Source organism: Sus scrofa, chromosome 11 (assembly GCF_054392235.1).
Source record: "Sus scrofa isolate SSC_HxYL_T2T_F1_AM1 chromosome 11, Sscrofa_HxYL_maternal_Yorkshire_Landrace_v2.0, whole genome shotgun sequence".
Taxonomy (NCBI): domain Eukaryota; kingdom Metazoa; phylum Chordata; class Mammalia; order Artiodactyla; family Suidae; genus Sus; species Sus scrofa.
The window spans coordinates 20,369,950-20,442,038 of NC_139393.1; positions in this window are offsets into that span (position 1 = coordinate 20,369,950).

Here is a 72,089-nt window from a genome sequence, read left to right on the forward strand (position 1 = left end):
TAGAGTTTTTGGCAAAAGAAGAAAGCTTATTACTGCGAGAACTCCCAGGAGGCATCTATTAATCAAGCTCTTTTCTTTCACCCCACTCCTTACTTCAGACACATCATTTTTAGCCTTCTTTCTTGGACATTTGCCGTGACATTTCTTTACATCCTTTTATTTTACTTGCTTTTAAAGATACCCCACCTCTTTCAAACACGTCTTTTTTTTTTTTTAACTCATCATGCCATTGGAGCTTTAAAAACAAACATGCTTTAGATATTATCATTCAATTCAATTCATTTCAGTCACAATTTATTGAGCATTTATGTACTTGATGTTGTATTAAGTGTGGGCATGAAGAGATAAGGATGCTGATCCTGCTTCTTTACATCTTCCCACCCAGGCAGGTTAGTGGAGACAAACTCACCTTAGATCAGCAGATGCTGGTCAGTGGTACCTACACAAAGTCTAGTGGAGGTGGAGTACAATGGACAGTTCTACTTGGGGATCAGCCACATGCATAAGAAGGGAGGTGACACTTGAGTTGGACTTTGAGGGATGACTAGGAGCTCACTAAGTCACTGAAGATGACAGAAGGGCTGGAGAAGGCTTTTCATGGTGGTGGGGATACCCTGAGTGAACGTATGGAGGGAAGAAACAGAATGGTGCTTTTCCAAAGTGGATGGACGGATATGGTTGAAGCATGGAGGGTAGGCTGTGGGGAGTAGGAAGGAGTATGGATCAAAGGTGGGAGGAGCCAGTAGCCAGAGGCTTGGAATGCTGAGCAACGTGGCAGTCTGGACTTCACCTTGAAGATAACAGGGACTGAGGCAAGAAATATTATGAATACATTTTTATTTGAAAGATAAAATTCTTTTTAAATTCTTTTTTTATTGTTATTTCCCCAACACAATTTTTTTTCTACTGTATAGCATGGTGACCCAGTTACACCTACATGTATACATTCTTTTTTCTCCCATTATCGTGCTCCATCCTAAGTGACTAGACATTGTTCTCAGTGCTACACAGCAGGATCTCATTGCTAATCCATTCCAAAAGCAATTGTGTGCATCTGTTTACTCCAAGCTCCCATCCATCCCACTCCCTCCCCCTTCCCCTTGGAAACCACAAGTCTATTCTCCAAGTCCATGATTTTCTTTTCTGTGGAAAGGTTCATTTGTGCCCTATATATAAGAGATATATGGTATTTGTCTTTCTCTTTCTGACTTGCTTCACTCAGTATGAGAGTCTCTAGTTCCATCCATGTTGCTGCAGATGGCATTATTTTGTTCTTTTTTATGGCTGAGTAGTATTCCATTATGTATATATACCACATCTTCCGAATCCAGTCATCTGTTGACGGACATCTGGGTTGTTTCCATGTCTTGGCTATTATGAATAGTGCTGCAATGAACATGCGGGTGCATGTATCTTTTTCAAGGAAAGTTTTGTCTGGATATATGCCCAAGAGTGGGGTTGCTGGGTCATCTGGTAGTTCTATGTATGGCTTTCTAAGGTACCTCCATACTGTTCTCCATAGTGGTTGTACCAGCTTAAATTCCCACCAACAGTGCAGGAGGGTTCCCTTGAAAGATAAAATTCTATTAGCTGTGTCAAGGATGGATTTGAAGACAGGTTAGAAAGAAGGAGACACATTAGAAAGTATTGCAACCATTTGTGTGAGGTGCGAGGTTGATCTGAACTTGTGGAGATGGTGCGGATGGACTCAGATATTTTTGAAAGACAGAAAGATAAGATTTAGTAACTGGTTGAATACTGAGGGTAGGGAAGAAAGACTGTGATTCAGGAGGGGAAAAGACATTTGGGGGGTAAAAAAAGAGAATTCAGTTTTGTATATGTGCTTGAGGGATCATAGGGCACCTCAGTGAAGTCAATGGAAGTCAGTCTCATGACCACAGAAAATGAAACTATTGCGGGGATCATCCGTGTCATTATAAAGAGAGAGAAGACCCAGAGTAACACCAACAGTTGAGAAACAGATAGAACACAAGTCAGCAAAGGGTAAGAGACACTGGCCAGAAAGAGAGGAGAACCTCTTAACAATGCAAAATGCCTCCAACCCCATGGATTGCATTGATAGAATTAATTACCTCTGCAGGAGTTCCCATCCTGGTGAAGTGGAAATGAATCAAACTAGGAACCAGGAGGTTGAGGGTTTGATCCGTGGCCTCACTCAGTGGGCTAAGGATCCGGCATTGCCATGAGCTATGGTTTAGGCTGGCAGCTGCAGCTGTGATTTGACTCCTAGCCTGGGAACTTCATATGCTGCAGGTGTGGCCCTGGAAAAAAAGAAAAAGAAAATGGTATCTGAAACACTAACCCTCCCCCCAAAACCAACCAACAAACAAAACCCAACAGATGCAATTGTGTTCAGTGCTTTTCTTTTTCTTCAGTGAAAAATATATCTTGGATATCTTTAAATATCCTTTCACAAAGAACATCATTATTTTAAAAAAAAACTTAGCTAGGCAGTATAGCCAGTGACTGAATGTATGATAATAGTCAACTCTCTCTTGCTGGAAATTAAGGTAATTTCTAATATTTGCCATTACAGACGATGCTGCAATGAATAACCATTACGTGTGTCATTTTTACAATCTGCTAATAAACTTGCACGATAAATTCCTAAAAGTGAAATTGCTGCATCAAATGATATATGCATTTGTAATTTCTATAGATACTACTGAATTGCTTCCACATGAATTTCCAATTTGCATTCTCACTAGCAACATACAAGAGTTCATGTTTTCTCCACTGCTTTGCCAACAAGCCTGTCTCCAGAATTTTGAAATGTTACCAATATGGTAAAAATAATGCCACATATTGTAATTTGCATTTTTCTTATTAAGAATGTATCAGATATTTCCGATACTTATTTGTATTACCTTTTCTGTGAATTACTTATTTATATCTTTTTCTTTTTCTATTTACTTTTCATTGTGGAAATTCATTATGATTAATGAAATTAATATACAAATTTTCAAGTTTTTTTTTGTCTTTTGAATTTGATTATGGTATTTTTGCTTTTCAGAAAGTTTTGACTTTTTATACAGTCAAATTTATTGGTTGTTTAAAAATTGTTTCTAAATCACATAAGATATAATAATTACAAAGGTCTTCCTTATTCTGCAGTTGTAAGAAAATTCTGTTTTCCCTCTATTATTTTATGATTCTGTTTGTTTGCATTTTAATTTTAAAAGCTATTTGGAGTTTTTCCTGTTGGACTCCCTGGCTAAAGATAGTCTAGACCTAAAAGATGTCGTTTTAAGTAAGAAATTAATTAGAAGGGAGTGAGAAATTTGAAGATGTTTTCAACCTAAAAGAGTAGAGTGATTGAGAAATCTTTTTGAACAGTGGTTTCCATAATTTTAACACCCAAAGGCACTAGAAGGAACTTCATTTCTATTCTTTTTTGCTATTTCAGCAGTGTATTAACTAGAACTTAGCTGGGAAAAGAAAGGTCTTTTCTTAGAGTAACTTGGAGGTAGACACAGAATTGTGACTAGGAGTATGTGTGGAATGGCAGAAGAGAAAATTAAGAAGGCTTAATTGGGATTAACAGATATACACTACTGTATATAAAGTAGGCAAACAACAAGGACCTACTCTATAGCACAGGGAACAATATTCCATATCTTATAATAACACACAATGGAAAAGGAGCTGAAAAAATGTATAAGTAACTGGATCATTTGGCTGTATGCCTGAAAATAACACAACGTTGTTTCTTTATTTTTTATTTTTATTTTTTTGTCTTTATAGGGCTATACCCACAGTGTATGGAGGTTCCCAGGCTAGGGGTCTAATTGGAACTGTTGCTGCTGGCCTGTGCCAGAGCCACAGCAATGCCAGATCCAAACCAATTCTGTGACTTACCCCACAGCTCACGGCAACGCCAGATCCTTAACCCACTGGGCAAGGCCAGGGAGCGAACCTGTAACCTTGTGGTTTCTAGTCGAATTCATTTCTGCTGCACCAGGACAGGAAGTCCAACACAACATTGTTAAGTCAACTGTATTTCAATTAAAAATATTTAAAAATGAAAGAAAATTAGAGGAGTTTAACAATCCCCCCCCCCCCCCGCAAAGACCAGCGAGGATCAAATAAATAAATGAAAACACATTAATTTTTTTAAAGTTTCTTTTTGTTATGTCTTTAGTCTATACATTGAGGCCCTGAGTGAATTTTTTCTTATTAAGAAAAACTCTCATTTTTGTAAGAATATCTTGTCTAATTTTGCACCTCTTTTGGGATGGGAAAAAAAAGAAACTTTAAAGTATTACGAGAGTGTGTAACCAGAAATTTGAGGACAGATCACAGTCACTTTTTAAAACACTATTCACTAGATTTTAGAGTGAAACTGGAAAGGGATCATTGAAAAATATGATACATTGTAGTCTTGAGGGTATGAGAGATAATTACTTTAAGTAGCCTTTGGGTTTGTGTTTTGCAACATTTGGGTTCAGATCAGGCCAGTTTTGCTGCTAAAGGAGTTTCTAAAAAACCTTTCATTTTCAGAGCTTTTTTGATTTCAGAATTTCGGTTAAGAGACTGCATATTTGCATCCTGCAAATTTTCTGAGTTCTGTTTCTCTGCAATGATTTGTTCTGTGTTTACCAGCCTCAGAAGAGAATAGTTTTTCTCTGCGGCAGCAGAGGGAGGAGGTGATATTTTACATTGAAACATGACTGCAAGAGTAGGAAAAAAAAAAAAGACTTTTTCTTTTTCTTTTTTTTTGTTTTTTTCCTGCACCCTCAGCTTGTGGAAGTTCTTGGGCGAGGGATTGAACCCATGCTGCAGTTGCAACCTGCACCATATATGTGGCAAAGCTGGATCCTTAACCCACTGCACCACAAGGGAACTTCCAAGGACTCTTATTCTAAAATATGTCTTCCCTGATTGATTGTTGATGGGATAACAATCCTGTCAAATACAAATCAGATAAAGCCCAAATTCATTCTTCTCCCACACGTGTTATAGTTTCCTGATCACCTATATCGTGACTTACAGTTAATAGCCTACTGGCTAAATATTCTGCATATGTGTTTACACAGTGGGTGGTACTAGGTATTGGGGAAAGAAATGAGATACTGTCTTTCCTGAGGGATCTTAGAGTGAATTTGGTGACACACAGGTGAAGTGGTACGCATAGCCCAGTGTGGTGAGTCAGGTACAAATTGGATCTTTAGGGGTGTGGAGGAAACACAGCTAAACCGGATAGAGGGCGAGGAAAAGCTTGAAATGAGTTCTGAAGGATGAAAAGGAATTAAATGAAGAACTAGAAAAATAAATGGAGATAAACTAAAAGCTGGGGTCGTTCAAATGACTTAGTTGGGGTGGAGGGAAATTGTGTATCGGGGATTGGAGAAAGCAAGCCAGTGAGACAGGAAGTGGTCAGAGCATGAAGGCTTATCCCTTATCCCCTGGTTTTCAAAACAGTGGAGCATGTGACCACTGTTTTGAAAACCAGGGCATAAAGGATAAGCAAAAAACTCACATTAGCAAAAAAAAAAAAAAAAAAAAAAAAAAGGAATTCCCGTTGTGGTTCGATGGTAATGAACACCGCTAGTATCCATGAAGATGCAGGTTTGATCCATGTCCTTGCTCAGTGGGTTAAGGATCTGGCGTTGCCAAGAGATGTGGTGTAGGTTGAAGATGCAGCTTGGATCTGGCGTTGCTGTGGCTGTGGTGTAGGCTGGTGGCTATAGCTCTGATTCGACCCCTAGCCTGGGAACTTCCATGTGCTGCAGGTGTGGTCCTAAAAAGAAAAAAAAAATCACATATAAATCACATTTATTTTTTGACAAAGACCATTGCAATACTTTTGTGAAGGATACATTCAAGTGGGCCAGATGGGAAGCTGGGAGGCTCAGGAAGGAAGGAATGAAGGCAGGGAGGTAGAGGGGAAGACTCAAGGGTTGCTGAGGCCGCAGAAATTAGAGACTGATGATAGGTCAAACGTGAAAGGGGGAGAAGTAGAGCTAGTTTGCAACCAATGAACCTGAGACTGGGATGTTTGGAGCAGGCTTTGGCCAGAGCTGGAGTGGGTCTGGCCTAGCCTGACAAGGAAAAACATGCTGGTTTGGGATTTCTACCTTTGTCTCTAAGTCCTGATGTGACTCCCTGCCCACCCAAAGTTGCTAATTAAAGAATAAAATTTTAAATTGAAAAAAGAGTGGGAGTTCCCAGTGTGGCACAGTGGCAATGAATCCGACTAGCATCCGTGATCCCTCATCTTGCTCAGTGGGTCAGGGATCTGGTGTGGGAACGTCCACATGCCACGAAAAAGCAAAACAAAGCAAAACAAAACAAACAAACAAACAAAAACCCCTTTCCTGCTCAAGTTGTTTAATGGATGGTAGTGCTTTTACAGGGCTTGGGGAAATGTTGTATATATAGTAGTGTGTATATTTTAATCCCAAACTCCTTATTTATCTCTCTCCCACCTTCCCTTTTCATAACCATAAGTTTGTTTTCTATGTCTGGTAGTCTGTGTCTGTTTTGTCAGTAAATGCATTTGTATCTTTTTTTTTTTTTTAGATTCTGTATATAAGTGATATCATATGGTATTTGTCTTTCTCAGGCTTTCTTCACTTAGCATGATCATGCCTGGGTCTATCTATCTTGCTAGAAAAAGCATTTTTCATTCTTTTTTATGACTGAGTAATATTCCATTTTGTATATGTACCACATCTTTATCCATTCCTCTGTTGATGGACATTCAGGTTGTTTCTAATTCTTGGCTATTGTACATAGTGCTGCCATGAACATTGGGGTGCATGTATCTTTTCCAATTATGGTTTTCTCTAGGAATATGCCACAGTGGGATTATAGGATCAAATGATAGTTCTATTTTTAGTTTTTTGAGGAACCTCCATACTGTTTCCATATTGGCTGCACCAGTTTACATTCATACTAACAGTGTAGGAGGATTCCTTTTTTTCACACCCTTTTTGATGATGGCTATTCTGACTGGTATGAGATGATACCTCACTGAAGTTTTGATTTGCATTTCTCTAATCATTAATGATGTTGAGCATCATTTCATGTGTCTTTTGGCCATCTGTAGGTCTTCCTGGGAGAAATGCTTATTTAGATCTTCTGCCCTTACTAAATTTTAAACTTCAGAAGGTAATAATTCACATGTGTTGTTCAATAGTGTATCCTGACAACAATAATGATGCGAAGATACTTGAAATTTCTTCTCATTTGAACAACTCAATATACCAAGGAGTGGTATTAATATACCTCATTGATAAATGAGAAATTTGAGACCCAGAAAGCTTATATGAGTTACCCAGGGTCACACAGCTAGTAAGTGCAGAGCAGCTCTGGATCCTAGGACTTCTGATTGCTGGACCATGGCTGCTCTCATAGCATCCTTGTCTTGAGGGTAGCATCCCAAGGTCCCCCTTCCAAGAAATGTTTCCTTTCAAATAAGCTGGGTTTGGTGAAGGCTTCACTTCTTTGTTTGTCTTTCCCTTTGAGACAGTTTCTTTCTACATGCCCCCTGAAATCTTAAGTGGATCTAGTAGAACTCCAGAGAGGGATGATTTTATTTTCCCTGTAAAAGTGAAATCACCACTGCTTTCATCCCTGATTAGAAGTGATGCCTTTCCCTGGGGATATAATCAGCCCTGTGGGTTCTGATGATGTCTGAGTTTCTTTCTCCGGCTCCGTCCTGGGGGCGGTGAAGGGTTTTCAGCCTTTACTTTTTAATGACCACATAAGGGGAAAAGAACAATCTGGTGTCGGAGAAGAGGTTGGTCGTACCGGCCATGGTGATGGGGCGTGTGAGGTGATGAGCCCAGTGTCATTGGCAGGGGGCTGCCTTTGCCCATACATGGTCATTATTTCAAGGAGCTCAATCAAATCCACTGCTGGCCCTGTGTAAATCAAAGGGAGAGTCAACTAATTGCCAATTTCTCCCTTTAAATTGCATCCCTTCCTGTCATTAAGGAACTTTGTCACACAGATACAGAAGCGCAAGAGTCAGCTCTGTGTTCACTGGCACCGTCTCCCCCCTCAATATTTACGTCTAAACTAGGCGAGAGGGGGGCCACTCTGATGAATTAGAATTTCAAAGAGTACTGACAGCCATCTAATTAGAATGAGATGAGACCTAAATTGCTTTGGGGGAGGTTTGTCTTTCTCCTCCAGAATTATCTTATAATTTTTTTTAATTAAAAAAAACCTTTTGAGCTTTTATTTTGCTTTCTTGCCACTAAAGTATGCTCCCTTCACCAGCCCCACCCTCCTTCTGAAAAATTCCTCCTCACTTACAGTGATAGCATAAAGGGACACGCTTTTAATACTGTCATCTCGGTTTGATCTTTGAACCAAGGGAAATACACAGGGAGTGGAAAATTTGTTCAAGGACCCCAAGGCGTTTCTTCCCAATGTATCAAGAAAGGTTTCAGACAACCCTAAGTTCATTATTGGTGAACAAGTATCTCCGTATTTTATAACATGTTGTTGAAGCAGAGATTTAATTTCTGTCCTCATCCAAACTTTCCGTATCTGCAACTCAGAAGATCCAGCAAATAACCCTTCAGTCAATACTAATGACTGTTTCATAGCTGCATCTCTATATTGATTATACTCAGATTTATAATTGCTCCATGTAGAAATATATATGCATAAAAATGATAAATAATGGGAAAGTGTTGACTAGCAGTAGTTACCTTTGAGTGGATAGTATATGATCTATATACTTCATATTTTATCTGTATTTTTGCAAATCTTCTACAGTTGCATATATTACTTTTATATGCAGAAAAATAGACAGTATTAAAAATTACCATGCATGTGTTTCCATATACTATAAACAACGAGGCAGAGCAAAAAAAACTAGAAAGAAATGTGGGACGTTATTAATACTGGTTGTCCCTGGAGGGTGGGCCAATAGGAAATTTATTTTCCTCTCATCTATTATGATGTGATTAATGTGTTACTTTTGAAATTGAAAATTAAACAATTTAAAAAATGGGGTTAGGGTTAGGTAACATGCACCCTTATGTTTATCGCAGAGCTATTCACAATAGCCAAGATGTGGAAACAACCTAAATGTCCATCGATGGATGAGTGGATTAAGAAGATATTGTACATATATACAATGGAGTACTACTCAGCCATAAAAAAGATAAACTAATTCCATTTGCAGTAACACGTATGGAACTAGAGATTCTCATACTAAGTGAAGTAAACCAGAAAGAAAAGGACAAACATCGTATGATATCATCTGTATGTGGAATCTAAAATATGGCACAGATGGTCGTATCTATAAAACAGAAACAGATCCCAGCCAAAGAGAGCAGTCTTGTGGTTTCTAGGGAGGTGGGTGGGGGAGGGGGGATAATAGGGCAGTTCAGAGTTTTTGGATGCAACCTGTTATATTTGGAATGGATGGGCAGTGGGGCCCTACTGTACAGCACAGGGAACTGTGTGTGATTGGGTCCCTTCGCTGTATAACAGAAATTGGAGAAAGATTGTACATCAACTCTACTTTAACAAAAATAATGAAATTATATTAAAAATAAAAAATGGCATTAGAGAAAGAATGCACTAGTGTGGTAGTGTATATAACACTGAAAATCAAAACATTGATGGAAGAAGCTTGCTGAACAAGAGTTACACAGCAAAACCAGGAATGATATACTGCAAACCGAAAGAAAAAAATCACCTCGGTGATTTGGGGTCACCTGAGTACCAAGCTTCTCAGCATGGTGTCTGTGAGCTATTTATTAAGATGATACGATACTTCAGCCAACATCTGTGTGCAGTATTTGCTTTAATTGCTGTTCATGGTTACGTTTTGCCCACACTATCCTATGTGCGTCTTTAAAAGTCAGCTTATCCTTCACCGAATCAAGATAGGGCATAAATAAATACACTAAATAATGTTTTCTCATGCTGCATTGATATTCCAAAGTGATTTCCATTAATCTGTCAAGATGAACATACCAGAACCATTTTCTCTAGTCTCTCTAAGCATGTAATTTAGTTTAAGAAAACAATTTAGAAGACCTCAGAGGAAGATAAAGAGCTTCTTTTGAGCAATATTTCTCAAATTCGATTCTCAAAGTCATGAAAACTCACAGAATTATTGCAAGAGGACCATCAGCCCAAACGCACACATGTTTTCTTATTCAACAGAGACTGAAAATGCAACTATTTTTATGTGAAAGTCACTGTGAAAAATTTACGTGTAAGTTATGACTTGCGAAAGCAGTCCTTTGATTTTGAGAGGCAGTAAAAGCAGAGATTTGCTGTCAATCAGATCTGGGTTCAAATTCCAGTATGGGAGCCAAGGATTTCTGAAAACAAACAAAACAAACAAAACCAAAACACATTCTAGGTAGATTGAGTCTTGAGTGTAATCTGGGGTTGCTGTAGGGAGCATCTATCTGTTGGCTCTTTGAGGAGGAGCTTAACATCTTGGCTTCTTCCTTGAATAAACATTAAAAGCTGATCGCCCAACAGGGGCCCAGCCATTGGCCAAGAATAGTCTGTGGCTACACTTTCTGCAAGCCCAGTGGAAGCACCCAAACCCTGGGCCTGGTTGTTTGTATCCATTACACCTGTTATAAGTGGACCACTTTCAGGTGTGTTAGTGTTGAATGCTGTTGGGTGTCCAATCCAATGAACATGGGGATTGGGTTAAAGAAAACAGGAATAAGTGCTTCCCCATCTTCCCTATTTTCTTTAACTTGGGGACCATATGTAATGAGGCAATTATAGGAGCTATTGTAAGAGGGTAAATCTTGCTGTTTAGATTTGGTTTAACAAATAATTAAAGATGAAAATTCCTTTGCTTTCCTGAGTTAGGCGTTGCCCCTTGTTAATTACAGTCCGTATCCATTCCTTGACCTTCTGTGCCTATCAAGCAGTATTCTGGTATTAGAAAATAAGTAGTAATTGAGAAAGGCAAATATATAAACTCAGTTGTATAATGTAGAGATTGTACCTAGCGTGGTAAATTGCCTTTACTGGATAATCTTTTGGGGGAGTTGTGGGGTCCCGATACTTAGCATGGGAAGTGTGGAAAATCAGTTTTGTTTGAGTGCTCAGCTTGATCAATGGCCGAAGAACTGATGGATATTTTCTAAACTATCCAAAGACTGATGTATAATCAGAATGGCAGTTGGTTAATTTATAATGAATAAGATAAGACATAAAACCTCCAAGCAGTCACTTCTTGTGTCAGCTAATCAGAACTTTCTCGACCTGTTTTAAAACTTCCTGGAAGCTGAATACCAACCAGGAAGCCACTTGAGCTTCACATCAGAGTAGGTGAGTAATGTCATTAAGCCAGGGCAGTGGGGTATATTCACTGTCCCTGGAGGGCTAGTCCTGCGTGGGAACTGGAGTGTTCATGCCATCTGCCCAGGGCGTTCGGGAAATGCTGGAAAACATCCTCCTTTGTGTCCCTCCCCTTTTATTTTATTTAATTAATTAAGTAATTAATTTATTTTTCCGCTGTATAGCATGGGGACCAAGTTACACGTACGTGTATACATACTTTTTCCTCCCATTGTTGTGTTGCGATGTAGATGCACCTCCTACCTATGAACAGACTCTTCCTCTAAAATACCTTCCTTAACTGAAAAATAGTTTAGTCCGGAATTTTTTTCTTAGTATATAATGATTTTTATTTATTTTTTTCCATTATAGCTGGTTTACAGTGTTCTGTCAATTTTTCTACTGTGCAGCATGGTGACCTGGTTACACATCCATGTGTAGATTCTTTTTTCACACGTTCTCATGCTCCATCCTAAGTGGCCAGACATAGTTCCCTGTGCTACCCAGCAGGATCTCATTGCTCATCCGTTCCAAAGGCAGTAGTCTGCATCTAGGAACCCCAAGTTCCTAAACTGGGATCCATGGGCCCTCTGGAGGATTTTGTATGTAATCTTGGAGGGCCCAAGAATTTTAAATTATTGATTTTATTTTGATGTTAATCTAAAAGAAAATGATGGAAGCATGATTACCAAGTAAAACAATATATTGCTTTGTATTTGGAGATATTTCGATTCCCTATCACTTCAGCTATCAGATTATTTCAATGCAATTGGGCTTTTTTTTTTTTTTTTTTTTTGTCTTTTGTCTTTTGTTGTTGTTGTTGTTGCTATTTCTTGGGCCGCTCCCGCGGCATATGGAGATTCCCAGGCTAGGGGTCGAATCGGAGCTGTAGCCACCGGCCTACGCCAGAGCCACAGCAACGCGGGATCAGAGCCGCGTCTGCAACCTACACCACAGCTCACGGCAACGCCGGATCGTTAACTCACTGAGCAAGGGCGGGGACTGAACCCACAACCTCATGGTTCCTAGTCGGATTCGTTAACCACTGCGCCACGACAGGAACTCCTGGGCTTTTTTTTTTTAATGTAATACTTCTTCTACCTAAGAACAGATTCTTCCTCTAAAATACCTTCCTTAACAGAAGTAATACTCCTTCTAGCTCTTTCCATTTCTGAGTGGAAATGCCTCTTATAATCTTTTGTATGTACTATATATATATATAGTACATACAAAACATATTACATACCATTTATTATATTTCTACATTATTTAAAAGCTGAAAATAGGAGTGATAATGTCTTCCATCATAGGATTGTCCTGAGGATGGTAGGATTTGATTTATATAATTTCTTAGAACACTGCCTGGCACAGAGTAAATGCTCTGTAAATGGTAGAAATGTTCTTAGCATTTCTTTCCAGCCATCAAAGTGTAATACTAACACTAATACAAATAATAATACTAAAAGCCATAATAACAGCCTAGTAAGGATGTTAAGGATGGCAGCAAATCACCTTGGACCTGAATTTCTCGTTAATACTTTTGCTGTTCCTTCTTGAGGAGCCAGGATTATTTCAGGAGTTGACCCAGACCCAGTGGATCTCAGATAGAGTACGTCTGTCCTGATTTGCGCATTTGTTTTAAAAATGTTTTCTTATTTTCATATTCAGAAAAACTTACTGAAAAAAATAACATGTAAAGTGTTCTCGTTTGCAAAGGCCACTGTGATGAGTGGGCAAGAGTGATGTTCTAAGTTTGCCATGTGTAGGGGTAACTCAGAAGGGATAAAATGATTCATCTGGGTTGTTTTCCGTAGTCTCTCATGAACTTGACTCTGCTAACTCAGAGCTTTAGGTGGAAAAAAGAAAACTCTATCGTTTCATGGAAGAGAATTTTTTTCTCAATAAGCACTCTCTGTTTACACAGATGATAACCCTTCAACCCTTTCATTGTACTCCTTAGTTTACCAGTAATACTGTTTTATGATATATTTCTCAGTTTTCTATGTATTTTAACTGGGCTAGAAGTGGATGTTGTTTGTTACCTGCTAAGCATTTCCTTGGCCTCTCCTCCTACTTACTCATCAACATCCCTCCCAGTATCTGACAAGGGCTCAGCAGGAAACAGATGTCACACTGAAATGAGGATAATTTGAGGATGGCTTAATAAACAGACGGTGTATAAAGACTTTGGTGGGATGTAGGGAACCCTAGGGAATAGAGGCTCACCTGGTGCTCGTAACAGAGGGGAATGCAGTGGGGAGGAAGAGAAGTAGCTCCTGGAATCCCAGGGGAACTGGTGGGAATAGGACCAGTGACCATTGCAAGGTGAGAGATATGACCAGATAGAAGTGACTTCCTGGGGAGGGAAGCTGGGGGACTAAATATTCCCCATTTTCTCTCTTCCCTCCCACCAGTCTCCTGCCAGAACTTTCCACTGGCTGATCCCAAGGGCGACCAGAAGGCATGGGAGCCTGTTGATGCAGATGGTACAGTCAGCTTTGGCTGGTGGAGCAGGTTTGCAAGGAATGCAGGAGGTATCCATGTACTACCTGTCATCCCCTCTTTCTCTTCCACATCCAAGACAAGGATGCAATGTTTGCAGCCCCCCATCCTCCACTCATCATCTTTTCTCTCCCCTCTCATCAACCTCTCCCTTTCCAGTATCCCCCGCACAGATCCTTCTGCTCAAGTTTCTTCCATTCAAACAACAACAATAAACAACCCCCCCCCCTCCTTGCCATGTGTCCTTTAAGTGTTTCTTGAAGAAGTGACAATTAAGACCTGAGGGCTGAGTTGACATGAGCCAGGTAAAGAGTACCTTTCAGGCAAGGAAAATGATAATCTCAGCAGAATTCCTCATGAGGAACAAAGCAAAGGTCGGTGTGATTGTAGCCTGATGGGCAAGGCACAAGAAGAGACTGAAGGGCTAGCCAGGAGCTGGATCAGGTAGGACCTATGGGTTCCAGAAAGGATTTTGGATTTTATCCAGAGGACAAGGAGAAGCTGATCTAGTTACTTGCTGTATAACAGATTACCCTCACATTTAATGGTATAAGAATGGCCATTTTATTTTTGCTGAAATGTTGTGGGCCAGTAATTCAGAAATGGCTCAGCTGGACAGTTCTTGGTCAGAGTCTTTTGATTACATTCAGGTGTTGCCTGGGTGACCGTCTCCTGAAGTCTCAACTGGGCGGGATGGTCAAGATGTTTCACTCATGGTTGACAGTTGGTGGTGCGTGGTGACTGGAGTGCCTATGGATGATCTTTCTGGAATAGAGAGCTCAGAGTCATTGAATTTTTACAGTTGGTGTTTGCCCAAGTATGGATCTCAAGGAAAGCAGATGGAAGCTTCATGGCCCTTTTGACCTAGCCCCAGAAGTCATGTATTGTCACTTCCATGAATTAGTGTGTAATGCATAACTAAGTCATAGGAGTTCCTGTCGTGGCACAGTGGAAACAAATCCAACTAGGAATCATGAGTTTTCGGGTTCAATCCCTGTCCTTGCTCAGTGGGTTAAGGATCCAGCATTGCTGTGAGCTGTGGTGTAGGTCACAGACGTGGCTTGGATCTGGCATTGCTGTGGCTGTGGGGTAGGCCAGTGGCTACAGCTCGGAGTAGACCCCTAGCCTCAGAACCTCTATATGCCGCAGGTGTGGCCCTAAAAAAAGACAAAAAGGCAAAAAGACAAAAAAAAAAAAAAAAGACAACTGAGTCGTAGGCTATCCCAGACTCAAGGATGAGGTCAGTTATACACTACTTCTTGGTGTGAAGAGTCCTAATCACTTGTGTGGTCACATGCATATGTGTGATGGGTGTTATGTGACCATCTTGGAAAATATAACCTCTCAACCTACTGAAATATTTTGAACAGAGCAGTATTGAAGGCAAATATAAGTCCTACAAAGATCACTATGATTGCTGCTTAGACTAAAGTTTAAAGCGTGAACAAGACTGTATATGGTAGCCTATGGAGGTACTGCAGGTGAGAGATGATGCCTTGGTGTAGAGGGCTGGTAGTAGAGACAGAGAGCAATGAGCAAATTGGAGTTAAACTGTAGATGATATTTCCAAGGCTTGGTGAAGGACTGAGTGTGGGGTGTGATGGAGAAGTGATGCCAAGTGTGACCCCAGGTTTTGGGTTTTAAAGCTACTAGGTAGAAGCTAGTGCCTTTTACGGAGATTAACCAGGTGGGAGGAGGAAGAGACATGAAGGGGAATATCAGGGCTTTACTCTGGATCCAGCATAAGTTGCTCTGGGGACAACCAAGTAGACTTGTCAAGAGATTATCTATACCCTCCTGTCTGGAGTTCAGAAGAGAATTCCTGGCTGGAAGTATAAAAATGGCAGCTGTCATCAGGTTGATGATAGGTAAAGCCATGAGAAGACCTGAAGTACAACAGAGAGAGCCTGCAGAGAGCTGAGAGGCAGGGGTGAGTGCTAGGAACCCCTATAGAGATCCTGAGCCCAGGAGCTTCCAAGGGAAACAGAAATGCCCAGAGACTGAGTGCTTTTCAGTTGGAGGATATGTATTTTTAACAAGCCCACATAAATTAGTCCAAAAATCTCAATATAAAAAATGGCAAACATTAAATATGCTTCTCCCAATTATCTCTTCGATGGTTTCTCCCCCTTCTTGATCAAGCACCTTCATATTTCACAGCCTAATAGGCAGTTTCTGATTTTCCATGATTTCCGTGAGTGAGGTGTTTGTTTACAATAAAAAGGCATTAGAATCGTTATGCTAGAAAGCTGCTCTCTGCCTGATCCTGAAGAACCTGTTTAGATGAGTATGTTCTTCCTGTTGAGGAGCTGCTTGGATGTAAAAAGAAAGTAATAACTTAGAATTAACTTTAAAAATGTCACACACAGTTTGCTTTAATAGAAATAGTTTGTTCAGCTTCTTACTTGTCGGAGGACTAACTATTTTGAGGTAAATGTGGTGAAAACCCAGAAAGGAAGGTCTAAATGAGGTAGTGGATATAGATAGAGTTTCTCTTAAAGCAAAGACATCATGAGCTGGGCTGGATGACATCAAGAATGTGACTGAGATGGATTTTTTTGGGGGGAGTAAAGGTAAACCAGTATCACTTTTTTTTTTGGTGCAAAATCACACGTGTGGAGACTGGCTGGGGGAAGCTTGGCATGAAGCTGACAGTTAATGACGCAGAAAAGTGGGAAAGAGTTGTGTAATTTATGACGATCCCCCGTTTGTGTTGCCTGCTGCATCCCAGGTCAACTTCCGATCTCCCAGCCACACTTCAGGAAAGAGCTCAGGCCACAACGATCATCTCAGTGGGCACAAAAAAACATTAGAAAAAAACTCAACATCCATTTATGATAAAAACTGTCAGCAAACTAGGAATAGAAGATACTTTCTAAATTTGGTAAGAGCATCTAGGAAAAACCTACAGCTCAGAATACCCTTCGCTATGAAAGACTGAATGTTTTCCTCTAAGATTAGGAAGATGACAAAGATGTCTACTCTGCACTGTACTGAAGGGTCTAATCAGTGAAATTAGGTGAGAAAAATAAGTAAAAGTCTTACAGATAAAAAAGGAAGAAGTAAAACCATTTATTTGCATACAACAGAATCATCTTTGTAGAAAAGTCTGATGAAATCTACAAAAAAGCTATTAGGACAAATGAGCCTCTTAAACAACTAACAACTGCATAAAAATGCAATCCACTTAGTGATAAGTATGAAAAAAAGATGTACAAAACTTATAAATGATGAACTACAAAAAATTTCTGAGAGGAAGCAAAGCAGTCTATATAGATTGAGATAAATATCCCATTTGTGCCACTTTTGTTAAGTTTCCTTAAACTGATAGGTAGATTCAATACAATTTCAAGCAAAACATAAGCACACTTTTTTTCCTAGAAATCTACAGGCTGATTCTAAAATTCACATGGATGTGCAAAGGTTTTAGAAGGGTCAAAAGAACCCTGAAAAAGAATAAAGTTAGGGGCTAGCACTATGTCATTTCAAGACTAATTATAAAGGTACTGTCATGACAGTGGCCTAAAAATAAACAAACATATCAATGGAACTAAACAGAGAGTCCAGAACTGACCCACACATATACAAGCAACTGACTTTTGACCAAAGTGCAAGGAGAATTCAGTAAGTCAGTGCTTTTAACAAGTTAGTTGAAACAACCAGATATCTATTAAAAAGAAAAAAAAAAAAAGCACTTGCATTCATACCTTGCATCATCTACAAAATTTAAAAGGATCATAGACCTAAATGTAAATCCTAAAACTGCAAGAAAATACAGGAGAAAATCTTTGTGATATTGGGTTAAAGAAGGATTTCTTTTTATGATACTAAAAGTATAAAAAACAAAAGCAATGGTAGATGGGACTTCGTCACAATAGAAACTTCTCTTCAAAAGATACGGTTAAGGATTGAATAAAAAAGAGAGCGGGAAAACTTTTGAAAATCATGTATCTAGTGAAGGACTGGAATCCAGAAAATAGAAATACCTTTAAAAACTCAATAATCAGGAGTTCCTACCGTGGTGCAGTGGGTTCAGAATCTGACTGCAGTGGCTCTGGTCACTGTCAAGGTGCAGGTTTGATTCCCAGCCTGGAGTAGTGGGTTAAGGATCTGGCATTGCCACAGATGTAGCTCAGATTCAGCCCCTGGCCTGGGAACTTCCATACGCAGTGGATGCAGCCATAAAAAAAATAAGAGCAAACCAAAAACTTCTTAAAAAATAAGATAATCAGGAAATAAATATCTCCATCAGAAAACACACAAAAGATTAGAAGAGACATTCCACCAAAGTAAATATGCAGATGACAAACACATGAAAACTTGCTCAACAACTTTCAAAAAATGCAAGTGAAAAGCAATGAGATTCTCTATACACTTAATAGGTGTCTTAAGAAGAAGACTGACCATACCAAGAGTTGGCGGTGGTATATGGAACTCTGATATTGCTGGTGTGATAAAATAAAATGGATTATTCAGCAGTCACCTGAATAAACACTGAGGGCACCCTGAACCCCCATAAAGAAAGGGCAGCTCTCTCGATGACCGTGGTACAAGACAGTCACCACAATGCGTTTGAAAATAAGAGTCTGGAAATTTCTGACCTTGGAAGAATTGGAAAAAGAGAGGGAGATGGCATCTAGAAAATGACAAAGACATAATACATACAAGACAGACAGGGACGATAATTGGGCTTCCAAGAACAATTGATGAAAACCAATTATGCAGTCTCAAAATAGGATGTGGACAATCATAGTCAAAGGCACTTCCTGTTGTAAGATTTGTAAACAAAATTTTTTATAAATGGAGCAAATAGTTCTAATGGACGAGTAGACGCAAATACTGTCACCAACTGAAGGGTTTTTAGCTCAAATTTTGATGTAGGGAAAAAAGCAGTAATTTACCAGGATTACTCAGCCCTGACAGCTCTCAAAGGCCTTGGTGGTTACATTTGGAGAAAGGACACATAGAGACACTTTTAGCACATGCATTTCCTCTGAATGAATTGTATTCTTTTCCCATATTTATTTCTGCTTTTGCAAACTGAAAAGAGATGCTTTAAACAAACAGAGCTCGAGTTCAATTACCCTATTGTTATCCATTTGATTACTAGTTTGGAATCTGACAAATATAGAACAAAACTAACCTTGAATTCAGTGCCTGCCTAAATCCTGGTCCTTCTGCCTCTTGCAATTCCTCCCTAGGGGCTCAGAAGGAACTCAGCCTGCCCAGTGGATCCCCCAAATTGGGTGGTTTCACTTCCTGGCAAATTGCCACCTTTTTCTGATTTTATTTTTTGAGCTATTAAGTGCTAAAATGTGGTTGCAAACTAAAATAAATCAATTCATTTTCCCCCAAAGTGGTTTTTTTTTTTTTTTGGTTGTAATTCAGTATTTGAGTCAAATCACTTTGGAAGCAGCAGCGATCAACTCTGAAAAACAATTGATGGTTTCATTAATCTTTATCTTGGGAAAACCTTAGTTGTAAGGCTGTAACATCTTCTGTAAATAGGATTTAACATAACGGTATTTCAAAAGTAGCCATTTTATTGCCAGACTGTTGCTTGGTTTTTTCTTTTTTGTATAATAAAAACATGTGTTAATGAAAAAAAAAAAAACAACAACAACAACACAGCTCTACCTCTATTACCAATAAAGCCTGTAAAAGATGACTTAAGGACAGCTAGGAAGATAGAGCATCTGGTTGTGGATAATAAAGAGTCTATCAAGTAAGGTTTCATAGGGAGATAGCTCGTGAGTATCTGAGCTTGGAAGGATAAATATGTCTCTGCAAGTGGAACAAAGGCGTTGTAAACAGAAAGAAAAGGATGTTCAGAGTCACGTGGGAGACCTGCAAAGCCGTCTACTGAGATCGCAGTTTAAAATACTGACTTTCAGCGGGGGTTTTGGGTAAGTTAAGCTATAAAGCATGATGGTGACTCCAAGCCACAGGTCTGCATCTCAGAATCTATAAACATCTCCATCCCACCACGTGGTCAACACTTTAGGGATGTGTATCTCATAATCCCACCATATTAAGTCCAGTTCCCTAGAAAAGAGAGACTGAGGCAAATCGTACAAGCTCATGTTTTATTAGAGTCCAATCCTCAGACTGCAACAGGCAGGAAATGAGGTTGGGAAGGAGCAAAAGCAAATACGGGGTGGTGTGTTACTATGCCAGAGTGACAATCCTGCAAGAAACCCAGCAGGTTGCTTTATTCTATGTGGTGTGTCTGGAGAGTCCATGGGGAACCACGGCCTGGGAATTATTCTCGGGGTAGAGGGGTGGGGATAAGGAAGAGTAAAGCCTCTATCCATCAGCTACTTCATCTCTTGTTTCTTTGGGGTTTAAGTCTAGATTACCATACCCGATTCATTACTCATTCTTTCTTAGAGAAATAGATATCCTTCCATGCTCTTTACCATGTGACTTTGCAGCATTCCAGTTGGGTTGGGTGAAGTATATTTCCCACCCCACTGATGATGTGCTTGGTCACATTTTTTTTTTTTTTTTTGGCAGCACCTACAGCATATGGAAGTTCCCAGGCTAGGGGTTGAATCAGAGCTGCATCTGCTGGTCTATGCCACAACTACAGCAACATGGGATCTGAGCCACATCTGTAGCCTACACCACAGCTCACTGCAATGCCAGATCCTTAACCCACTGAGTAAAGCCAGAGATTGAACCCGCATCCTCATGGATATACTATTCAGGTTCTTAACCTGCTGAGTCACAACAGGAACTCCCTTGGCCCCTCTTATGCAGAGCGGCTCACTGAGTGCTCCTAGCTGACTGATGAAAAATTTGACAATGGGATATTTTATTTTTTAAATTAAAAAAATTTTTTTTTTTTGCTTTTTTAGGGCACCCCCAAGGCAGATGGAGGTTCCTAGGCTAGGTGTTGAATCAGAGCTATAGCTGCTGGCCTACATCACAGCATGGCAACAGAGGATCCGAGCTATGTCTGTGACCTACACCACAGCTCACAGCAATGCCAGATCCTTAATGCGCTGAGCAAGGCCAAGGATTGCACCTGCAACCTCATGGTTCCTAGTCGGATTTGTTTCCACAGTACCACAATGGGAACTGACAATGGGATACCTTAGCAAGATTATGCAGAAGATTGATAAAGTCTGAATTCCAAGCTGTAAATAGGTTCTGAGCACAAAGGAACCCTAGCCATACCCACACATCTGAAAGAAAAAGCACGGTTAGAAGTTTGAGAGCCAGGGCTCAGGTGTTCTTTTTGGAGACAGTAGCTGAAGCACAGAGACCTTACAGGGGGAGGGAAGAATGCTGGCCCTGGAAGTGAACAGGGGAAGATCGCAGCTCGCTGGCAGAATAAAGGAAAACATTGCCAAGATGGAGGGTGGGAGTGAGTTGGACCCGCCACCTGGAGCAAGAGTATTTTCTCTCACAGGCCACGTTGTCCTTCCATTGCCCTGCTAGTCTACACACTTCTGAGGAAAGCTTCCTCATAATTACATAAAAGCCTGAGCGAGGACTGAGCAGCCAGATAGTGGGCATGATCCTAGAATGCCACCAATCTGGGTTCCCATGCTTCCTCTTTTCTGTGTCACCGTGGGTGGTTTTCTAAGCCTCTGTAAGCATTTGTTTCTCACCTACAAAAGGACGATAGTGAAAGTTGCTCTTTCATTAAGCTATTGTTCAGTGATAAAGGTAAATGATTTGATGTGTGTTTTATAGACATCAGCACTGTTGGATGTCGGTCCTTCATCTCCCTGGTCCATGGTAACGTTCCACATCCTAGCTCCTTGTTGGAGTGGTGGCGCCATATGACTTATTCTGGCCAGTCAATTATGGATGGAAGCTATGTGTGCCATTTGAGGGCTGGACCATAACCTTCTAGAGACCCCTTTCCTTCTAGCATGGTGATCAAAGTTTGAAGATGGTGGCCTCTCTCTTAATTTGCTCTCCAGTAACTACAGCGAGCAGAGCCCCACTGCTGATCCGCAGTGCTCCTGGAGTGTGAGCAAGTCATACATCTTCACTGCTAGAAGCCACTAAGATCTTGGATGGTGTTAATTACAGCAGCATGGCCTGTCCTTCCCTGATACAGCGTGAAAGCTCTTGATAAAAACTTCTGGCACACCGCAAGTACTCAGAAAGTACACTTATTAAACTGGAAATCTTACTGTATTGTGATTCAATTAGGCATATGCTCCAAAGAGCTTTTGTTTTAATGTCTTATCATTAGTGAGGAGGAGATAGGCAGGAAGAAGCAGAAAGCCCTGAGTATGTGTGAAATTTTGAAGTTTCTTTTATATGATCATGAAGGTTATGATCATCACGAATAAGAATACAGGAAGATCGTTACCGCACGTGCAATTATCTTAGGTCTGCAAATCTTAAGACACGTAACTGATTGCAGGCAAAGTTTTTGCAGAAGCTGAAGTACAAATGCGTGTCAATTTCCTCTCCTAATTTAATGCCTATGATCATTTCCACCTGGTTGTTTACTTGGATGATCACTCCAGATAATACATGGATTATTCATTCAAGAGCTATTATAAAAATAACAGGGTAGAAGATGAGAAAGCATTCTCTTGGCTTTCCGAAGGTGACATTCACACTTCTACATCAGTGGTCTCCACGTGCCAGTCATGCGCTCTTCCAGAATCACCTGGGAAGTTAAATTGAAACCATTTTTTCATTTGAGATAAATTGAAATCGACGCAGAAGTTGTAAGATTAATATACAGAACTCCTCTAGTCCGTCAGGATTTGTGATTTTTTAACCTTCTCCACATTTGTTTCCCCACTCCTGAGACAAGGATATTCTTTTAAGTTACCACTGTGCAGTGATCAAGTTCTAAGGATTTAACATCGATTTACCTTTTTAATCTAGTCTAAAATCCCATTTAGTCTTAGAGTCCAATCTGTCAGTTGTCTTAATAATGCCTTTCTAGCATAATTTTTGCTTCAGTACAGGATTCAGTCTAGGATTATGTGTTGCATTTAATTTCCATGTCTTGTTAATCTCCTTTCATCTGGAATATTTCAGCCTTTTTCTTTTGCTGTGTTGATGCCTTTGAAAACACAAGTCAGTTAATTTATAGAAGGATCCTCACATTTTTTTCATGTTTCCTCATAATTAGATTCAGGTTATATATCCTTTGCTAGAATACTGTAAAAGCGACGTGTGTATTTCTCAGGGCAAAGGTGCTCAATACCCATCTGCCTATCTTGGGTGATGTTAATTTTGATCACTCAGCAAAGATTTTGCCCAGTTTTTCCAATGGATAGTTACTATTTTTCCTCTTGCTTGTAACAATCAACTTAATGGGTCTATTTAAGATCATGCATATATCCTACTCTTCATCAAATGTTCCATCTTAGAATTTTTAATTCTGGTTCCCCAAAAAACAGTCTCCACATTTAGAAGCTGGTCTTCTATTGTCAGGAGTAACCTAATATTCTCTTTTATCTATGTATCCATTTACATGTCCGTGTATGTTTCCATGTATCTATGATCTAGCTATGCTCTATCTTCATTATCCGTATGTACCATGGATTTCTGTTTTATTCCATGGATTATCATCTACAACTATTCTTCTGTATTTTGATGTTCAAGTTGCCCCAGCTTTGGCTAGTAGGAGCCCCTTCAAGCTGACCAGGTTGGCTCCTATGTCTTTTTTACATTCTCCCGTTGTGTGTGTGTGCCTGTGTGTGTATTCTGGTAACATTTCCTCAATTTCTTGCAAGGCAAGATGTTCCTTGTGCCTCGCCTGCTTCAGATCTGTGTTTATAGATCCCAACCCTAGGCTAACTGAATTAAATACCAGGGAGCATAGATCAGATTTCTGTTATTTTTATGAATAAATTTCCTAAATAGTTCTGATGCTCAGGTAGCTATATGGATACTGTATTACTTGTTAAAAAGTGTTATAAAATGCCCCATAACTGTGTCAATGATCAGATTCTCTGGACCTGTGGATAGGTACTGGATTCCTTCAGGACTTCATTTTGCAACTGCAGACCACTGAAATGACACTCAACTACCCTCTAGAAATGCCACTTACTCACTGGTCAAAATGGTGACAGAATGGCTCTCTCCTTGGTGCTCCCCTTCCAGCCTGGTTCTAGTTCTGTTTTTCCTTAGCATCTTTAAAACCCGCCTTCAAATGCTTAGAGTTTTTTTTTTGTCTTCTTCCTTCCTCTTCTAATCCATAACTTGACAGAATAAAAAATGCTTAACATATGTCAGAAGGGGAGCGAGTTGTTGAATAACAGGGTTTATCCATTCAGTTAATCAAAAAATATTTATTAACTTAAAACCTGAACATGCTGGAGTTATTTTTTAAATGTGCAGGCCCAGGGATGGAACTGAACCATACCCAGGGATGGAACAGCACCACAGCAGTGAAAACACCAGATCTTTAACCCACTGAGCCACCAGGGAACTCCCAAGCTCCCTTTTATTTAAATGGGCTGAGTGGCAAAGAGCAACAGGATGCAAAACTTTCTATTATTTTTATTTCCCTCTATCCCTTGCTTTTGGTTTGAGTGCTGAGGTAGCTATTCTTGAAGAAATCCTCTAAAATGAGCAATTAATTGGAAGTTTTGGCTAAGGGATTAACTGATATTAAAATTTGAGTTAAATAGCCCTATCCCCTGGCATAGACACTTGTACGTGTGCTTTTCTGTTTTCTTTCTCTGAGAATGTTTCATAAGTGCATTTTTGTATTACTTATCGACTAGAGATTAGGGACAGGTGAGGGAAAGAAGGATGCACAGGAGTTAAATGTGGAATTTGGTAGAGGTACAGGAGGCATTTGGTGCTTGAGGTAGACAAACAGGTGGCCAGCTAAGCCCTCTGTGTCCAGGGAAAAGGCAGAACTAGGGCAGTGAGATGAAAATGAGTCCTCTTGCATGTCACTGCTGAAGCAATTTTTGGTATGAGAAGTTCCAAGACAAAGAATTTCCCTGGAAAGCCAAATAAACATCATAAATTGTTGACATGGAGCCTCAGGAAACTCAGAATGGAGTGCTGCCTAGAAATATGACCTGGGGACAAAACGGAGGAACCATTTGTTTTGTATGGCCAAAGCCTCTGAAAGACATTTCCTCTACATTTAAAGCATAGAATGGACTTCTCAGAGAAGAGAAAGGGTCTACACTGTGGGGTGCACGTGGAGAAAACTAAGCCAGGTAATTTCTTGCTGTGGACTTTCCTGTAGCAATGGGTTGCTGTAACGACTTGCCGATGGACTGTCAGAGCAGTCCTCAGGACTGTAGAAAAAAAAATCTTAGTTACACGGAGGCCTGCGCTGTCGCAGTTATCAGTGGTTCACCCTGGGAAACTGCCTGTTGGCAGAGGAGTCTGCAGATCTGTTTGATTCTGATTCTTCTTTAGCATCTTTTCCGTTGTCAGTAACGGTTTACTGGGCTGCTGCTGGTGCAATGAAATGAAAGTTCCGTTCACACCATCATTTGAAGGGTGGGTCCTTAACCACTTGGGGATCCTTCTCTGTCAGTCATTTCTCTGCCAAGGAAAGACGTGATACTTTTCCCTCTCAATCCTAATGCTCAAACCCTTTCATGGCCCCCACTGTATAAACTCTGGATTGGAAGAGGCTAGAGCAGAAAGGTAGTTGACCAAGCACCAGGGGTTGCCAGGAAGCGTGTGTGAGAGGCAGCAGGGGCACAGGGAACTGGGGGCGCCGATCCAGAGCATCTTTATTGCTGGGATCAGAGCCCAAATCACAAAGCTGATCAGAAGGAAGGAGGAGGTGTAGTGAAAAGTAACAAGTGGCAAAACCAAGTCAGGTGCAGTTCAGCAGAGCTCCTGAGAGGGTGAGGTCTTTCTCTCTGCAGGCAGTTTGGAGAGCAGGTCGATCTTTTGCTTAATCTGCTTAGAAACACAGCTCTAGAGAAACCTGGAGGGCAAATGCACGTGGGGAGGTTGTCAGTTAGCAGAGGCAGCATTTTGAGAAATTCACTGCTCCCATCCCATAGTTATAACTCTTCCTTTGTTGTAAATTAAACCAGCTCGCAGTTTCCGAAAATAAACCAAAAATAATTGGTGGATCATCTTTTGTTGAATAATAGCCATCCTTTGAAGAGATGAAATGCAGAAATGTGCACTTCTTGATGAAGGAACGCAGAGAAATTGCTTACTGGTTAGTGGATGACAGCCTGGAGAATTGATGTGCGGTTCATCAGGGTATGTTTGGTCTGTCAGGCTGAGAGAGGAAGCTTTATGTTCTGTGTTTTGCTGACTTGCACAATTCCCCTTAAGAAAGACAACAGCAACAACAAATCAGTTACTGAATGCTCCCCCCGCCCCTCCCACACAGCACTGATGGAATAATTCATTGCTCTTGCCCAGTCTGGGGCGAAGTCCCCACAAGTTAGCCCCACCTGGGTCCCTGGGTCAGGCAGGTACTGCCTCTGCTCCCAGCCCTGCCTTCTGGAGCCCTTCTCTCCCAGCAGGAGCCCTTTGAAGTTATAGGCTGAGTCTCCAGCCAATGACCTCACCTCAGGTGGGGGGACAGGGCTGTCTTCTAAAAAGATGTTTAGGATTTGTGGCACTGGCTTCAAGGAGCCTCTGAACAAAATGCCAGAGGGGACCAATCCACAGTGAATCTGGTAAAGAGGCTTTATAATCGTCTCTTGGTTTTTACCATCCATGTTTAATATTAGCATTTAATGACATTTCCTATTGCTCTGCCTGCTCATCATGGATTCAGGTGCAGCTTTGATAGCAGCTGCCTGGTTCATCGAAACAGGTCCAGGCTTCCTTCCCTAGGGGAGAGGCAGTGGATGTCATCAAACGATCAAGGGATGAGGTCAGGAGAGGTTCACATCCATCAGAAGCCCTCACTGTGTATTTGGAAGAGCAAAGATATTTGAGAAGAGAGCAACTTTGAGAGGGAAGCATCTGTTGGAAGCATCTCTGTGCTGGGGTGGTTCCCTTGGGGTGCATGAGCATGTGTCGCTTAGAATACGCTGATGTTCGATGATCCTTCTGTTTGTGTGAGTCGCCAGAGCAGCACTGTCCTATAGAAATATAATTGGAGACACAGGCAATTTTAAATCTTCTAGTAGCACATTAAAATCATTAGACGAGGAGTTCCTGGTGTGGTACTGTGGGTTAAGGATCTGGCATTGCTGCAGCTGTGGCACAGGCCACAGATGCAGCTAGGATTTGATTCCTGGTCTAGGAACTTGCATATGCTGTGGGTGCAGCAAAAAGAAAGGAAAAATTAAAAGAAACAGGTAAAATTAATTAAAAAATATTTTTTATTTAACCCAAGGTACCCAAAATATCACCATTTCAGCATGTAATCAATATAAAACATTTTCAATGAGATAGTGTATATCCTTGCTGTTCTTACCAAGTCCTTGAAATCTGGTGTGTATTTTACACTTTCTTTTTCTTTTCAGGGCCACACCTGTGGCATATGGAAGTTCCCAGGCTAGGGGTCGAACCAGAGCTACTGCTGCTGGTGTACACCATAGCCACAGCAATGCTGGGTCTAAGCCACATCTGTGGCCTACACTGTAGCTTTCAGCAGTGCTGAATCCTTAACCCACTGATCGAGGCCAGAGATGTAACATGTATCCTCATGGATACTAGTCAGGTTCTTAACCTGCTGAGCCACAGTGGGAACTCCTACACTGACTTTTTAATTTACTTTCTATCACAAGGTTTTCTCTGCATTGCCTATGCTCTTATTCAACACAATCTCTAATGGTTTCAGATGATCACATCCCAGAAAAGAATAGCAATTTTTTATTTCCAAGGAGAATGTGGAAAGTTCTCCTTTGGGGATATTATTATAAATGACACGGTACTTAGCATTTTTGTGTAAAGTAGGTTCAGTTTTATGGTTCTTTTCTTTCTTTCTTTCTTTTTTTTTTTTTTTGGCTTTTTAGTGCTGCATCTGTGGCACATGGAGGTTCCCAGGCTAGGGGTCTAATTGGAGCTGTAGTCGCCGGCCCACACCAGAGCCACAGCAATGCGAGATCTGAGCCACGTCTGCAAACTACACCACAGCTCATGGCAACATTGGACCCTTAACCCACTGAGAAAGGCCAGGGATTGAACCCGAATCGTCATGGATACTAGTTGGGTTCATTAACCGATGAGCCATGACAGGAACTCCTTTTTTTTTTTTTTTTTTTTTTTTTAATGGTTATTTTCTTAAGCTAGATACACAGGAGTAGAATTACTGTGTAAATCTCACAAAACCTCATGCCAAAACTTCATACCAGCTAAAGTTCCATTACTAGTCTCTCAGGGAGTTCATTTCATTTTATTACCACCAGTAAAACAAAGATGCTAAAATTCTTCAAAGCCTTAAATCACTTAGGAAGAGTGAGAAAGATGGTGAATGAAAGAATTCTTTTTCTTCCTTTGCCGATCAAAACTTAGATAAGTACTTCTGCAGTTTGGAGGTGGGAGAGGTGTAGGGGGTGGGGGAGAGAGAGGCAGAGACACACATACACACACAGACAGAGGGAGAGAGCGCTTGAATGTGGGGATCTGTGGGCCTCACCTTTTATTTCCATGGGTCAAGTCCCATCTTTTGTTTCTGTGGATCAAATCAAGGAGGGGGAGATAACGGAACCCTCCTCCCCCAAGAGTGAAGGAGATGAATGTTATCTTTGGGTTTGTCTTTTATTTTTTGGCTCTGGGAGGTGCCTGTCCCCATAGAAGCATCCTTGAGTCATGACAACCCATCAAACCAGAGATGGCTGTACGTCTCACCTTGGAGAGATGGATCTGAGTGTGTCCCCGTCTGAGTCCCCTCTGACTGTGGTTATAGTCAGGTGTTTTCCTCGCTGAGAAAGAGTGGCTCAATTGAGATACTAAGAGCAGGAGGGACCCAGAAGTGGCTGTGGGGCCATGACTGGGCGATGCATCTGCAGAGAGGAGGGTGGACAGGGCAGTTAGGACATTCCAGCAGATACCAGCATTAGGAAGTGCCAGTGGCTTCAGCAAAGGCCATCACAGAACAAACCAAGACACAGCCCCTACAGGTGCTCCAACCTGATAGGGTAAGAGGTGGAGACAATCCTAAAAGAAACTAAGTTCGAAACCCCAAATGATTAAGAAATCACTGCATCTGACAGATTTCGCTTGGAACTGAGTCAGTTAAATATTTTGCCATCAGCTGAAAGTGGAGGTGGGTAAAGATAGAAAAAAAAAAAAAGAAAGAAAAATTCTAGTTATAAGGAGTTCCCGTTTTGGTTCAGCAGGTTAAGGACCTGACATTGTCTCTGCAAAGATAACAGGTTTAAACCCTGGCCTCACTCAATGGGTTAAGGATCCGGCATTGCCACAAGCTGTGGTGTAGGCTGCAGGTGCGTCTTGGATCCCACATTGCTATGGCTGTAGTGTAGGCCGGCAGCTGTATCTCTGATTCAACCCCTAGCCTGGGAACTTCCATATGCTGCAGGTGCAGCTGTAAGAAGAGAAAAAAATTATTCTAGTTATAGAAAAATAAAGTTTTCATCTTGAAAAGTAAAGGGGGAGTAAAATTCAGTCTTTAAATATGCGTCACTTCTGTATTTTTTGCCATGGCTATATTTTTCAGACGTGAAACCAATGACTTAGATTGTTCAAGTGCTGCAGGATTGCATGTAACTCCCAGGGGTGACTATTTTCTTTGAGAACCATAGACAGTAACCAAACAAGTTATTTCATCTGTCTGTGTTTGACATGCCATTTCGGCTCGATCAAAAGGCTTTTTGTTCTTCTTGAGAAATCACTGCTTTTATCTCTTTTGGTGGCAAAAGAAATTAAGAAGAATCATGTAAGGGGTGGAGTATGTGGAAGCCGGCTGAGGCAAAGTAATTTGGGCTTGAGCTTCAGAGAACTATTAACAGAAGCGTTGTCTTCAGGGATCATTGAACGTCAGCATAATTGACATTCATTCGTCTTTGTAAGTTACAGGAAATCGGTAGAAACTATGGACATGGCGCTAGTCAGTTTCCATTATTTGTAGATGGTTTACTGATTCCAGCATTGGAGGGTGACTTGTAGGGGGACAGGTCAACACACATTACCATCACTGCGTAAAAGTGCAGTCAAGTGTACATTCAGGTTAAGTACAGTAGAGGGTGTTGCAACCAGTAAAATATGCTGCTTTTCTCTTGTAGTAGGGCCTCAGTGAAAGATAATGTGGACAAGTGGTGTGTCATGGAATTTTTGAGAGAAGAACCTCAGAGCATTGCGTTGAGTGACTTTCAACATTTCAGACCCAAGAGCACGTTTATGTTTTTGTTTTTGTTTTTTTGTTGTTGTTGTTTTGATTTGTTTTATTCTTTGCTTTTCAAGGCTGCACTCACAGCATATGGAAGCTTCCAGGCTAGGGGCTGAACTGGAGCTGCAGCTGCCGGCCTCTGCCACAGCCACAGCAAGATGGGATCCAGCCCCTGTCTACAAACTACACCACAGCTCAATGCTGGATCCTTAACCCACTGAGGGAGGCCAGGGATTGAACTCGAATTCTCATGGATGCTAGTTGGGTTTGTTACCACTGAGCCACCATGAGAATTCCCTAAGAGCACTTTTAGAACAAATATTTTATAACAGCCCTCTACTATCATAGAATAAAATTTATAGATATGTAATTTATATACTCACACAACTAAAAATGCCTTAAATATAAGTGAGAAATAAGATGAAAGTAATTTATGGTGATATATATTTCTATGCATAAATTCATAGGTATATTATTCCACTTAGAAGACATATTGAAGTAGTGAGAGACTTGTACTACTTGTACTACTTAAGTTTAGAGTTAAAAGACTCTCAGGAGGAGTTTCCCCATGGCACAGTGGGTTAATGATCTGGCTTGTCTCTGTGGAGACACCAGTTCAATCCCCAGCCTGGCGCAGTAGGTTAAGAATCTGGTGTTGCTGCAGCTGTAACGTAGGTTGCAGCTCCAGATCAGAATGGATCCCTGGCCTGGGAACTTCCATATGCTGTGAGTGCTGGGGTTGGGGGGAGATCAAGAGCCATTCTGTACAAGCAGAAAGAAAAATGCACGCACAGAGGTCCAGGAAGATATTGCACCAGAAATTAGTAGGGCCAGTATATATTAAAAATGAGCAAAAAATGTTTTTCTTTCATATGTAAAATGGAGTTGGGTTTGAGGTCAATTGACTGCAATAAGGCTTTTCATCTACCACAATGTCAGAGGGCCATTAGAAAATCGTGCAGGATATAGGACAATTCCTGATTGACCCAAACTGCTAAGCATTGCAGGATAATAAGCATCCTGTCCACACGTGCTAAATGCCAGTAGCACTGTCAATCCTGTGACAACCAGAAGTTCTCCCACATATGATCAACATGTCCCTGGGGAGCAGTCCCTGCCCATGTGGAGGACTGCTGAGCTTATCCTCTTGATTTATAGGTGAAAACATTGAGGACCAAAGGGGTTAAATGACTTGTCTAAGGTCTCTCAGCTGAGTAGAAGCAAAATAATATATAGTTCCTCTGTTTCCTGCCCAGAGCCTTACCAACAGGTGCTCCAGCTGTAGGAAAGAAAAATATATATGTATACAATGAAATGAATAAAATACTACTCCTCTTGGGGTTCAAACAATATTGCAGTGAGAAATCAGCAAATTATTACTTCTCCTTTTGTACAAGTAGATATGATATGTAGCAAAAATGGTTCAAAATTTATCCCCTCTCTGTGTCCATACCCTTGTCATTCTCCCTTGCAGAAGTGGAGTCTATTTTCTCACTCCCTTGAATTTGGGCTGGCTTCGTGACTTGCTTTGGCCAATGGAATGTATCAGCCGTGACAGTATACCAACTTTGAGCCATGATGCACCCCCATTCTTGTTTTTGGAACCCTGTTACCACCTTTTCAACAAGCCCAGGATAGCCTACTGGAGCATGAGAGACCATGTGGAGCAGAGGCAAGCTCTCCCAGCTAAGGATCCCCTTGATGACCCTGCCAACAGCTAAGCACAGACACAGGAAGGACCCCAGGTAAAACTGCATGGACCAGAAGAGCCTCCCAGTTGAGCCCAGCTTACCAAGCCATAAAATTATGAGATAAATACATGGTTGTTGTTTTAAGCCACTAAATTATGGAGTGGTTTGTTATGCAAGAAATGCTAACTGAGACAGTAGATCGTGGAACATTTCACCACGGAGGTGATACTTGACCTGGGCATGGAAGAAAGATGTTTCTACGGACATGAAAGTGTGGGAAAGAGAGTGTTTCCAGCAAAAGAGGACTTGTCAGCAAAGGCAGGGATGAGGCCTTATGTTCCTAGCACTGTAGCTTGGGGAATGAAAGGTTTAGATCAAGAAATACAAAGGGCTGAAGGCAAGATGATGAAGGTATGGAAAGAGCCTCATAAGAGGTATTACTAATAAAAAGTGTATCAGAGTTTCCCCTGTGGTGCAGTGGGTTAAGAATGTGGCTTGAGTCACTGTGGAGGTGAGGGTTTGATCTTTGTCCCATCGCAGTGTGTTCAAGGATCTGACTGTGTATAAGTTGCAACTGCAGCTGGGATTCAGTCTCTGGCCTGGGAACCTCCATGTGCCGTAGGCGCGGCCACAACAAAAAATAATCAAAAGTGTATCAAAATGTCAGAGAAGCAGAATAGGGAGGCCTTATGGGAGGGAACCTTTGCAGGGAGTGTGGTCAGCAGTGCTCAGTGAGGTCAGTCAAGGTGAAGAAAAGAAAAGTGGCAAGAAAGACAGTGGCGACTTATGAAGAGTGTATTTTGTTTGTTTTGTTTTGTGTATGTGTGTGTGGGGGGCACAGGCCATCTCCTTCCATAAGGCCCTCCCCTTTCTTACAGAAAGCAAACACAAAAATTAAAAATTAGTTAAGCAGCTCCAATTTATTACTACATCACCAGGCTCAGATGAGCATCTCCAGCGAGTGAATTCTTGGGTTTCCTTGCAGGGTAACCTCGCACTGTGTCCAAACCAAGCAGGCTTTGTGATTTCTTCCTCTTTCCCGCTGATCACACAGGTGTTTTTGTTTTTGTTTTCTCCTTTGGAGTGAGGATGTACCGCCTACGAGCTACAGGAGAGGGAGTTTATTTCTTACTTATTTCTTGATATTCCTATTAAGTTTGTCTCAGCAACTTCAAATGCTTGCGATCATTACAGTTGGGGGGTTTTATCAGCGGAGCTCATGTAACACATCTTTGGGAATAACTTCGAGCACATGGGATTGGAATAAATACCAGTTCTCTGCAGAATTAGGGTAAGAGGTAAAAATAATAAAAGAAAACCCATAAAAAATCTTTTAGAGCAGGGCAATATAGATATGGGCAGGTGCCTTCTACTGCATTCTTTCTAAAAAAAAAAAAAAAAATGGGAGTTCCCATTGTGGTGCAGTGGAAACGAATCTGACTAGGAACCATGAGGTTGTGGGTTGGATCCCTGGCCTTGCCCAGTGGGTTGAGGATCCTGCGTTGCCGTGAGCTGTGGTGTAGTTCGCAGACGCAGCTCGGATCTGGCGTTTGCTGTGGCTGTGGCGTAGGCCAGTAGCGACAGCTCAGCTCTGTTTAGACCCCTAGCCTGGGAACCTCCATATGCTGCAGGTGCGGCCCTAAAAAGAAATTTTATAATATATAAAGAAACAAAACCAAAGAATGAAAACTCTGTTTTCCCTATCATTGACTCTCCATAGCTACAAGAGGAAGTCTGAAGTCTCTTCCTTCTTTTCCTGATGCATTCAATTCAATCCCTGACTTTTACTGTATCAGTTGCTACTGGGCCCTCCAGCCCCAGGAGAAGGTAACCCTCCCTTGGAGCAACCCAGGAGTGAGTTGCTTTTCTTCCTACAGCCAATACCTCTGCAGCAACCACCTCACCATATTAGTAAATTGCAGCACTGATCTTGTTGAATACTTGTCGTACCCCAAGTAAAGTTGCTTTTCTTTACAGTATATTTGTGTATAATTCTTTGCATAGATATATGTTTGTTTGTTTATTTTTCTCCTGGGGGAATGACTATCTGTGGGGAGAGTGTCTGGATCATATAGTTGGTATAAGCAATAGTCAGGTTTCTCCAGAGAAACAGAACCAGTAGTATATATTATATCTATTTATCTCTATATGTAGATATAGACATGAGCGTGGTATGGATATACAGATATGTATGTAGATATATAGGTGTAGTAGAAGGATGTTTGTATTATAATTTATATAACATATAGAGAATTATATATTAGATATGTCGTATACATTTATATTTTAAAGAATGGACTCACACAACTGTGGAGGCTGAGAAGTCTCAAGACTTGCAGTTGGCAAGCTAGATATCCAGGAGACATGATGGTGTAAATTACAGTTTGAAAGCAGGAGAAAATTAAAGTCCCAGATCAAGTAGTCAAAGAGCCAAAGCTCCTTCTTACTCAGCCTTTGTTTTTCTATCCAAGTATTCAATTGATTAGATGAGGTCCACCCACACTGGGAAGGGTAATCAACTTTCCTCAATCCACTGATTCACTTGTTGCATTTGAGATAATTGTGTGGTTTCTGTCCATTGGGCTATTAATATGGTATATTTAATTAACGCTAGGGATAGCATTGTAGATTGACAGTTTTCCCTTCTAGTATTTTAAAAATGTTGCTGCATTCCCATCTTTCTTGAATTGTTTCTGAAAAGACGTCTTCTGGATTCCTTTTATTTTTTCCTCTAAGTAGTCTGTTTATTTCCTCTGGCTGCTTTTTTTTTATTTTTTTTATTTTTTTATTTTTTTTAAATTTTAGGGCTGCGCCTGAGGCATATGGAAGTTCCCAGGCCAGGGGTCCAATCAGAGCTGCAGCTGCTGGCTTACACCACAACCACAGCAACATCAGGTCCGAGCTGCATCCGTGACCTACACCAGAGCTCATGTCAATGCCAGATCTGTAACCCACTGAGCAAGGCCAGGGATCAAACCCACAACCTCATGGATCCTAGTCAGGTTCGTAAACCACTGAGCCACAAAGGGAACTCCTAAGATTTTTCTTTATCATGAATTTTGAGCAACTTGATTCTGCTGTCTCATGGCATAGTTTTCTTAATATTTCTTAAGATTGGGATATATTGAATTCTTTAGATATATGGCTTTATGGTTGGTAATAAATTAAGAAAATTTTTAATCTATTAATTTTTCAAATTTTTTTTGTCACTTCTGCCTGCCAAGAGACTTTAATAAACTACAATATATTAGGCTTTTAAAGTAATTCCACAGCTTCTTGATGCTCTATTTTATTTTAAAAGTTATCTTTTATCTCTCTTTCATTTTGGATAGTTTCTACTGACAAGTCTTCAAGTTTGCTAATCTTTCTTCTGCAGTGTGTAGTCTACTGTGAATCCCTTCCAATATATTTTTCATCTCATATGCTGTAATTTTTATGTCTAGAAGTTTTTCTTGGGTCTCAAAAATATTTGGGTTATTTTTGATTAACTTATTTTTCTCCTCATTATGGATGGCATTGACTTTCTTGTTTGGATACCTGGTAATCATTGATTGGACATCAGATGTTGTGAATTTTACCTTGATGCTTGAAGAATGTTTTTGTATTCCTATAAATATTCTTCAGCTTATTTCATGGATGCAGTTCAGCTGCTTGGAAACTGTCTCTTTCAGACCTTGTTCTTAAGGTTGCTAAGCAGGATGGGAGCCATCCTCCGTGTAGGACTAAATATTTCTCATTACTGAGATAAAACACTTCTTTATCCTCTTTTTAATTCTTAAGTGAATGATGGCTATTGGACACAGGTACTTTTCCCAGCCCTGTGTGAGCACTGGATGCAGTTACCTGTAATCATTTTGGGTGCTTCTTTTTCAAGCCTTGGGTACGTTTTTCTCCACACCGTATCTAATGCTTGTCAATACTCAGCTGAATGCTTAGGGGGGGACCCACCGCAGATGTCTCATGTTTCTCTCTCCGGGTCTCTGTCACCTCTCTGGTACTGGGTCCTGTGAATTCTAGATGTTTCAGTTTCTCTAGTCACTCATCCTATCTATTCAACTCTGTGAATTCACCAGAATCCACCTGGATTCCTCCTTCCTGTACTTTGGTCTGGAGTCTCTTTCAAGGCAGTAAGCTGGGTCAAAAAGGAGGGCTCACATCATTTGTTTCCTGTCTCTCATGGAATACTGCCATTTATCGCCTAATATCCAGTATCTTAAAAAATCACTGTTTCATATATCTTATCAGTTTTTTAAATTGTTTCAGAAAGAAGAAAAAGTCTATCAGAAGTGGAGGTCCTAAAACAATCTTTTGAAATACTACTGTACATCAGTTATATTGCTGCACTGGGATACAACATCTCTGAAGAAACACTTTTGAGAATCTGGAGATGGAACTTTATAGAAAATCAAATACATTTTCCTTTCTTACAGATGTGGAAATAGAGTATCAGGGAGGTTGGGTAGTGTGTGCAGGGTCACTCTGCTTGTGGTGGCAAAGTCTGGATTGGAACCTAGGCCTTCATATAAGGTTTAATCCCATCATGAGAAACTTCTCAATAATGAGGTGCTATTAGTTAATCTCATTGATTGAATGCAAATTTCCTTTTGGTTGGGTTTTATTTTAAGAAAAAATTAGTTTTTTAAAACTAACATTAGATCTCAATTAAACAAAACGATTTTTCAAATTTTAAAAATACTTCTTCCTAGAAGAGTTAAACACTAAGAAAATAAAAAGTTATCTGATATCTAATTTAAAAATACATTTTGGAGTTTGTCTTGGGATCAGTATACAGCCAGCCCAATAATCTACAGAAAATCTTGGTTTAGTGAAAATTGATTTTCGGAGTCATTTCATAATGACCTTAGCCTTCTGCAAAGACATTGCATCTTCAAGGAAAAATGCTTTGAATGCAATTTACTGCAATTATTTTCTTACAAAAGCATAAAGGTAAAGTAATAAATGTAGGATAAGTGTTTCTTAGATTTGGTATTTATTTCTTGAGAAATAACTAATGGGAAAACAATATCCCACTTATGATTTTATCAACTTTAGTTTTGATCTTGCTAATCCTGGTGAATCAAATTTAGAGAACTCTCACTTAACCAGAAAACATAATAACAGAAGCATTAAAATATGGTAATTAATGTTTTTGTCATCTTTATTTTATTTTCTCAGACAAACCAAATAATTATAATACTGAAAGAGTGTTACTTTGAAAGCTTTTCCTGTTCAGAAACCTAGGCAGATTTCAGTAGGGGGGCTTGTTGTACATTCAGAAGGCCTATGAATAGCCATAGGAATTATGTAACCCAGAATCCTTTTGTAGCAACGAGAATTCAGAAAAATATTGAGAACATTCTTAGTGTCACTACTCTTGGTAATGTCAGGCCTTAAAAATACAGAAATGTGGAACAACATTTTGGCTGAAGAACAACTCCTCATACTTAAAAATACTCTGTATAAATTATAGTCAATCACCAACTATTATTTATTTAAGTGCCTTTTATATGCTCCTATTAATGTTCCCACTGACTGCTTCTGAAGGCAGAAATGCTACATTCTTTCTGAAAGTTGGACCTTTAATCAATCAATCATGTGTGAAAGAAAATACTACAATTTTATAGATCCTCAGCTTGCATTTCTTTTACAGTTTGTAGACTTTTCTGTTTTTTCATAACACCCTTTTCCAGAGGTGAGATGAATAATAAAGTTATTCGTGTAGCATATAATTATACTAATAAGTCCTTTAAATCCTCTCTAGTAAAGCTATATCATAGGTACCTTAAGCTTCTGTGAGTTCAATACTTGCTCAGTCAAGGGAATAAAAGTTTCAAGAAGTGGAAATAACAACTTAGCAGGCCACATTTGCTGTTCCCTCTGCTTGAGTTAAGTTCTTTAAGAGACACTGACTTGAAAGTGTTGGTTCTGCAAGATGTACTCCCTAGGCTGTTGAAAACATGGTTAAAGTTATTTTTTAACTTTTTCCCCCAGTACTAGGTCTTCCAGCCTCTTCACAAGGGAGCCAAGGGATTTTTCAAGGGATAATTTTGAGCATCTGCAATCTTCCCTTTGCTTTCATAGCTAATACCTGGATAAATGTGTATCCACTCTATATTGGGCCATAAGAGTAAAAAGAAATCATGTAGAGATCAGGATACATTACATTTCTTTAACATTTCCTTATAAAATAACCAAGTTGCTGAATCACAGATATGAGAGCAAACTGTAATGAAAGACTTGTACTCTGCAACCAAGCAAGCACTTTGCTTAGCAGATTAAGTCCGCCCACTTGCAACTCCTTTTAAGCAGGTGATAGTTTTTGCTTTAATTACATAAACTGTACTGAAATTTTAATGTTCACCAAAATAGTGTTAATTAGCCAAAAATTAAGCTAGACAAACTGCAGAATATTTGCAGAATATATACTTAAAGTATTAACGTTCTTATTTTTTTTTCTTTCTGATTGCTCTGAATTCCCAAAAGTATTAGGCTATTTTGGAGATGATCAGCTAAAAATCCATATAGAATACCTCATAAGTACCGTGAACTCAGTATATGTGGTTCTACGCCTTATCTGATTCAGATTCAACTTATTAAATGCAATACCTGCTATGTCTAGCATTTTTAGAACATTTGGAAAATATTCAGGAAATAACCGTAAAGTTATGTTGTGTTGGGGCTTTGTCAGTGCTTCTTCTTTCTTCCATTTCTTTAGCATAATTAGGCCCACAAAGGATGTAAAGACTTAAGGCCAGGACGGAGTGGACACTGGGTATCGTTCTCCTCATCTTTGTCTTTGATGGGTACCCGTCAAGAGATGTTCTTCCGAAGTACGTGGACTGACAGTGAGAACTGCAAAGGGAAACACTTGCTCTGTCACCAAGATGAGCTTCTTGTCTGGGGCTGAAGATGGAAGTGGCAGATGTGAAGTGATGAAATTAATAAAGAAACTTGAGGATTTTAGAGGAATTAGGTCCAGAAATTATAAGAAATAATCAGTATCAATTGTCTGTATAAAGGCAAGAAAACAAAAGGAAGCCTCTGTTGGATCTTTGTCCAACCAAGATGAAAGAGAACATCTATGTCAGTAAAGAGAGTCCACAATAAAGGGTGAAAAAAGGGTGTTTCAAACTGACTGGGGACTCAGGTTCCCTAGGGCTCCCTATGCTTCCCTAGGGCTCTGGTTGTGGTTCAGAATGAACTAAGCGTTGCTAAAATTCTAAATATCTCACTGAGTATATGAAGAAAAGGAGTTCCCATTGTGGGGCAGTGGAAACGAATCCGACTAGGAACCATGAGGTTGCGGGTCCAATCCCTGGCTTTGCTCAGGGAATCAAGGATCCAGTGTTGCTGTGAGCTGTGGTGTAGGACATGGACGAGGCTTGGATCTGGCGTTGCTATGGCTCTGGTGTAGGCCAGCCGTTGTAGCTCCGATTAGACCCCTAGCCTGGGAACCTCTATATGCCGTGGGTGTAGCCCTAAAAAGACAAAAGACAAAAAAAAAAGAAGAAAATTAATAGACAGTTCACTTAAGAATAATAGCAATGATGGACTACATATGAAAAAACGTTTAACTCTGTGGCAGCCATTGATGCTTTATACTAAAAATTTTTATTTATGCTTCCAGGTACAAGGTAGGATTTCCTGTTGGGCATGGACATGGGCACGTAGCTTGCTTTGGCCAACAAAATATGAGTGAAATTATACACATTACTTGAAGCAGGAATTACTAATGGCCAGTGCTAATTGGCTGAACCCTTTCTTTCTGTCATTGCTGCTGGCTATACTCCAGAGAGAGTGGTTTCCTTGAACCTGTGTCCCGAGTGAGAATGGCGGAGCCCTAAGCCAAGCCACAGTGAAGATCTGTCTTAAGCAAGAATTAAGCTTCTGTTGTTTTAAATCTGCTTTGTCTATCCTGACTAATGCAAATTTCAGCAGTAATTAGAGGCACACGTACATTCAAATAACAAGAGAATTCCTTTCCACTGCTCCCAGAATTTTTGAAGTTGTTTACTTATTATATTGAAATAAGGTATACTAATTATAGCTAATTATACATAAATTCAAATGATGCATAGAAGGATTAGGAAAAAATTAAAAACATTTAAAATCTTAACCTCAACAGACAATTGCCGATGAACCTCCTATTATCAGTAGAGAATAATACGTTTAATTTAGTTTTTGGTTAATGGATATATTTTTCATTGCTACAAATTCACTCTGGTTCTTTTCAAAGTGTGCTTTTTCTTTTTCATATTGTTCTTTTATTCATCTGATATCATTATTTTTAGCTACCAGATAGTGGTTATGTCTAGAAAGGAAGGAGGATGGAGGAAAGAGAGCACGTGTCTCTATTGTTGTTCCTTGGAAAGAAATCTTGTTTATTCTCTTACTGTTTTATGTATTTCTACTTGTTTCTGATGATTTACCGTGTTTCTTTCTTTTTTTGTATATAGACATGAATATGTTTGGGATTCACAGATTATTATTTTTCATTAATTATGGAAAATCAGCAAATATCTCTTAGGAATTTTTCTTCTACTTCTGACTTTCCCATTCAGGAACTCTTACATTTTTCTTTCTTCCTTTTTTTTTTTTTTTTTTTTCTTTCTGACCGTCTCCTTCTGTCCTCCACATTTCTTATCTATTTCTATCTCTTAACACCTTCTTCTTTCTTGAGTAATTTCTTCCAGTTTTTAAGTTATATCTCTGGCTATGTCTAATCAGTTTATCTAGTCATCAAGTATGTAGCTTCCATGACTATAGTTTTCATTTCTTAAGACATCTGTTGGATTTAAATGTTTTCTTCTTTTCATAGCAATTAGTTCCTGCCTTCGTTTTAATTTTTCTTTGATATCTTTAATATTTATAAACGTAATTGTTTTAGAAACTACTTAAGATGAACTCATCCAATAATATTATTGAAAGTCTATTACATGAAAGACATTGTTCTAACCACGGTGATGAACAAACCAGTGAAAGTCCTCTCACTCTGGAAACGTACTTTTTAGGGGCAGTTAATAAAGAAAATATGCATTATGTTGGAAGGTGATAATTGTTGTGGAGAAAAATAAAGCAGAGAGGGGTGAGTGTGAAGGAATTTTAGGGTGTCATCTCCTTGAGATGATAGTATTTGTGCGGAGATTTGAAGGAGGTGAGAAAGCAAGACACATGGGTACTTGGGAGAGGAATATTTCAGGTAGAGAGAACAGCAGAAGTGAAATAGAGTGCCATGTGAGAGGCTGCCTGGTGTGTTAAAGGAACAGTAAGAAGGTCACCTTGACTGAAGCCAAGTGTCGCAAGACAGAACAGTGGGAAACAAGGTAAAGAGGTAGAGAGGGATGGGATAACATAGGGCTCGGGGCCATTCTCTGAAGGAAATGAGAGGCCATGGGAAGATTAGGGCAGAGGAGGGGTGGGACTGAACACATGTTTAATAGCATTACTGTCCACTGCGTTGAGAAGAGAGAATAAGGAGCCGGAAGGAAGTTGGCAGTCTTCTGTGTTGAGAAGAGACAGTAAGGAACAAAGAAGGAAGCGGGCAGACCACTAGGGAGGCTACTGCAGGTATTCACGTGAGAGATGTTTGCGGACTGGACCAAGGTGGTGAGAAATGGCAGGACTCACTGATGCTAGAAAATGGACGTATGCTGCACATAAGTGTTAATGTTGGGCTTTGAAACCACCATCATAAGCATTTTTTTATTTTTAGTGAATGTCTAAGTTCTGCACATTATGCTAGAAGTTGGGGACCCAAGGAAATTACCACACAGGAAGAGAGAGAAGCCGAGGAGATGTACTTATGAATTTAATTTCTATTTCATGATGCCACCATCTCAAAGTAATTATTTTTTTCAAAATAAAATTTATTCAGTACGATAAATACAAAAAAACCCTGACTCCTCAAAGAAAAATAAATTACAGTATGAAATAAGAATGTAATCTTTGAGCAAGACATTAGGATTTAAGTTACTTAGTGATTCTTTTACTTTGAGTTTTTAATAGCGAAGCTTCATGCCTCAAGGAGAGTTAGCCACCAGCCATTTTAAAGATGATAATTAAGATGGTCAGAAAATAATATCAATAGTATAGCGAGTTCTAGTCTGAAATTTGAAATAGATGACCCTGAGCACAGGAAATTTAAAAATAAATTCTCAATTTAATTGCTACTCTGGATGAATTTGAAGGCCCAGGAATTTGGAGGGGAACTCTTTAAGCTCTAGTACCTTCATGAATCAATATTTCTTTCTTTGTAAAATGAGGGCATTAAATTAGATTTTTCTTCCGATTTTGTGACAGCCATAGAACTGGCAACATTTGTTCTTTCTTGCTAAAGCATATTTGTGTTGACATTCACCATGCTTGGATATTCATAAAACTCACAGTAAATGTATAAGAATATTGGCTTACCTATCTCTTCCGGTGGATATGTATTTTCAAAAACAGAAGCATATCTTTTACTGAAATTCCATTAAGCTTCAAATAATTTATTTTTTTAGTATAGATATCCCAATGACTGGCTTGTGGTAGGCAGGATTTTTTGCCTTATAAATGCGATCTTTTTACCCTTCAAGTGGAGACTTGCATGTCATGGGCACTGAAGATAACTGGAATGGGAAGTGGTCCTTCATAGCAGCCAGTCTCAATCTGCCCAGCTGACCTGCAGGTCCAAGTCTGAGAACAGAGGTAGTAAAACGGCAGGACAGCCAAGCTTCCTCAGGTGGCAGCTGCCACTTACAAGAGGACCTATTGTTCCATACTTACCAATCCTCCTCCAGATCCTGGGGGGAAATCCGTTTGTTTCCTTGGATGCTGAAAGACTGCTTCAGGCCTGGCCTGATGCCCAGCCTCACAGTTGTGAACCAACTCTCAGACCTCTTCAGCTCTTTCTCAGTGCCCTGGCTAGACTCAGTCTCAACCTAAGTCAGGGCATAACTTGCTCTCCAATCCTGCTAGGGGCCCCAGGATCAAGTTACTGTCGGCATAGACCCTCAGTGAGAAATACTGAGAAATACCCCTACCCTATTCTCTGTGTCCCCAGTCCTGCTGGAGAGGCTCTGTAGGCTGCTTAGGATAGAATGGAATGGAATAGAATTAAATATAATGGAATGGAATGGAATGGAATGGAATGGAATGGAATGGAATGGAGTAGAGTAGAGTAGAGTAGAGTAGAGTAGAGTAGAGTAGAGTAGAGTAGAGTAGAATAGGTAAGGATATTTCAAGGGATAGATAAGCAGATAGAAGGAGAGTTGATAAATAGGTAGATAGAATTTTATGAGAGAAAACTGATGAGTGATTGCATTCTTGCCAGAACAAAAGCAGGGGGGAGCCAAGATCCAGTGGGTGATAAACGGAGTAGCAGTCAGATAAGAGTAGAAGGTGTACTTGCATATGTACCACTTCTAGGGCCCACATCACGGGGTAATGACATTATAATGAGAAAAACCACAGGCGAATGAAGTGAATAGTAATTCAAGGAAGAGACACAAAAAATCTTGCTAGCTTCATTTTGGCAAAGTCCAGGAAGGAGTTTATGTTACAATAAGGAGGTGGTAACAGCGAGGATAGCCCAGATGATATTGTGGTAATAATATCAAGACACATTTGGGATCTTTGGTATCCAAATACCAAAACGAATAAACAAAGATTTATTGCTCAGTCATGTTTCATGTCCAGGGAGTTCTAGTCTTATTTTCCACCCAGTTATTTTTGTGGGAATTGGTGATTACCAAGCCACTTAAGAACTCTAGCCCAGGAGTTCCCATCGTGGCTTAGTGTTAATGAACCTGACTGGTATCCATGAGGGCATGGGTTCCATCCCTGGCCTCACTCAGCGGGTTAAGGATCTGGTGTTGCCCTGAGCTGTGGTGTAGGTCACAGACGCAGCTTGGATCCTGTGTTGCTATGGCTGTGGTGTAGGCAGGTAGCTATGGCTCTGATTTGATCCCAAGCCTAGGAACCTCCATATGCCATGGGTGCGGCCCTAGAAAGATGAAAGACAAAAAACAAACAAACAAAACAAAAAAAGGGACTATAGCCCAGCAGTATCACATATTTTCCTGTCACCATGTGTCTGTTAGAAGGAGTCATGTGGCCCTATCCAATCCCAGGGGGCCAGAGAATGCAAGCCTACCTTGTGCCTAAATGGGGGAGAAACAATTTAGTAAATGTTACCATCACGGTCTGCCCTTTTGGTCAACAATATTCCATTCACCTTCCATCTCCCCACACCCAACAGACTCATCCCTACCCCATGTGAAATAATTAAGAGGTTTGGTCATTGAGCTCAAAGTTTAGAAAGCTTAGAATCCACTTGTGCTTCACAGTCCTAAAACCCAAGCCCCAGGCCCCCAGACCCCAGCCTCACTGGGGAAGCTCCCTTCTGACCCAGAAGGGACGGGGTCTTGGGCCTCCACCTCCCCGAGGGGTTTTACAGAGACTATGACTCTCAACCCATGTGGGTTGTTGCATTGCCTGGCCCTGCTGCTCTTTTGTAAAGGAGAGGGGGTTTAATGGATGTTGGGGAGGGAGTGTAGGAGGAATACATATTTAAGTTGGCATATTCTGCAAATTTTTAAAAAAGACCTGTCAGAATGGCTTCATCAGAAAGAACACAAACGAGGAATGTTGATGAGGATTTGGAGAAAAGGGAACCCTTGTACTTTGTAGCTGGGAATGTAAATTGGTGCAGCCACTGTGGAAAACAGTATGGAGGTTGCTCAAAAAATTGAAAATGGGGCTCCATTTTCCCGTTGTGGCTCCAGGGAAACGAAGCTGACTAGGGTTCCATCCCTGGCTTCGCTCAGTGGGTTAAGGATCCAGAGTCACCATGGCCAGTGGCTACAGCTCCACTTCAACCCCTGGCCTTGGAACCTCCATATGCCGTGGGTGTGGCCCTAAAAAGACAAACAAGAAATTGAAAATGGAACTATGATACGACCCAACAGTTCCACTCCTGGGTTTATATGTGAAAAAAACAAAACCACTAGTTTGTAAGGATATATGCACCCCAGTGTTGAAAGCAGTACAATTTACAATTGCCAAGGCATGGAAACAACCTAAGTGTCCATCAGCTGAGGAATGGATAAAGAAGCTGTGGTATGCCTATCCATGAAATACTACTCAGACATAAAAAAGAGTGGAAAATTTCCATTTCCAGCAACATGGACCGACTTGAAGGGTATTATTCTAAGTGAAATATGTCAGCTTATGTGTGAAGTCTTATGTGTAAAAAATACAACAAACTGGTGAATATAACAAAAAGGAAGCAGACAAATTAGTGGTTACCAGTGGGAAGAGGGAAGAGGTTAGGGGGAGTTTGGGGTAAGTGATGATGAAGTACAAACTTATGTATAAAGTAAGCTTCAAGGAGATGTTGTACCACGTGGGGAACATAGCCACTATTTTATAATAACTGTAAATGGAGTATCACCTTTAAAAACTGTGGATCGCCATATTATAACCTGTAACTTACATCATAATTGTCCATCAACTATACTTCAATATTTTTTTAATCTAAAAATAAAATAAAAAATTTAAAAAGACTTGGAGTTCCCGTAGTGGCGCAGTGGTTAACAAATCCGACTAGGAACCATGAGGTTGCGGGTTTGATCCCTGGCCTTGCTCAGTGAGTTAAGGATCTGGCATTGCTGTGAGCTGTGGTGTAGGTTGCAGACGAGGCTGGGATCCTGAGTTGCTGTGGCTCTGGCGTAGTCCGGTGGCTGCGGCTCTGATTCGACCCCTAGCCTGGGAACCTCCATATGCTGAGGGAGTGGCCCTAGAAAAGGCAAAAAGACAAAAAAAAAAAAAAAAAAAAAAAAAAAAAAAGACTTGTCTGTATGTATGATTTCACAGCTGAATATATATAACATGACTATTTATTTTAGAAAATTGATATTATACCATAGAGTACTCTGTCCCATTCACCATATGTGTTATGTCCACTCTATGTTATTAAAACATTTGAAGTTATAATTGTTTAATAAATATTATATTGTATTTATTTTATCTATTTTTTTTATTGTTTATATATATATTTTTTGTCTTTTTAGGGCCGCCCCTGTGGCAAATGGAGGTTTCCAGACTAGGGATTGAATCAGAGCTGTAGCCACTGGTCTACACCACAGCCACAGCAACACCAGATCTGAGCCACATCTGCAACCTACACCACAGCTCACAGCAATGCCAGATCCTTAACCCACCGAGCAAGGCCAGGGATCAAACCTGGGTCCTCATGGATGCTGGTCAGATTCGTTTCCCCTGAGCCAGGACAGGAACTCCAAAGTTATAATTTTTAATGGCTGCAAAGTACTTTATTATATGCAGACTTTGGAATTTATTTAACCACTCTATTTATTTAACTATTGTGGCTTTTTAAGGTATTTCCAAATTTATCTTTTAAATAGATGCTATTTAACAGGAACTTGGCTTCTTTGCTCTTCTTTCAAAATTGTTTTTACAGCAGATATAGTCAAAACAGGTTTTGACTAAAAAAATTATAGACACAGACATGTCTGAGGATGCAGATAGATCTGACTGGGCTTATGTAGAGTTCAGGAGAACAAATTAACTACTACCATCTCGTGTCACCAGGTTCTATTCCCTCGTCTTTGTAATACAGGTGATGACGTTTAGTTGGGAGTCACCAGATGGAAGTTCAGACCTCGGCTCTATCGTTTCCTACCACTGGCAAATTCGTCTCTCTGTCATGGAAGCAGATTAGATTATTTGTCGAGCACACTTGCTCACAGATGCTCCATGCCATCGTGCATTAGATCAATAGATACTGTCCTGGCCTCATGAGTATGTTTTTCTTCTTTTGATATATGTAACAGGCTCAGTCGTGCTCTAGGAGGCTGGACTCTAACAGGTACACTCAGGAGCCAGGGAAGTCATGCTTTTCACTGTGCGGATGGAGAGGCTGTGAACTGGGTCCAGAGGCAGTGACAGAGAATGGTGGGCAGATAGACCTGCTTAGTTAGTCCCAGTTCCCACCACCTTTCCTGCCAAGAAGGAAATCCAGGTGGCTCTGGAGATGCGTTTATTTCCCTTGTGGTAGTCTAGCTGAAAGCTGGCTTAGCAGGAGCAGGTCTAGGTTCGCCACAGAAGACTGTGCCCATATCAGCCACTCGGCTGAGGCTCTCCCTTCATAACCAGACCCTTTTATTTTTCCCCTTGCTTGTTTGCTTTTTAGGGCCGCATTCATGGCAAATGGAGGTTTTCAGGCTAGGGGTCAAATAGGAGCTGTAGCTGCCGGGCTACACCACACCCACAGCCATGAAGGATCCCAGCTGCATTTGTGACCTAGCCCACAGCTCACAGCAATGCCCGATCCTTAACCCACTGAGCAAGGCCGGGGATTGAACCTGTGTCCTCATGGATATGAGTCAGATTCATTTCTGCTGAGCCACAACAGCAACTCCTGTAACCAGGCCATTTCTGGCACCTGGATCTTCCAGTGTTGCACAGTCCCACGGACGCTCCCTGATGCTTGCCCTACAAATGTGTGGAGCCTATGGGGTCAGGCCTCTTCCTTACTGGAACTCTGGCCTTGATGCATGCAGATCGTCTATACCTGCTGAGATCCAGGGTGATTCTTCCCTCTTTACCCTTCTCTATGTTCCTGGGTTTTCCCTATTTTATACTTCATTGTGCGGTGCTGGTGATTTGTATTCACATCTCCTTTGCATGACAACATCTTACTTTGAGATTAGGAGATTATAAACAAATTCTTTTTGTACCCTTCAGTTGATTCCAGTTGGGTTTCTGTTATTAGAGATTAAACTGCCATAGCCACAGGGCTGTAGGCTCTTTAAACCAGACTTCTCCCTTTTAAAAAATGGGGCAAATAATGCCAGTTGAGATAATAAATGTAAAACAGTTGGTACAGAAAACAATGCTCAATGCAATTAAGCTGAATCCTTCTTGAGGGATCAATATGATAAAAATATTGAAGGATATTGATTTTTCAAAATCCTTCAATATCAAATGATTGAAGGATCTTGGAAATAAATTACTTCCTTCTCCTGTGCATTTAATTTAGTGACTAGCCAGATTTAGTAATGTTTCAACGTTTGCAAAATTCATGTCACTTTTTTGGCTGCCTCATAGCATATGGAGTTTCTGGGCCAGAGATCAGCCAGGCAATGCCCCATCCTTACCTCACTGTGCCGGGCTAGGGATTGAACCCGTGTCCTACTGCAGAGATGTCTCTGATCCCATTGCACCACAGCAGGCACTCCTCTCTCTTTATTTTTAATTCTGTTATATTTGACCTTTTCCTCTCATTGTTTATCCTTCTTTCTTGTCTTACTTTTCTATTAGTTTCAATTTCTACCTTATTTCTAGTCATCTATTATTACTGTAATTTTTTACATTCAACCAATCATCAGAACTCCTTATTTTTTTCTAATCTCCCCATCCTGCCCCCAACATAACCTCTGTAGAAAAACAATATATAATTTGACTATTTTGCATTAGGTGAAGGCTGTCTGTGGGTGCAATGAGTCGATAGTTGGTTAATTGAGAATCTAAGCAAAATGCCTGGGACCCAAATTCTTTGGCTCTTGCCTCTCCGCCTCTTTGGCTTGTTGGCTTTGTCCTAGAGAAGCTGTTGTCCTTGCTCATCCCAGATGGCTAATGCTCTTTCATTTGCCGCATCACAAAACTACATCCAGACGGAAAACAAGCTTCCGCTTCATTTGTGTTCTTTTATAATCAACGGATGCTCTCCTAGAAGCCCCCAGAGACTTTTTCTCATGTCCCAGTAGCAATGGCAACAGCAAAACAATTCATAAACCAACTGTTAGCAAGGGGACTAGGATTAGTCTCACTGGCTTCGGAAGTAAAATGAATAATTTTATACAGTGAAAAGCAGCCTGTCCATGTCGGGACCCCTTTGGGAGTGTAGAGGACAGAGGAAGAATAGAAAGATGTAGAGAACTCTGCATCACCCAGAAGCTGTGATGCTGCCCCAAACAAAGCCAGATCCTCTCACAGCCCTTAGTTTGGCCTGTGATGTTCTACCATGATTGTGAGAGTCTTTTGGCTTGGGTTTCAGTCTTAGCTCTGTCAATTACTGCTTGATGAGATGGGCGATGAACTCATCCTATCTGGAAACAGAGAAAATAACAGCACTGAATTCAGAGTGTTGTTCTGAATATTAAGTGAATTAATGTAAGCAAAGCATTTAGAAAGGTGTCTGACTGTAGGAAGTAATCAATATGTTGTCCACACATACACACATTTATTCATCCATTTGTTCGTATTTACATACATTGAACCGAATAGCAGAGGATCAAGATGTCACCAAGGTGTTGTTGCATTCATGCTGAATCCTCACTCCTGTCTCCTTTTGTCTTGCGTCAGGTGAGGGTCCCTGGAAACAATCTCTGAGATTTGCTCGCTGGCGGGTTGGTGGGATGTCTTCTCAGGAACAAGCCCTGGGAGCGGGTCCTGGAAGCAGGAATGGGTGGGGTGGTGGTGGGAACTGAGCTGTAATGAAGTTGCCTTAGAGGTTTCGTTGCTTCCGGGAGGAATGCTGGAGCTGGGGCCGCCCTCCTGAATTGTCCGAATTGTCCTAGATCGAGGCACGAGGGCCTGCCTTTGTACCCCTCACCTTGCAGAATTATTCAAGAAGGCTGGGGGTGGGGTGGGGCTACAATCGGGGGTGAGGCAGCTTCGTCTGGGGAGGCCCATTCCTGAAGAAGGATGCAGTTATGAGCCAGCACTCCTAGCATTTGGGGATTCTTAGTACCTTCGTCCTGAGGGGCTGGGGTTCTGGGCCGCCCTCCACAGCCTCTTCTGTACCTTCCTTCCTATCAACTCTGGAAACTAATTGCTGTCACTGTGTGTGGAGAGAATGGAAAGCCATGGTGCACAGCTAGTGGCGGGGGATGAATTGCCCAAAGCTTCTGGCAAGAAGGCTTCCTGCTGTAGTGAAAAATCAGCCTCAGATCAATGCGGTGTGTGAGCCCAGCTGAGCTGACCCCTTGCTGGGGAGGCCGGGAGGTGCCACCTGCCTGCTCCACATGATGGCCCAGAATCAGAAACCTTGACAGAGTTAAGATGCCTTGGTTTGGGGCAAAAGAGCCTTAATGTTCTGAGAAAGCTGTAAAACGTCATTGAGAAAGACTGGGAATGAAGAGGTGTCAGAACATAGTAGACATTATTTGTATTGTGGTCAATTATTCAGGTTACGGCTTGAATTTTACCTTGAATGCTAATGTCCACTCCATGTCTGGAAGACACTTTTATTATTATTTTATTATTATTTTCTTCTTTTTAGCTGCCCTGAGCCATATGGAGTTCCCGGGCCTAGGATCAGATCTGAGTTATAGTTGCAACCTACACTGTAGCTGTGACAATGCAGGATCCTTTAACCCGCTATACAGAAGGCCAGGGATCAAACCTGCATCCTAGAGCTGCAGAGATGCTGCTGATCCCATTGCACCACAGCAGGAACTCCTCTGGAACACACTTTTAAAGTAAGATCCATACCTCCTAGCTGGGCTTTCTCGGCACTTAAATCCTGGGAATGTTAAGATGTGATGTGTGCAAGAATATGTTGAAACCACAGGGGCCTATTTTGAGTTGATAAATATATGCTATTTAGCACATGTGCAACAGAAAGCCTCCATTAAGTAGGTAATTAATATTTGCAAAACCAAAAGAAAGTGACAGAAAGGCATTAACTCTGTGCTTCTTGTGTCACATGGTTGATGACAGAGCTAAAGAGAAGACAGCTGTGATGCACAAAACATATGTGGAAGTCAAGGCTGGCTTTCCTCGTTTAAAAATTTGAGAAATACCTAGTGGAATAGCTGCAAGAAGGAGAACATAGAGAATTAATCTTTGTATTTATTCATTTATTTATTTATTTTTTAATTTATTTTTTCCCACTGTATAGCAAGGGGATCAAGTTATCCTTACATGTATACATTTTTCCCCCCACCCTTTGTTCTGTTGCTATATGAGTATCTAGACAAAGTTCTCAATGCTACTCAGCAGGATCTCCTTGTAAATCTATTCTAAGTTGTGTCTGATAACCTCAAGCTCCCAATCTCTCCCACTCCCTCCCTCTCCCACCAGGCAGCCACAAGTCTCTTCTCCAAGTCCATGATTTTCTTTTCTGTGGAGATGTTCATTTGTGCTGGATATTAGATTCCAGTTATAAGTGATATCATATGGTATTTGTCTTTGTCTTTCTGGCTCATTTCACTCAGTAGGAGAGTCTCTAGTTCCATCCATGTTGCTGCAAATGGCATGATGCCATCCTTCTTTATGGCTGAGTAGTATTCCATTGGGTATATATACCACATCTTCCGAATCCAATCATCTGTCGATGGACATTTAGGTTGTTTCCATGTCCTGGCTATTGTGAATAGTGCTGCAATGAACATGCGGGTGCACGTGTCTCTTTTAAGTGGAGTTTTGTCCGGATAGATGCCCAAGAGTGGGATTGCGGGGTCATATGGAAGTTCTATGTATAGATTTCTAAGGTATTTCCAAACTGTTCTCCATAGTGGCTGTACCAGTTTACATTCCCACCAACAGTGCAAGAGGGTTCCCTTTTCTCCACAACCCCTCCAACACTTGTTATTTGTGGATTTATCAATGATGACCATTCTGACTGGTGTGAGGTGGTATCTCATGGTAGTTTTGATTTGCATTTCTCTTATGATCAGCAATGTTGAGCATTTTTTCATGTGTTTATTGGCCATCTGTATATCTTCCTTGGAGAAATGTCTATTCAGGTCTTTTGCCCATTTTTCCATTGATGGATTGGTTTTTTTGCTGTTGGGTTGTATAAGTTGTTTATATATTCTAGAGATTAAGCCCTTGTCAGTTGCATCACTGGAAACTATTTTCTCCCATTCTGTAAGTTGTCTTTTTGTTTTCTTTTGGGTTTCCTTTGCTGTGCAAAAGCTTTTCAGTTTGATGAGGTCCCATGGGTTTATTTTTGCTCTAATTTCTATTGCTTTGGGAGACTGACCTGAGAAAATATTCATGATGTTGATGTCAGAGAGTGTTTTGCCTATGTTTTCTTCTAGGAGTTTGATGGTGTCCTGTTGTATATTGAAGTCTTTCAGCCATTTGGAGTTTATTTTTGTGCCTGGTGTGAGGGTGTGTTCTAGTTTCATTGCTTTGCATGCAGCTGTCCAGGTGTCCCAGCAATGCTTGCTGAATAGACTTTCCTTTTCCCATTTGATGTTCTTGCCTCCCTTGTCAAAGATTAATTGACCATAGGTGTCAGGGTTTATTTCCGGATTCTCTATTCTGTTCCATTGGTCTGTCTGTCTGTTTTGATACCAGTACCACACTGTTTTGATGACTGTGGTTTTGTAGTATTTCTTGAAGTCTGGGAGAGTTATGCCTCCTGCTTGGTTTTTGTTTCTCAGGATTGCTTTGGCGATTCTGGGTCTTTTGTGGTTCCATATAAATGTTTGGATTGTTTGTTCTAGTTCTGTGAAAAATGTCATGGGTCATTTGATAGGGATTGCATTGAATCTGTAGATTGCTTTGGGTAGTATGGCCATTTTCACAATATTGATTTTCCCAATCCAGGAACATGGAATATCTTTCCATTTCTTTACATCTTCTTTGATGTCTTTGATTAAAGTTTTATAGTTCTCGGCATATAGATCCTTTACCTCCTTGGTCAGGTGTATTCCGAGGTATTTGATTTTGTGAGGTACAATTTTAAAAGGTATCGTATTTTTGTATTCCATTTCTAATATTTCATTGCTGGTATACAGAAATGCAACTGACTTCTGAATGTTAATCTTATAGCCTGCTACTTTGCTGAATTTATGAATCAGTTCAAGTAGTTTTTGGGTTGAGTCCTTAGGGTTTTCTAGGTATAGTATCATGTCATCTGCATACAGTGACAGTTTGATCTCTTCTCTTCCTATATGGATGCCTTTTATTTCTTTTGTTTGTCTAATTGCTGTGGCTAAGACTTCCAAAATGATGTTGAAGAGCAGTGGTGAGAGTGGGCATCCCTGTCTTGTTCCAGATTTGAGTGAGAAGGCTTTCAGTTTTTCCCCATTGAGGATTATATTTGCTGTGGGTTTATCATAAATGGCTTTGATTATATTCAGGAATGTTCCCTCTATACCCACTTTGGCGAGGGTCTTGATCATGAATGGATGTTGGACTTTGTCAAATGCTTTTTCTGCGTCTATTGAGATGATCATATGATTTTGACTTTTCTTTTGTTAATGTGGTGTATGATGTTGATTGATTTGAGTATGCTGAACCATCCTTGTGAATCTGGGATGAACCCTACCTGGTCATGGTGTATTATCTTTTTGATATGTTGTTGGATTCGGTTGGCTAAGATTTTGTTGAGAATTTTTGCATCTATATTCATCAATGTTATTGGCCGATAGTTTTCTTTTTTGGTGGTATCTTTGTCTGGTTTTGGAATGAGGGTGATGGTGGCACCATAGAATGTCTTTGGGAGTATTCCTTCTTCTTCAACCTTTTGAAAGAGTTTAAGGAGGATGGGCACCAATTCCTCTTTATATGTTTGATAGAATTCACCTGTGAAGCCATCTGGTCCTGGACTTTTATTTGTAGGGAGTGATTTTATGACCTCTTCACTTTCATTTCTAGTGATCGGTCTGTTCAGTTGGTCTGTTTCTTCTTGATTCAGTTTTGGCAGGCTGTAAGATTCTAGAAAATTGTCCATTTCTTCCGGATTGTCAAACTTGTTGCCATACAGTTGTTCATAGTATTCTCTTATGGTTTTTTGTATTTCTGCAGTATCCATTGTGATTTCTCCTTTTTCATTTATAATTTTGGTTATTTGGGTTCTTTGTCTCCTCTTTTTAGTGAGTCTGGCCAGGGGTTTGTCAATTTTGTTCACCTTTTCAAAGAACCAGCTCTTGGTTTTATTAATTTTCTCTATTGTTTTTTGAATCTCTATTTTATTGATTTCTTCTTTGATCTTTATAATTTCCTTCCTTCTGCTGACTTTAGGTCTTTTTTGTTCTTCTTTTTCTAATTCGTTTAGGTGGAGGGTTAAGTTGTCAATTTGGGATCTTTCTTCTTTTTTGAGAAAGGCCTGTATTGCTATAAATTTCCCTCTGAGCACTGCTTTCGCAGCATCCCATAGATTTTGAGAGGTTGTGTCTTCATTATCATTTGTTTCAAGGTAGTTTTTAATTTCCTTCTTGATTTCCTCATTGACCCATTGGTTTTTTAGTAGCATGTTGTTTAGTCTCCATGGAGTAGGTTTTTTCTCATTTCTTTTCCCATGGTTGATTTCTAATTTCATGGCGTTGTGGTCAGAGAAGATACTTGAGATAATTTCTATGCTCCTAAATTTGTTGAGGTTAGCTTTGTGTCCCAATATCTGGTCGATTCTTGAGAATGTTCCATGTGCATTTGAGAAGAATATGTATTCTGATTTTTTTTGGATGCAGTGTCCTGAAGATATCAATTAGGTCTACCTTTTCTATTGTTTCCTTTAGGATCTCTGTTGCTTTATTGGTTTTCTGTCTAGAGGATCTGTCCATTGATGTGAGGGGGGTATTTAGGCCTCCTACTATGATTGTATTCTCATCAATATCTCCCTTTATGTCTGTTAATATTTGTTGTATGTATCTGGGTACTCCTGTATTTGGGGTATATATGTTGATGATAGTAATAGCCTCTCCTTGGATGGATCCCTTAATCATTAAATAGTGTCCTTTGTTTTTCTTTATGTCTTTTGTTTTAAAGTCTATTTTGTCTGATATGAGTATTGCAATTCCTGCTCTCCTGTCATGTCTATTGGCATGAAATATTTTTTCCCACCCCTTTACTTTCAATCTATATGTATCATTTGCCCTGAGGTGAGTTTTCTTGTAGGCAGCATATTGAAGGTTTTTGCCTTTTTATCCACTCAGCCACTCTGTGTCTTTTGATGGGAGCATTCAGTCCATTGACATTTAAGGTGATAAGTGATAGATGATTATTTATTGCCATTTTGAACCTTGTGTTCCAGTTGATTCTATGGTTCTCCATTCTTGCTTTCTTTTTTTTTGGTTGGATGGTCTCCGGTTATTATCTGTTTGAGTGTTTTTTTTTTTTCTTCATTTTTTTGCGAATGCAATGTTTGATTTTGGCTTGTGGTTGCCCAGTTTTTTAAGTATGCTAAACCCTTCCCATAATTGTGTGTTTTAGCCTGATGGTCCTGTAGGTTCAAACACTTCATTACTATATTAAAATTAAGAAGAGAAACAAACAAACAAAAGGTGTATTTATTTCCTAACATCCCTTGCCCACATTTTATGATTTTGATGACTCTTTTTTTTCTTTTTAATTTTGTTTTGTTTGAAACATGTTCATGATTAAATCTGTATGCTGGCTTATTTGAGTGACTGCTCTCTGATTGTGGTTTCTCAATCCTAGTTCTTCCTCTTCCTTTTTTTTTTCCTTTTTCCTCCCTTTCTTTCCTTCCTTTCTTTTTGGTTTAGAGAAGCCCTTTCAGTATTTTTTTTTAGCCTGGGTTTTGTATTGCTGTATTCTTTTAGCTTTTGTTTGTTGGAAAAATTTTTTATTTCTCCTTCTATTTTAAATGATATTCTTGCTGGATAGAGTATTCTAGGTTGCATATTTTTTCCTTTTAGCACTTTAAATATCTCTTGCCATTCCCTCCTGGCCTGTAGTGTTTCTGTAGAGAAATCAGCTGATAATCTTATGGGGGTTCTCTTGTAGGTAACATTCTGCTTTTCTCTTGCTGCCTTTAGGATCCTCTCTTTATCACTAACTTTTGCCATTTTTATTATAATGTGTCTTGGTGTGGGTCTGTTTGGGTTCAACTTGTTTGGGGCCCTCTGTGCTTCCTGTATCCTGAACTCAGTATCCTTAAGATTTGGGAAGTTTCCAGCGATAATTTCTTCAAATATATTTTCCATCCCCTTATCTTTTTCTACTCCTTCTGGAATTCCTATTATGTGTAGATTGACCCACTTTATATTATCCCATAGGTCTCTTATATTGCTTTCATGTTTTTTGATTTGGTTTTCTGTCTGCTGACCTGATTGGGTGATTTCCATTATTCTATCTTCCACATCACTGATTCGTTCTTCTGCATTATTCATTCTGGTTTTTACTGCCCTTAGTTCAGTTTGCATCTCTGCAAATGAATGTTCTAGTTTTTCTTGGCTCCTCCTTATATTTTCTAGTTCCTTTCTGAGGGTATCTGCATTACTGTTCATATCTTCTCTTAATTCCTTCAGTATTTTCACTATTTCTCTTTTGAACTCCAGGTCTGTCAGACTGCAGAGATCTGTGTCATTGTTGACTGCTTTAGGTGCGTTCTCCTGTTGGTTTGACTGGGGGTGGTTTCTCAGCTTCTTCATCTTGCTTGTTGTTTTCTTTTTCCTGGTGGAGTTGTACTCTGTGGCCAGGCAGTGTTTGCCTTGTCACTGCCATGGAATGTTTCCTGAGGGCTGGCATTGTTGGTCAGTCTTTTTTGAGGCAGTGTGGCTTTTCTGGAGTGTTGGCAGGGCTAACAGGGTCTCTCTGAAGCAAAGGAGGACTTCCTGAAGGCAGACAGGACTGAGAGATCCACACCACAGTGGGAGCAGATTTCACTTGGCTGGGCAGAGTTTGCTCTGGTGTTTTTGGGCTGTGGGGCTCTTGCAGGGGGCTGGCGGTGCTGGGCAGCTGTTCTGCAGGAGCGCAGCAACCCCCCCCCCCAGGGTTGGAGCAGCTATCTGAGTCACTGAGAACCCAAGAGGCTCTTCCCAGAGCAGCCTGACTCAGAAGGACTGTCTGAGAATGTAGGCAGATCTTTACACAGCCTGGCCAAGCTTGTTCTAGCTTTTTCTGGGCTGCAGCGGCTCCTCCAGTGGACTGGGGGTGCTGAGCAGCTATTCTGTGGGAGTGTGGCACCCCCCAAGGGCTTGAGTGGCTAGCTGGGCCGCTGTGAATCCAAGAGGCTCTTCCCTAGAGCAGTCTGACTCAGAAGGACTGTCTGAGAATTAGGCAGATCTTTTCACGATCCGGCCAAGCTTGTTCTAGCTTTTCTGGGGTGCAGGGCTTCCTGCAGGGGCTGGCAGTCCTGGGGAGCTGTTCTGCGGGAGTGCGGCACCCCCCAAGGGCTTGAGTGGCTAGCTGGGCCGCTGTGAACCCAAGAGGCTCTTCCCCAGGGCAGTCCGACACAGAAGGACTGTCCAAGAATTAGGCAGATATTTTCACGGCCTGGCCAAGCTTGTTCTAGCTTTTCTGGGCTGCAGGCCTTTTCCTGGGGGCTGGCGGTGTTTGGTGCTACTCCGTGGGGGTGTAGCCCCTCCAAAGGGCAAGCAGGCCAGGGCAGGGACAGCCCCTGTGGTGGTAGGCTTCTGGCAATTGCTGAGGCCAGCCCTCCCGGATGGCAGGCAGCCCCAGGTCTGGCGTGTACATAATGGGTGGTGGTGGGGAACGCACTGGGAAGCACAACTTTCTGCTAGCTAGTCGGCCGGTAGGCTCGCTGTGGCATGGGGAGTATTCTGTGGGGGCCCACCCCTTCTTCTCTCCCCTCCCCAACACTGGTGCAGACCCGGCTCTTCTCCCAGGTTCCCTCTGATGTGGCTTTCCACTTCCCCACCCCTAGAGTATTGCTCCCTTCCCCTGCGACAGCTTTGTTTTCTAGTCTCCCAGGCAGGCTCTGCCCCGTCAAAATTGACAGACCAGTTTCTAGATCTCCCAAGCAGTCTCCACTCCACCCCGCCCCCCAGCTCTTTCCCAGGGACTAACCTCCGGAGCCGAGGTCTCGGTGCCCAGCCCCCACCAAGGCGTCTCAGTTTTTGGTGTCTGTGCCCATAGTTCAGATGATCCGTTCGGTTCTCACTCTGCTTTTCAGAACTCCAACTTACTGCTACACTCTTCTCTGCATCTGGAGATTCCTCCGGTTTGGTTAATCTTTTTGTCGATCTAGGTGACTTTCCAGGGCGCGGGATCCCTTTCTCCTCCGCAGTTGCCTTTCAGGAGCGTCCGTCCAGCTCAGATTCACCTTCTCTCACTCTCCTTTTTTCTCTTGTTTTACCTAGTAATGTCATGAAATTCTTGCCATTATTGGCGCTTAGCTTCTTCTGCTAGAGATTGGTTGCTGTTCTGTGTGAGTCGTTTATCCTGTAGATGTATTTTTTTTGTTGCTGTTTGTGGGAGAGGGCGAGCGTGTCCCCCTACTCTTCCACCATCTTGCCTCCTCCCCAGAGAATTAATCTTGTCACAGTAAAATAAATGAGTTGAAGGAGTGAAGAATTGATGACTAGGGAGATGGGGCAAAAAGGCAAGGTGATCAATGCTCAAACTTCTCCTAGCTCTCTCTTCTGGTGCAGACCTGGAGATGCTGTATAGTCTTTGGGGGAGAGGGTTGGACACGTCCACAGAAGACTTGGATCCTGAACATTCTCTCGCTTCCTAACTGTGTGATCTGGGATAAATACTTTCATCTCTTGAGAACTCCAGATTTGTGAATTGACAGTCTGAGGTGACTAGGGTAAGGTCGTTATGTGGTCTCTAAGAGGCCTTCCTGTGTACACGTGTACATTTTTATGCTTCCTTTCTAAAGAACAAGTGAGAACATCAAACAGGCCACTTTCTCTTATGAATCAAATTTCAGAGCACACAGCCTTTTGGGTAGAACTCCCTCATTTAAGTTAGAACTTTGCTGTTTCTGATATATGTGTTCTGGGTCGAATGAGACTCTGGCTAGTTCTTTACATCCTCCAATAATATTTAAGTTGTAACTATGCCAGTAACGTATATGCTCTTTGGAGAGCCTAGCAATCCAAAAGAAGACGGAGATCATTAAACAGTTTTGAAAGTCATCTTGATGATCGAAGGCTGTGTCCAAGAACTTGTAGAAACTCTTCTCATATTATAATTTTACTAATGTGCAGACAATTTTTAAAAAGGCAATAAAGGATTCCAGTTTAATTCAAAGTTGAATCCACTTGTGGGCTGTAAACATGTCTGAGCCTTCCTGGGGACTGGTAGAGGGGTTTTCTAGGCAAATGCTTTTGCATGAGGAATGAAGGTGCTCCTTGGGAGGAGTCTGAACTTTAGCGGAAGAGAATCAGTCACAGTTGGCTTGGTCCAATAAAAATAGAAGATTAGAAGGATTAGGAAATTATAAAGAACCTGAAATTGAGATTTGGTTGGAGGAGGTCATTGAGAAGACAGGACTGCTAGTTGACCCTCAAGGTAGACCCAGGCAATCAGAGGTTCCTTCCCCCTCCCCCCATCCTTGGGACATGCATTCCACCTGCCCACTATGCACTTGAAGCTACCTCAAGGACACAACCTTGAGCGAGTAATGTGTTGCTGAGACTATCTGTGTAGGATAAGTGATTGAACCCAGTTAAGGCCTCTAGGTAAACTTCTAAGAGTCTGGTGAGCAGATGCAGTGATCTCTCGTTTCCTCTGTCTCCTTGCTTATTAAACCTGTCATCTTCCATTCTGATGTGGGTGCCTCTTTCTTTGGTCTCCCCCTGCTTTCTGTGTCTGGGGCCAGTTTGCAAACTAAAATTTATGTCTGGACCACATCTGAGTCCTAGAGAATGAGAAAGAAGCTGCAAGGTAAAGTAATACAACCCAAACACCTGAAGTCGTGGAGCAGCAGCAGGCTTTAGCATGTGTGGGAGCATGAGAAGAAGGCTCAGTAGGAAGGTACCCTTTGGAGGTTCTGCTGGGAGCCTGAAAGTTTAAGGAAGGACTCTGGAATAAGCAGGTGGTAGCTCAAAGGACACATTCCCAAGGAAAAGCAAGATGTGTTTTGGGAGCTCCCAGAACTAAGTGGGTCAGACTGTGAGTGCAGGTTCTTAGCAGCAAATAGGGATGAGAGAGAAAGTTCAATTTGCCATCATTAAAGTAACCCTATTTTAATCCCTAGTGGTGACACGTATTTTTTCCAAGTCAGTTTCCTTTTTTCGTTCTTTGAGTACACACAACCAAAATTTTCAGTCTCTCTTGCCTTTTGGTGTGGCCATAGGACTGAGTCCTGGCCAATGGAATATGGACAGGATGTGACATGTACCACTTCTCTTGGTGGCCTATCGAAACCTCCCTTCATGATCAACCCCACTTCCCCTGCTGGCTGGTTAAATGGAGATAGCTTCATGGCCCCTCTCCCCAGGCAACCTAGGGACCCACCTGTTGCAGACAGCAGACCCCAAAGATGAAAGAAGTTTACTGGAGAGCACCCTCCCCCCCAACTGCCCCCTCCCCACTTCTGCTTTCCGCCACCCCCGTAGAACACCAGTGTGAACTGTCAGGTAAACCAGAAATCATTGTGTGGTTTTTATTTTGGATCATTTCATTGTATGACGTCACTGAGATTCCAACCCTTATCTGATATGGCACCTAGCAAGCATCTCATTAATAAATGTGCCCCAAGTCTCTGTGGGGACACAGCTGACATTCCTAACTCTAATACCAGTGGTGAGGGGTATTTTCTTGCCTTCTTTTACCTACCTTTTGTATGCATATTTTTAAATTTTTAGGTAGACCCAAAGAATGAAACTCCTCAGATCACAAACTAGAGACTGATGGGCTGGATCAGGCACCAACATTGCTTGGCAGGAATTGAATACTGTCGGATTCACTGTACACACACACACACACACACACACACACACACACACACACACAGATCTTGCTTCTCTGAATAAAGCTGGACCTTCCCTAACACTGTGGGTGGCAACTGCTGGCCAGGTTGAGTGCAGGCCACCCCTGTTGACAGAGCAGGGATCTCTTTCCGTTTGCCATCAGTTGCACTCGCCCCAGTGGTGTCCTGGCTAGCCCCCCTTCTCCACTTCGGTTTTCCACCAGGTCTCTGGAGCCCTTGGGACTTGCTAGCCCTTTTCTTTGAAGAGAGTACTTACGCTTTCTGAGGGGTTGTTTTGTTTCTCTCAGTGTTTTCCCCCAGTGACACTGCAGTGCCCTTCCAATCTTTCCAGGGCAGGACAGAGTCCTTTTCTCCTTTTATTTACCTGCAGCATCTGCAATTCTAATGGGCTCAGAATCAGCACTTCGCCTGGAAACTTAAACTTGTCAAGCCTCTCCCTTCACCTGCTTGGTGGGTGTTTTGGGTCTCCCCCAAGTGAACATGATGGAGCTTTCTAGCTACCTTTCTTTCTAAGCCATGTCCAACCTTTGTTTAGATAGAGGTTGTGCAAAGCGAGGAGCATGAGATGATGGAGGCACCAGGCTTGTGACCCTTCTGCTCATCCCGGGATAGGACTGTCAAATCCTGCAACCTGTGCCCCACTGCATTAAGTGGGGGACAGAGTAATGAACCCCGCAGGGAAGCCCAGGGAAAAAAACATCCCATCATTTGCTCTTCACATAGACAGAGAAGGGTGAGAAAGTGCAAACTAGAGTGTGGCTAAAGCTACCCTTTAAAAGTTTTGCTGGCCTGGAGTTCCCATCCTGGCTCAGCAGTAATGAACCTGACTAGCATCCATGAGGACGTGATTCAATCCCTGGCCTCGCTCAGTGGGTTAAGGATCCAGTGATGCCATGAGCTGAGGTGTAGGTGGCAGACATGGCTTGGATCCCGGGTTGCTGTGGCCGTGGGGTAGGCTGGCAGCTGTAGCTCTGATTCAACCCCTAGCCTGGGAACTTCATATGCCTTGGGTGCAGCCCTACAAAGATTAAAAAAAAAAAAAGTTTTGCTGGGGAAAAAAGCAAGGATTGTCTGAAAAAAAAAGCACTTGAAATAATTACTGTTGGTATTAAATAAACAAGGTGCTTTAAGGTAACAAGTCATGGGAACACAGCCTGATAGCATTTTTGGCCTAAGGAAACTGACAAAATGTTCTTCTATGATTATCATTTTCATTTCATTTTTTTTCAGAGAATCACAATGAGACAGTGCCTTTCTCTCACAGCTCTCTCTGTTGGTGACCTTCCGCAAACCTAAGGTTTTCTTCCCCTGAGTCTCAATGAATGGATCAGACCTGTATTAAGTCAAGGTCAGCAAGAGAAATGAGCATTATTGCATGGAAGTTAATTTCACATGCCAGCAAAGTTCTGCCGGAGTTTGTCCCTTTCCATCTAGCAGGCTAATTCCCATCTGGCTTCGGGGTCAGCCTCTGCCCTTAGATGACACTTTCCCGTCACAGGCCAAGCTTGTGTTCTCAGCTCTGTCTCTGGACTGGATCTCTCCCGGGTCATCCTTCTGGCTGATGTGATTTTCTATGAGTGCCACAATAATTCAGAGTTCTTTTTTTTTTTTTTTTTTTCTTTCAGTCTAGCTGGGTAATTCAAGTTTCATTTTCCCTTTCTGAATATTTAAAGGCCAGGCTTCGGGTCAATGTCGGTCCTTCTAGCACTGGGGAGGCCCATTCCTTGAGTGGGCTATGTGCAGACCTGGTTCTTGGCTCTCAGCCCTGCTCCACCAGCCAGCCCCCTATATGGCAGGTGAATGTGTTCGGGCAAAGTGGTCCAGTGAAAGGTAGGGGCAGTCTCACCGGTGTGTGAGGCTAGTTCCAGTACAAACTGGACACTGACTGGGGCTTCCACCGAGTCTCTAATATGACCAATTTGGAAAAGCTCAAGTACTCACCAAACTAGAGTTCCCGTTGTGGCTCAGTGGGTTGCAAACCAGACTAGTGTCCATAAGGATGTGGGTTCGATCCCTGGCCTTATTGGGTTAAGGATCTGGCATTGCTGCAAGCTGCCGTGTAGGTCACAGATGCAGCTCAGATCCAGCGTTGCTGTAGCAGCTGGGGCGTAGGCCTCAGCTGCAGCTCTGATTCGACCCGTAGTCTGGGAAGTTCCATGTGCCACAGGTGCAGCCATAAAAAGACCAAAAAAAAAGTATTAGCCAAACTGCTTATGACACATTCCAACCTTTGGCTCTTTTCCTTCTCAATTATGTGCAGAAACAGAAAATACGCTTAAGCATCATAAGCACTATAATGTGGTGATGGGAAGATTTGGTTCTCTGAAATCTCAGGAATCGGATGATGTTTTTTTTCCACCACTGGGCATGATAGGTAACAGGATTAGGGAGAGGAAAACAAACCTGACTACATTCCTCATGCCTTTTTTAGCAATAAGCGAATATGGGATTTGGATATAAGCTAATTTGTATGTATTTATACTGTTGCACATATGTTCCTATTTTGTGCATGTTTTATGGAATCTGTCTCATCATTTTGTAATCACAGCTCCTATGCATAATTGTAACATAAAACTACGGTTGATTGACAACAGGCAAAAATCCTACATGTGGCAAACGAATCTGATACTCCATCCAGTGTTTAGTGTACGGTTACTTACAAAAATCCCATTTGTCTGTGAAATGTGAAATTTGGACTTGTATATATTCTGTCTGGGAGGAAAAAAAAGTGCGCCCTTGCTTCAGACGTGTTTTTCAGAGTTTGTCTTTTCTGATCTGAATACTTGGTTATTAGTAAAATTGAGGTGTTTGAAATGATTACTGGAATGTTCGCAGTTCTTAAAAGGAAGGCTAGGAAGTGTCTGGGAGGCAAAGAAGCTTCTGACTAATATGATAATTAAAGAGAATAAAACCCACCATTTTCTGGCTTCTGTAAATAGCATGAATATCAATGTTCATAGAGTTGAAATAGCAGTTGCAAAGGTTTTTTTCCTCTTCCTTGGAACCCATACATATCTGCTAACTCTATTTTTTTTTGTCTTTTTAGGGCTGCACCTATAGCATATAGAGGTTCCCAGGCTAGGGGTCAAATAGGAGCTGTAGCTGCTGACCTACGCCACAGCCACAGTAATGCAGGATCCGAGCCGCATCTGCAACCTACACCACAGCTCACGGCAACGCCGTATCCTTAACCCACTGAGCAAGGCCAGGGATCAAACCTGCATCCTCATGGATTCTAGTCAGATTTGTTTCCAATGAGCCACGATGGAAACTCCCCTGCTAACTCTATTTTTTAAAGCAGTAAATGGACCATGTAATATGATGATTGGAATGTTCCTTGAGGATCTTAAGGTACAAAAATTTTATGTATAATTACACAGAAATTTAAAATCAGATCTCAGAAAAGCTACAGTATATTTTTCTTTTGGATTTCACTCAATTGAGAGTATTCATGAGAGCTGTGAATGTACAGTCTTATTGATTAATTATACTAACTAATGAGAGAGCTCTGATGGCCACCTCTATGGGTTTTGTTAGTGGTGGTGGTGGTTGGTTGGCTTGGGTTTTTGTTTTTTGGGGGTTTTTTTGGTATTCATCTTCGAGAATCAGTCCCTTTGTTTTCTTTGTTTTCTCCTGAGAAGGTAAGAATGGTAAGAATTTCAAGCCTGATAGGAGAGGAGGCCTCTCCTAGGGATAAAACAGAAAACCAAATTAGAGAAAGGAGGCTTCAAGAACCCACAAGCATGCTTCCTGTTTGGGTTTGTAAGAGATGAAATCAGTCTTTGGTGACATTTTTCAGTTGCCAGTCCTGAGCTCAGCAATATATGGTTTTTGATGGAAAAGCATCTTTCAGCTAAGGTTAACTTATACTCATAACAATAGCAATAGTAAATATTATTAAATGTTCACTGTGTGCCAGATGCTGCCAATCACTCCCTGTGGACTCTCTTAGTTTTACAAGAGCTATGGGAGGCAGGTACCATTATCCTATTGTAGAAGGAAACAGCTTTAGAGAGATGACCCCATTTCATTGACTCTGAAGCAACTTTTTTTTTTTTTAGAGCCACACGCACATATAGAGGTTCCAGTATATAGAGGTTCCCAGGTAAGGGGGTCAGATTGGAGCTTCAGCTGCTGGCCTATACCACAGCCACAGCAATGCTGGATCTGAACTGCGTCTGTGACCTACACCACAGCTCATGGCAATGCTGGATCCTTAACCACTGAGTGAGGCCAGGGAGCAAACCTGCAACCTCATGGATGAGAGTCAGGTTCCTTACTGTTGAGCCAAGTTTCAACTTTTTTTTTTTAAAGTTTAAATTTTTAAAATTTTATTTCCTCTGATATTTTTCCACATCTTCAAACTGATATAGAGTTGTATACCTGCTGCCGCCAGCCATCGGTCTCAGTGGGTGTCACTGACCAGTCATCAACATCAAGAGGGGGCCAGGTCGAAAACGTGCAGAATGTGTGCCAAGTATTTGGAAGAAAATTCCAGAGGCAGCAGTGGGATTTTAACCCCCAAGAACTGAGGGGACGGTGAGAGAGGAAGTACACTGGACTTGCTTACATCATTTCCAAAGAAGGGGTTCAGAGTAGGCCAGTGATGCAGGACTGTAAAGCCACCACCCATGGCTTAAGTCATCTGTGATTCTTCTTATGAGATGCTGCACTGCATCTGCTCTTGAAGGGCTGGTGGCCACTGGCCAAGACGATGTGAAAAAACACGGACCTCTAAGACGCTGAGTCTAAAGGGACTCCGAAGAGCCAGATGCTATGTGTACACACATGTCAGAAAATACCTCGACCAACTTCTTTTGCATGTATTTGCCTTTTACCAGACGTGATCTATGATAAAAATCTATGGTACTTAAACTTAAATTGCCTCTTTCATTAATTCCAGGATAAAATATTTAATAAATAAAAAAGCGTTATGTCCTAGTCTCCAGCGACTAGTGTCTTCAGTTCAGTAAAACAGAGTAAAAGATAGAGATCAAGGTCCGTCTGGCTCTAGAGACCAAGTTCAGAACATGAGGCCGGAGCGTAGTCACTGATGTGATTGAAAACATTTGTTTGTTGCAGACAAACAGGGCAAGACCAGCAACCTGTCTTTGGTGAGTGCATGCGGAGACTGAAAAGCAACACTATACTAATAATTATTATAATGCTATGTTAACTTTATGTTGCACCTTACAGTTTGCTGGCTCTTTCACTCGTTTAGCTTGCTGACTCTCGACAACAGTGCTAGGAAGTAGGAACTGTTGTTATCTCTTTATTTCATGTGAAGGCAGATGAATCCTCACATAGACCTGCTGACTTAAGGTGGGTCCCCTGGGAAAAAAGGACTCAGAGTGGAAATGTTTGTGCCAGAGGCGGGGTGGGGACTGATCCCCGCAACAGCATCCATGGGGAAGGGGCAGGAGCAGGATGGGGCAGGGAGATTAGCTGAGCTGCAGTGAAGTTGTATTAGAGGCCTCAGAGGATCCCACGGTGAGGGCTCTGCCTTTGGGATGGCCATTCAGAACTGTCTTGAATTGGGCCATGTTATGGCAGGTCTTTGCACCCCTGTGTCATCCGACTGGTGAGTGTGGACTGTCCCCAGAGAGGACGTGTGATCCTGGACACACATAAGGACACTATTGGAGTGGACAGCAGTTCCTGAGGAGGGTCTCAACTCTAAGCTCTTAGCCCTTGTGGTGGCTGTCAACTTGGCCATGGATTCTGAAGGTGGGAATTGGCTGGCCCACCGCAGTGTCTGCCAAAGCCTGCTCTTTGAGCTGCTGACATGCACTTGCTCTGTTTTTTTTTTTTTTTTAATTATAAATTTTATTTCTATTTTTTGCTTTTTTGGGCCGTACCCACAGCATATGGAAGTTTCCAGGCCAGGGGTCAAATCGGAGCTGCAGGTGCCGGCCTATGCCACAGCCACGGCAACTCGGGATCCAAGCCACCTCTGCAACCTACACCACAGCTCATGGCGACGCCAGATCCTGAACTCGCTGATGGAGGCCAGGGATTGAACCCGCATCCTCATGGATGCTCTTTGGGTTCATCACCTGCTGAGCCACTATAGGAACTCCAACACGCACTTGTTTTGTATGGTAAGCCCACTCCATTGAGACAAGCTCCCAGTGGTTCTGGTCGCTCTCTTTTCCTGGGAAATCTTAGAAGGGGGAGGGGAGCCCAAAGAACCTGGCCTCCTGCTTCTACAGCTAGTTTCAGGCCACACTGATACTCTCCGTCTCCCCCACACTGCCCTTGGCTAGCCCTCTCCTGGTCTAGATGGCTTACCAAAAGGGGCGACACAGTCCTTTATCCCTGTGGGGTCTGAGCCTCTGGCCACCATGCCTGTCTCAGGCCATGGCTGCTGCGCTTTACTGTCTATTTATTGTCAACACTGGACAAGTGAATACCGGATACACTGCAGTGCATCACATGGGAGATCGAAGAGCTGCTCTGATTGTATAACAGCAGGTCTGTCTCCTGCTGATCACAGTCTATCACCTGTGATGCGATGGTGACTCCTTTCTGTCCTTGCCGGTCCCATGGCTTGGGGATCACAAAATGCGCAGGTGGCAGACATAGCTGAGCGTTTAGTGGGACCCTGACCATCTCTCCTGGTGGGAGCATCACCCCCAGTAACAAACAGCATTTAAATTCATGGAGCCTGGAGTCTGGGGAGTGGGAAACACATACTCTCCGAGTGAGATAAATGAAGTAATAGAAAGTAAGGACCCTCTGATTTTGTTTTTCCTTTTTTTTTTTTTTTTTAGGGACACACCTGAGGCACATGGAAGTTCCCAGGCCAGAGGTTGTTGAATCATAGCTGGAGCCGCCGCTGCCCGGCCACAGCCACAGCCACAGCCACAGCAACGTCAGATCCAAGCCGCTTCTGTGACTCACACCATGGGTCATACCATGGGTCCAGCTCATGGCAACACTGGATTCTTAACCCACTGAGAGAGGCCAGAGATCGAACCTATGTCCTCACGGACGCTAATCAGGTTGGTTACCACTGAGCCAAAATGGGAACTCCTAGGACACTCTGATTCTACCTTTTGTTTTTGTGACACGGTCCCCTGCCATCCATCCTGACCATACCGAGCCATCACTGACCTTCTCAATGATGCTGGCCCATTGCTCACCAGGATGTCACAGACCCAGGAAAATGGAGCTCAAGGAACGTGGCTGCTGGGAACCTGAGGAAAGAGACTGAAATCTCTGCAAGAATGGAAGCTCTGAAAATTCTGTTTTTTTAAAGAAGGGGTGAGGCTATGCTGATGCATCTGAATATTAGGAAAATTTGAATATACAAAGTACAGTACTTGTTTGCTGTCATTTTATGGGTCTGAACTATTTGTTGAACTTGGGGGGGGGGTGTCCACAAAGAATGGTCCCTGGGCCAAATCCACTCTGTTATCTGTTTTTGTAAATAAAGTTTTATTGCAACACAGCCATGCCATTGGTTGATGGACATCTACAGCTGTGTCTGCACTGTAAACAGCAAAATCAGGTTGTGGGAAACAGAGACGGAGTGGCCCACAAAGCCATTTACTGCCGAGCCCTATTTCCAGGAGCAGTTTGCAAACCCCTGCCTTAGCCAGCTGAGTTGTGATTAATGATTCATTTGGCCATAAAAGTCTTAAGTTTGGTATATTTAGAAAGTTAGTTGTAAATAAGAGCTTTTATTTGAGGGTAACATAGGAAAGTTTTTTTTTTAAAGAAACAAATGCACTTTTCTTTTAAATATTCTGTGATACATCCCCAGTCCTAACTTTCTCACGGATTTCTGGAATTTTCCTCACTTTCTATCTATCGGTGTTTGGTTTGGGTGCTGGTTCTGTAGCTTGAGCTCCTATTCACACTTAGCCTACCCAGAGCTTGCTAAACGTTGAGCCTCCTGAGTTGTTGCAGCTTTTAAAATCTTTTTCTGCTGTGTTATCTTTTTAAATACGGTCAAGAGCTTAAGCTTCTCATTCTGCGCCAATAGCACTCAGGCTGCAGGGTCCTTCCGGGACCTGCTTCTCTCGTTTGCTGGAAACATTCGACAAGGACAATGGATATAAACTTGCCTCTGGCTTCACTCCAGGCTCCCTTTTCTCCTACGGGGACCAGCGAGGTCATCAGGGCACCGCTGGTACTTTCCGCAGTTGCTTGGTGAGGGTCTTCCAGAAGCTGGCTCTGCGGCTGCAGCCACAGTGCTCGGCTCTGTCTGCTGATCTAAGTCAGGCGATGACGCAGTCGTCTAAACAGCACTGGGAAGCCGTGCTGCCCAGTGTTTTCAGGAGCACTCCCTTCTGAGGAGATTAATATCAGCAAAGTCCCATTTTCCAAGTGAGAATTGAACAAAACAATCACCCCTGGGGCCTTGCTCAGTGACAGATCTGCCCTGGCTAGTTCTCCTATTAGGGATGAAGGTGGATTGTTTTTCTGAGCTTGAGGGAGGACGGGAGAGGCCCGGGAAGGGGCCGCTGTATTTTTGTATCTTACAAGAGGGTCTGTTTGGAGAAGAGACTTCTTGCTCTCTCCTTGAACTCATTGTTTGTAAGTGCGCTGTGGGGTCCTTCTGCGGAGCTCTTCACCACCGTCCTTGGGGGTAGGCAGGCTGCCCGTCGGGAGAAGGGTTTGGATGCTGAAATAGAACAAGGAAGGAGAGGGGCAGCGCTTTGCAGGACCTGCCACGGCGCCCCGGCTCCCCAGGGCTGTCAACATTCCACATTTCCGCGTCCTGAGAAACCCTTGGTGCTTTGCAGCGAGTCTATGGCTCCAGGGCTCCTGTGACAGCAGCAGCAGAGGCAGCGCCTGATGTTGGGGGGGATCCAAGCAGTGGCCTCGTGTCCTCCCGCCCCGCCCCCGCCTTTTCCCTGCCCACCTCCTGCCCCGTCCCTCCCTCCCCCTCCCACCCCGGCCCATTTCCAAAACCTCTGTCTCCACTGAGCCACTCTGGAAAACAAGACTCACTTTAGAGCAACTTAGTTTTACCTTAAATAGCTTTTTTTGGGGGTCAAATGCTTGACAGCTGAAAACCTTACAGAAGTCAGGCTGTTATTATTATTAGTTTTGCTCCTACCCAGGACAAGATATTCTAATAACAGCCCGGCACATAGTAGGCGCTTGGCAAGTGTCTGCCTGTTGTGCAGAGGCGCCAGCCCATGTGTTGAGGACTTTGTCGATCATGCCATTATTTTCCCTCTCCACTTGGCTGAAGGTTGGCTAATGGCCAGAGCATCCTGGAAGCAGAAGAGCCCAGAATGTTCCTGCAGAGATGGGCGAGTGCTCAGGGATTGCTAAATGCCACCCCTTTCCTCTTGGCTGGATTTGCAGGGAACAAGTCCAGAGGAGAAGGAGAGGGGACATCCTCTATCTTCATCTTTCACCAGAACATTGAAAAGCCCCAGTCGATGGAACAGCTCGGATGAGACGGCCAGGTGATGATCCACGAGAAAAGGAAGTCTTGGCAGATGCATGAGCAGGGTGGCTCATGAGAAGGAGGGGAAGGGGCGTTAGCCGGGCAGTGCCACTTAGTTGAGACAGCAGATATTTCCTGGCCTGCTCTTTGTGTCTGAGGCTGGGGGCAGACCATGAGAAACACCATGTCCTTGGCCTCCAGGAGTTTCTAATCTAGAGAAAGCGCTCAGACAGAATCATTTACATCATGGCTATTTGTTGGCTTAAATGAGTGAAAATACAGAATCCTTGACATGATGGCTCTTTGTTAGAGGAAACGAGTGAACACTGGTCTGGTGTCATTTTGAATTTAGGTGCTAAATTAGATATGGGGCTCTTAGACATTTGTTCTAGGTTGGATATCCTGGCAGCCTATTTTGCCCTGCTGGGTAGAGGACCGCAGAACGGTTGAGGCAGGCGGCTGGGTTCCCTGCCCCTGGGGATCCAGCCTTGGCGGGCTGGTGGGCTGCTCTGTGGATGTGGTTCAGCCACAGACTGTACAGCACCAACTCCAGGGCCAGCAGTTCCCCTTCGAGCTTGCCTGTTTCTCAGTAGATACCTGTCTTTGGGATGCTGGTCATGGATTTGGAACACCTCTCCTGGGATGGAAACTCTGAATTACAGATGAGAGAATGATCGCTTATTCAGGAAATGTTCCAATTTCAAAACTAAAGACTGAAGAGCTGTCTGAATGTGCAGCGCTGATGAATCTTTGTTTGAGCACATATATTTGCTGGAATATTGAAAATACCAATGTACGAGAATGATCTGTCATGAAATTCAAGCAAAAGGCTTTTTGATGTCGTATATTAACTGAAAGCTGACACCTGATACCATTAGAGCTGGTATTGGATACTATTATTATCAAAAGAAAAGTCTATTTTTCTTCCCAAAGGAAAAGTGACATAAATTATATTTGCAATTGATATCTGGTCTTGTCAGAATTAAGGGCAAATTTTGTGTTCTGTTCACTGGACAAACAGGGGAAGGACAGTAAAAATCTCATGAACGTATGGCATGGTTTATGAAACTTGTCGTAGTCCCTGAAAGCTTAGCAATCATAAAATGCATTTTTTTCTTTTAATTCAATCTAAAGACTTGAAGCACGAGTCAAAAGTCCTTGAAGATGAATCAAGAGGGACACATTAGCCTGGCACAGTATGATGGCAGAGGCTTCCAGGAGGTCAGGGTAGATAGGTCCCTAACACTCCGGCTGCCTGGGGCAGTGGTGACGGCAGAGGAGATGAGAGAAATCAATTCCACAGGAGCCCAGCAACCAAAGAGCCAGGAGAGTTCCAGGGCGAGTTTCAGGAGCATTTCCTAAGTGGCCTCATTTTGATTTCCAGGAAATTTGGCCACTGAGGTAATTCTTCTGATGCACAGGTTTTATCTTTTCTACCTGACACACTCTTGAATTATGTGGGCTGTCTACGGTCATAACACCCTGAACGTGCCCGATCTCATCTGAATTATGTGGGCTGTAATGTACCCCTCTTTGTTTTTATGCTTAGGAAGACACAATCCTTAAGGAATTTAGCCTCTTAGTGAGGATAGAACATTCCTAGATAGGATTTAAGACATGATGTAAGAAGTGAACTGAAAAGAGACAGAGAATCAGGACTGTGATGGAAAGAGGAAGGATATTCTACTTAGGGAGAGACTCTTCCAGGGGCAAATATATTGTCCAGAAAGTAAAGGAAGAAGAAATTGTGACAGCGCGAGTAAATACTGTATTATGTCAGTTTAAGCAGTTAGAGAAGCAACAGATCATGCTGCTTTGAGAACTCTTGGTTCTGGCGTGAAAGAGGAGTTACTGCTGTGTGTGGCTTAGACATGGTGACTCATGAGGTTGGCTGTCCTTCTGGGCTGAGATGTCATCAGTATTCTTGAACACACCAGGCTGCTGTGACGGCTGCCCACTCCTAGCTCATGAGCGAATAAATGATGCCAACAGAACTTTGGAAAGAAGAAGCTTTGTGTTCCGGATGTGATCATTGATGGATGTGAGGCCATCGCTCATATGTTCATCTCTTCCTTGAGTTAAGTATTGGGTCTTTGGAAAATGAAGGAGGGCTTAGGAAATTAATGGTGGCTTCATAGATGGCATGGACTCTGGCTTGCTTTTATAAAGATTTATGTATCTATTGATTAATAGTATATTTATCAATATTTATGGAGTATTTACCTTATGGCAGGTGCAAAAAATACAAAAGCAGTTAAATAAGATATATCTCTTTTTGATAATGGAATTTAGACAAATGGATAAGAGAGAAGTAAATCTAATAATACACAGAGTTATAAAGGTCAC